Raw genomic sequence first — 72,089 nt, forward strand, 5'->3', positions numbered from 1 at the left:
GAGTACAACAACACTGGATGAATCTCTCAAAATGTCTTTTTACATGAAAGAAACAAGTCAATAAAGTATACATATAATATTATTCCATTTACATAAAGTTCAGAAGTAGATAAAATCAAGTCATATGTCATTTAGGGATGCATCTACGTATGGTAAAATTAACAAGAAACAATGTAGTGGTTAACATAAAAGTCAGGATTCTGGTTATGCGTGGTTATATAGGTGGTCATACATTGCAAAGCTTTTGAAACACAAATAGCCATTTAAATTTAGATTGGCACAAGGGATCAATTGGTACCTTTGGGGTAGTTCACCTTGATGAAGGTACACATTTAATGTGTTAACTTTAGATTTTTCTGGTTCTTGGGGTGTTGGGGCGATACCCAATCTTCTGTACTTTCTAGAAATGATCTTCCCCTTTGATTGGCAACTATTTCCAATGGGTATATTTTACCCTTTTTACTTATCTCATTTCCTGTTGGAAGCTGACTTCCAGAGACCGAGCCACACTGATTTCCTACCCGTAGTTAAATAAATTGGCTCAAGTGTAAATATCTTTTTGTTTGTGTAGAGTTCTCACAATTATCGCAATAAAAATTTTTATTATGTAAGTTTTCAAACACGCAAAAAGTTAGAGAACATATAATGAATCTCCATGCACTCCTCACTCAGCTAACAATTATCAATATTTTTCAAAATGTTTTCTTCTTATAATGAAATTTAGATTTTAATAAACACTGACTTTCTTGAGTGCTAGCTTATGTGTAGAAGTAGAATGAACATACTCTGAAATTTAATGGATTTGAAATATGTTTCAGTTCATTGCTTACATCACTTCTGCGATTTGGAGCATTTTTAGTTATTTTTATGTAGTAGAATAAATTGAATTTTTAATAGTATCTCATATGATTGCCTGAGGTAACACATTCTCACACTGAATTATAATTCAGTGAGAAAATACATTATTTTTTCCTAAAATCAAACACCAGCATTCTGGATGGAATTAAGATTTAAGGCCTGAAACTTAAAATTATTATTTGGCTGATATTCAACAGTTTATACTGGGTGGTAGTTATGATTATAACCATTAACAGAAAAAAATTAATTTTCCCCTATTTGTAGACATTCTCACTTTTGTTATATTAACTTTATACCTTTGGGTTATTAGATATCAGATATTATATTTCCATATAATAATATCAACAGATCTTTTATTCCTCTAACTCTAAATACTTCTAACTAGTTTCAAGTACAAGGAAGGGAAAGAAATGCTACACTCTCCCACTGCAGATAGTTATCCTACAGAAGAATGAAGTGGACCAAATGTGAATTTTAAAAGGAATTTAAAAATTTTAATCACAACAGTGGATTAGCCATAGTAATTACTGAATTGAGCCTATATATTATATGATAATACTCAGACGTTCCCTAAATTGAATTCAGGGGCAGACGACAAAGAAGCCCTCACAGTGTACTTTTAAAAGTGCAAGGAGAATAAAAATAAAGTTGCTTTTTGATTATCATACAATAAATTCTGCTTCACATACACAGTGGTTGCTCATATAAATGACCAAAGGCTGGGGACCAGTTTTTTGATAGCAGAAATCACCAACACGAAGCAGTCCTACTCACAAGCTTTATCTAAGTACCAAAGAGATATGAGAAGAGCATCAACACGGATACCTCTGAGTGATCATGTCCTCCCCATCCACCTTTCATTCTTCATGAGGTTGTAACCTGGTTGGTGGTAATTCAGGTCTATGCTCTGCCACCACCCAGTAGGAATATTCTTAGTCTAAGGGGACCAAAACAGAGGGCTACACTAGAATTTAAGCTTCACTCCTGAAAGGGCCACACTAATACCCATGTGATTATGATTCCATGTAAGACAATAATTCTGTTATTCATCAAAATCATGGCTCTCAAGCTGTCCACATTGCAAGTCCTGAAATCTTGCTGAACATTCTAAATGCAAAAATGTCTTTTCTGTGCATATGCTAGGAGTTATACACATTAGACAAAGAAATGCTACCTGCTGTCATAAATAAACTCCAAACTGTGAAACACCTCAAACACAACAGAAGTTTAGTTTTTACATAACTTCCAAAACTGGTGTTCCTGATTGATAGGTAGCTCTTGTTCATGTGGTGATTCATGGCTCTGGGCTTATTCATTTTGTAGCTTTGTCATCTTCAGCACATGGCTTCCAAGACCATTGTGCCTATTTCATCAAGCTGGCAAATGGGAAAAGGGCTTGGAGGAGTTTTTATGAGCCAGGCCTGAAATTGGCATCCATCACTTCTGTTTCCAGGTTGTATTGGGTAGCATTAAGTCACGTGGCTACCTGCAGCCTTAATGAATAGCATAAAGACAAAATGGGCTCTGTGGACAGCTGGCTATTTTCAACCACAGTTATACACTTCCTTCTCTGTGCCTATTGGGTCCAGGTGTTTTCTATTTACCTCTACTTAGGGGCTTTCCATGAAGAAACTTGGCCATGGCCTGCCAGACAACAAAGTTAAGATATTCATTCAACTTTATGTAATTAGTTCCCCATGGCTTTTGATGTCAAGGACTAATATCTAATTCTTCTTGAAGAAATTGTTACATTTAAGGAAGAAATAGAAAGGGCACTAATTTTGGAGAACTAATGTAGCAGCTTAATATTTGCTCATTTACAGTCCATCATTGCCAACAGATTTTGTTCTTTGAAATAATTTTCATAATTACTTGACTAAATTCCTCCATGAAAATAAATGGTGACAATTAACTCAAATTTTGCTTTAGGATGTAGATAATTAGTGAGTCTGTGTTTTCCAAATGTCTCTGTCATGAGGGCAGAGACAAGAATTCTAAATTCTTTCCTTGCAAAAGGGCAGCACTGAACTATACACAGAGCTTGATGTTTGGAATTATGAAATCTGAATGGCACCTGGACACTCAATTTCCATGTGATTCTAGAACAGTCACTTCACTGTTCTGTATAAGATGATTCCATTTACAAAATATCTCTTACATAGGATCATATTAGGATGATATCAATAAAAATATTTTTGAAAACTTACAGTCGCAATATGAGTTCTAGGTGATATTTCTTCAACTTTTTTTACTTATAATTAAAGATTGGTATAAGGAACAAAAAGGATGCCCCAGTTAAACAGAGACCACTCACTCAGCCTCCTGTAGACTTTATTTTTATGAGGATTGTTTACCTCTGGCTATCTTCTGAATGCCACTTGCCAGTGCCTTGAAATACCCTCTGTGCTGAAAGTGTTAGGGATGGTCTCCTTGTCTCCCCCAGGACTCTCCTCCTGGAAACCTGAGCTTGTTTTACCATCATGGGCAGAGGAATTAGCTCTCCTGAGCGAATAACCTAAGGCTTCCCTGTGAAGGTGCACAGAAACCCAGGCTCCCTTTTGTGCCTTGAGAGTAGCCAACAGGAATGTGAACATTTTAACTTAAACCTGGAGATACAGGCACATTCAGAAACAAGAATCATTTACCTGGAGTTATTAATAAGAAGTAAAACTACTTCATGCCTTATTGAGTAGAGCTCTATCTATCTCTGGGGAGGAGAATTTAATGATTTTCCTTCTGAGAATCACTTTTCTATTGATCCTTTACATAAACAAATATATACTTTTTGCCTTGGGGAAAAATCAGATCAGAGAAATGAAATGTCTTAATGGACTAATATTTGAAAATGAATTTAAAATGTTAGAGTGTAACAACTCCTTTTTATGGTTCATAAAATCCTCAGTATCCTTAAGAGCATCTATAGTTAATACTTTTAAAAATTCCTGTGTTTATATTGTTACATTAGTTAGGTGAAATTTAAATAACTCTACTAACAAGACAAAAAGTTTTTTGCTTTTTGTTTTAAAAACAATTTAATTTTCTCAAGGAATTAATAACTGGCTTGGCTCAGGAATGTTAAAACTGTTCACAGCATTATAAGTAGAAACTGTGAAAGGAACTGTAGAACCAAAAAAAAAAAATAATGCAATAAGAGGAATATTTTGTGTTGATTTTGCCTTTGGCTTTTCATTCCTAATACCGGCATTATTATCAACTCTTAATTGGGATAAAGCACTTGTTCCAGCTACTAGAACTCTTTCAGCAGCTGGTTCTTGAACACCTACTGTGTGCTGGACACTCTGTAGGTCACCAAGTACATAGTACTAAAGCCACCCACAGGGACCATTGTAACCTGAAGTTTGAAATTCTTCTTACAATGCTCTCAGGGCAGCATCAATCCTTGAACGTGTTTAATATTGAGAAAAGTAAAGAATACTTCTAAAAGTGAAAGAAAATATGATGATGCCAAAACTACTGCCCAAATTTTTCCTAAAAAGAAAAAAAAGAAAGAAAAGGAAAAGAGGAAGGGAAGAAGGGAGGGCGGGAGGGAGGAAGGGAAGATGGATTCAGAATTTTTTAAAAACTGTCCTGAAAATTGTGTCCTTTATCCACTGATATTTTTGAAACCAACATTATTAACATCAACATCATTGTCTAAATAGCTTTCATAAAAGTTAATAGCTTAGAAATAATAGCTGACAGTTAAATGTCACAATGTGACTTATAGAACCAGTGCAGACTTCTGAATCTTTTCTTTCTCAAGCTAAATGAACCTTTCCCTTTGAAAGGAAAAGAAAAAGGATACACTTCCAACAGGTACATTTTTTTTTCCTTTAGGCAAAACGTCTCATAAATTGAGATTCATTGAAATGTATACCTAGATTTTGGCATCTTCATGAACTATAAAGGCCTAAGATTATTGCCTTAAAAAGGAAAAGGAAAGTAGTTAATTCTGACCTTTATAGCTGTGACTTCAATTTTCTATGATTTCTAATTTCATTACAGAGGATTATATTGAAAATTATCCCAATATCCATTATGCATTTCAATATCCATAAATTATGCTATTTCTAACTTCAGATCAGTTGCTAATGTGTTTATCTTCTCCTTCTTGATACCTCTAGTCAGTTGCCTTACAGGACTTACCAGCAATACTAACAATGAGTCAAGGTCACATATTATCAGTCTCTGTCCCTGTAATCCAGTTCTGAGTGAGACAAGAAATCTTTAGGAGACCAGAACAAACTGCCTTCCTCTCAGTAACTCCTACTATTCTTCTCATATTGACTGTCCCCTAGAGCTTAGTAGAATGGATTCAGCCTTCTGTATGGGAGAGTGATCGAGTTATAGCACCTATCACTCATTATTCAGGAGGTTATCTATCTGGCACAGCATTTCCCCATTTTTCTCACCATCCCATGTACTTCCCATCAAAACTGGGCCCTTGGCCAGGCAGGAGATTACTTCTATATGCAAGAGGACACTTTTAAAATCAAGGCTATGCAAGCTGAAATCTTCACACCAGGCAGTGCTCTGTGAAACTGCATGAGAGCATCTTCCGATGTTGATCGCTGGGCTCTACCATTACCCCTAAGAACTGCACGTTTTTTAGTATTTGTATTGTCTCATGATGGGCAGGACTGTAATTGATATTTAGATACAGCTTGTAGGTATCATCCACTTTATATTTGCAATGACTAATTTACATAGGGTTGGGTACTATTTCAGTAGGAAAAACATAAATAGTTTCAATACCTGGGGCCCAGAGAGAAAATTTATAGTAAGAAAAGAGTCTGACATAATGAGTGGTATTCTATGACAAGGTCTGAAAATTGGAGAGGGAAGATAATCAAAGCACCCAGGGGTGCCTGGGTGGCTCCCCTGGTTGAACATCGGACTCTTGATTTCAGCTCAGGTCATGGTGTCAGGGTCATGGGATGGAGCCCCCTACATAGGGCTCCTCGCTCAATGGGGAGTCTGCTTCTCTCCCTCTCTTTGCCTCTGCCCCCCTCAAATAAACAAATAAATCTTTTTTAAAAATTACCTGGACCAAGTCTTTCCTCTAGCATTAATAGTCCCCAGGGAGAAAATATGTTATGATTTTAAAGTGAGAGCAACAACTTCAGGTCCAACACTTAAACTGTGTAACACAACAGATTGGGGAGCCATTTCCTTTCCTATCTCGAAGCAGCCTGAAGAATTGCCCTATCACACTCTCAGTTTGGGAAGCAACTGTAGCCAGAATGGGAAGAGTTCACAGTAGCTACGATTAGAGCCAAGAGGCACTCTGTTCTCATTGATGGGTATGTTTAAACACTGCATGGGAAGTTCTAATAATTATTGCCTATGAAGAGTGGATTGTGTCAAGAGGATTCATCCATTAGCTTGTCCCCCCACCCCATTTCTACACATTCCCATTTCCAATGATCTCGTCCTCCACCCAGCCTTAGTTAACCACCCTACTGATCAAGACCTTCTTGACTTCTTGTCCTTCCTTGTCATTAGCAATAACTGCTCTCTAGAATGGACAATGAACTCTCTGGCTTTTCTTTAGGACTAATCCCTTCACAAGTACCATTTTCACCTGCTCTAGAATTCTGCTCTTCCAGTGATTATCCCTCTCTTCTGTATTATCAACTTTCCCCTCCCAATTCAGCATATACAAAATCTCCAATTAAAAAAAATTACAATTCTACCCTTTTAACAGTAGATCCTTTTCAGCTGCTACCACATTTCTCTGCTCCTCTTTATGGTTTACATCTTTTAAAAGCAATGATGTCCATTTCCTTATATAACACTTTCTTACCCCAGTGCAGTCCCCATCACTTCACAAAACTGTTCTTTTCAATTCACCAATGACTTTCACGTTATCAAACACTGAGGTCAATTCTCAGCCCTCACTTAACTTGGCCTCTGTCATTTGCCATTATTGCTCACTGCCTCCTTCTTGGAACACCTCCAAACTATTGTTGCAAGGCATTGTTCTTTTTTCTTCTTACTGCTTCTTATTAGTCTCCTTGTTTGGTTTTTCTCCTCTTCCTGACACCTAAAGCTAGAGAACTGTCTCCTGTCTTCAGGTGTCTCTTGTTTTCTATACTTATTCCCAGGGTTCTCATTCTTTCCCAATGGCTTTAGATATCATTTATATGCTTAACTCCCAAATTCATATCTCCAGCCTACCCTTTTCCTTGAGTTTCATTAGAATGTCTATTCGATCCATATATACAATGTGTGATAGACACCTTAAACTTAGCAGGTGCAAACTGTGTTCTGGATTTCCTCTTCTCTCTTCTCTAAACTTGTTTTTTCCTCAGAGTTCCCCAAGTCATTAAATGTCACTAAACAGTACCACTATTCATGGGTCAAAGTTCTGTTACAAGGACCAGCAGAGACAGGGATGTAAATGGTGGTTGCACCCTCCAGTTTATTTATTCATATTTGAGGCACCAGCTTCTTAATTACCCTCCAGCCATATGTTATGCTTCTAACTAATGGCCACATCTGTGGAAAAAAACAAACACTTTTCCACAATATGATAAAGCTAAATCCTCCTTGTTTTATAAGCAATCAATTGTATGTCATGGAACTAATTCACATTGATCACTATTTTGTTTTTGTGTAGCCTGTGTTCTGCCTAAAACATGTGACCAAGTGATAAGTTACAGCCCAGATAAAGAACAAGTAATTTAAATACTGAGTTATACCAAGGAATTATAAATGGCTCCAGGGGCATGTTCTGAACAGTTCTGATTTTTTGTTTCTCTTTTTTAATGTTTCCTTTTTAGTTCTCTCTCAACCCATTTACTGAGGTTTTGTTTTTCCATTTGAACTTTTCCACTTATATAAATTTCAGAGTCAGAATCCCTGGGAGTCTTAGTTCCTCTTAGCTCTAGAGGTTATTCTCAGGACAAGTCAGTTTGCCATTGTATTTAACAAGGTACGTATGTATTTATCAGCCCTCTTGTTACTTAAAGGATTTGAGAAATGTTAATCTAAAAGTCTGTGAGGACCATACTGGTCACGAGGGCTTTTTGTTGAATATTTTTGTTTTGTTTTGTCTACTGGCTCTGCCACTAGCTTTTAACATGTTAGATAGCATTTTTTTTTATTTTAATGTTTTTTTATTATATTATGTTAGTCACCATACAGTACATCCCTGGTTTCTGATGTAAAGTTCGATGATGCATTAGTTGCGTATAACACCCAGTGCACCATGCAATACGTGCCCTCCTTACTACCCATCACCGGTCTATCCCATTCCCCCAACCCCTCCCCTCTGAAGCCCTCAGTTTGTTTCTCATAGTCCATAGTCTCTCATGCTTCATTCCCCCTTCTGATTACCCCCCCCTTCTTTATCCCTTTCTTCCCCTACTGATCTTCCTAGTTCTTATGTTCCATAGATGAGAGAAATCACATGATAATTGTCTTTCTCTGCTTGACTTATTTCACTTAGCATTATCTCCTCCAGCAGCATAGCAGCATTGTCCACAATAGCTAAATCATGGAAGGAACCGAGATGCCCTTCAACAGATGACTGGATTAAGAAGTTGTGGTCCATATATACAATGGAATATTACTCAGCTATCAGAAAGAACGAGTTCTCAACATTTGCTGCAACATGGACGGCACTGGAGTAGATAGTATTCTGATCTGTTCATCTGCCACATCAAAGTAATGACAGACTCTAAACAGCAATAAACAGAAAATTAAGAGCTTGAAAAGCATCTGGAAAATATATAACACTAGATATATAGAGTTTAATTTTCTGGTGAAACTGGAAGAGAAATAGTACCTTAGAAATTTTCCCTGTTTATTTCATTTTGGTTTTTACTCTGTGAAATTGAAGAACTAATCATACTTCATATTTAAGCCAAAATGAAAACCCCTCACATATTTATGGATATTGAAGCTTAGCTAATTTTCCTTTTACTTTGCTATGTTTATTAAGCAGCGTGTTAAATTTAACTTAACCAACTTTATACAGCAGGTTTCTATGTAGAATGAAGAATTTCAAATGTGAAAAGCAGCAGTTTCTTTCTTCAAAGAGCTTAAACCAGAGAAAAGGATTCACATTAGTAACTATACCATGTTGTATTTCTACAAAAAAACTTAGTTCAGGCCTAAATATTTCTCCAGCTAGACTCTATGTATTATCAAGGATCTTCTAGTTCCCTATATCTTAAATTTTATTTTGTAATTTTTAAATTATTTGGAAATATTAATAGAGTACTACTTCAGAACATTGGGATGACTTTCCTGTAATCAAGAACTGCTGTAGACTTAAAATATGTCTGTATTTGAGTTTTTGATAAAGCTGGTACTCTAAACTAACAGGTTTTTAAAGAAAATTTTTAACGCATATGGTAAGCTTGCCTGGTTGCTGCTAACTTTCTAATGTCAAAGTGATAGCAATAGCCCAAAGTCTGATGAATACTCAGACTGAATTATTCTCCTAGTTTAAATACAAAATTTCTCTTCCAAAGTGATAATTCACAATTGAAAGTTATATCTTAATTTGACTTTAGCGTGTATATATATATATATATATATATATATATATATATATTAAAGATTTTATTTATTTCAGAGAGAATGAGAGAGAGCAGAAGGAGAGGGAGAAGCAGGCTCCCTGTGCAGGAAGCAGGGAGCCTGATGCAGGGTTTGATCCCAGGACCCTGGGATCATGACCCAAGCTGAAGGCAGACACTCAACCAACTGAGCCATCCAGGCACCCCATATTTTAAAATATGACTTTATGATTTGACACACAAAAATGATTAAGGCAGACTAATTTTTTTTAATGTTGTGGGCTAATAAAACAGCCACAACCAATCATACTAATAAATGCTAATGATGGGTTTGTACAAAACGTTGAGAGCAGATGATGTCACGGCATATTATATATATGAATTTTCACAGTTACTATAAAAAATAAGAACCACTAGCATCAAACATTGTTTGAAGCACTTTTCATGAATTAATTTCTCTAATATTGTGGTATAGGCAGAATAATAGCCATTCGAAGATGTCCACATCCTAAATCCCAGAACGTGTGAATATGTTACATATATAGCAAAAGGGATTTGCAGAGGTAATTAAGGTTATGGACCTCAAATAGGGAGATTATCTTGAATTATCAGGATGGCCTCAATTTTATCATAATGAGCCCTTAAAAGCAGAGAACTTTCTCTAGCTGGAGATCAGAGAGATGCAGCGAAGCAAAAGAAAGTCAAAGTATGAGAGAGACTCAACCCACTATTGCTGGAGAGAGCTGCTACCTGGAGAGGTGAGAAGAAATGGGGACAGCCTGTAGGATCAAAGACTGACCCCCAGCTGACAGTCAACAGTAAATGAGGACCTCAGTTCTGTTACTGCAAAGAAGTGAAGTTGCCCAACAACCTAAATGAGCTCAGACACAGATTAATCCCCAGAACCTCCAGAAAGGAACACAGTCTTGCTGATTTTGCTCTCATGAGACTCTAAGCAGAAGATTCATTGAGTCATGCTCCACCCAGAACTCTTACCTAGAGAACCATGAGATACAATGAATGGGTATTTTTTAAGAAGCTAAGTTTGTGATAATATTAGTTATGGCAACAATAGAAAATAAATACAGATTTTTATAATAGCTTCCGAATTGTTACTATTATCCCCATTTTACATGTTAGGAACCAGAGGCACAGAGAAGTTAAATAACATACCCAAGGACTCCCAGGGGTAAAGCTGGGATTTGGTAGGAGAAATGAGCCATTACTTGACAGAGTATATTAAGGGTTTGTCACAGCCAAAAGAATAATCTTTGTAGTAGTCAGAAATATATTTTCATTGAAAGAAGATGTAATGTGTGAATTGTGTCTTTTGCATATAACCCGTAACAATTCATTAATAGCAGTATACCAGTAATTATTAGTAAATTTACTAATAAGTATTAGTACATTTTCCTCAAGAAATATTTTTAACTTCATATTTATTTTAGAGATGCACAATGAAATTGCTTGGCCTATCAAACTAATGAATTAATGACTAAAGAATCAGAGCTCCTTACTGAATTGAAGACATAATAACTGAAGATAATAATTGAAATAATGGTTTATCATGTTCAAAGCCAAAATTAAGTGGACACACAAAGCATAAAACATTCAAATAACACAACAAATTCTTGTCATAAAAATTGTTGTAAGATTTAAATGTGGCTGATCACAGCATGAGGTTCATTGTTAATTGTTATAAAGTGAGTATTTAAATCTGCTTAAATGTTCTGGATTTTTGGAATATAAATTATGTTAAAATTGTCTCTCTACTTTACCAAGTGACTTGTGAGACTTATGTGCAAATATGAGCACTAAAAAGTAGATCTGGTCACAAGAACAAAACCCAGCACATGCTTCTTATAAAGTATCCTTATTAAATTCAAAACTATGTAAACTATATATCAACGGAGGAGACCACAAAAATCATGGTCATTAAAATGCTATAGAGAGGGGCTTCTGGGTAGCTCAGAAGGTTAAGCGACTGCCACTGGCTCAGGTCATGATCTCAGGGTCCAGGGATCAAGCTGAGCAGGGAGCTGGCTTCTCCCTCTCCCTCTGCTTGTGCGCGTGCTCTCTCTCTCTCTGTCAAATAATAAAATCTTTTTAAAAAAATGCTGTAGAGAATTAAATGAATTTAATAATAAATTAAAAAATAATAATATTAAGTTCTAGAACATGTTATAAATATAAATGTTAATATTACATAAATTAATGGATATTAATTTATTAAATAATAAATGCATGAAAATATGAAGAACTTTCTTATAAAAATATTTTCAACTGAAAAAAGTACAGTCATGTCAAATAATATTTGTTGTATTTTATCAATGGAAACATGAAATAAACTTTGAAAAGATTTTCTTTTTATCATTTATTGTCAACTAACACAGTTGCTAATACTATATTTTAAACTATAAACAATTTTTATATTTCTCATAATGTTATTTGTTCAACATGACTAGAATAGAGATGGTGTATGTCCTACATCTGAAAAATACCCAGAACTTGTTAAGAAGAGAAGTATTTAGTTGTATGGTATCATTGCAGTATATATAGAATAGCCTTAGAAGTGAGAAATATATTGGAATATTATGGTTAGATTAAAATTTTATAATAATTATTGTATAATAAACATTTTATAATATATAATTATAAACTGTAAAATTGTAAAAATAATTATAATCATTTGTTACAGCTCATTTCCTCAATTTTTGCATTCTCTATATTTGGCATATCAAAGAACAATGATTACAAGTAGTTTTATTGCATTCTGAAAAGTTTTGGCTCATTCCTGGAATGGTTCTGAAACATTTTTTAAATTACCTGATAAGGTATTTTAAGTAATACTTACAATACACTTCAACTGTGTTATCAAGTGTTCAGCTAATTTTAAATTTTGAGTATTTATAGAATATTTAGCTGATGAAATAGAAGTAATTTTTAATATTTTTTGCAATATATTTCAATTACACTAACAAATATTTATTTTATTTTTATTTTATTTTACTATTTTTTGGTGAGGAGCATTGTAAGGTGGAAAAGTCTGTGTACAATATGGGGGCAGATTTTTAATTTTTTTTATTTTGGGGTTGTTACTATAGTAAAATAAGTTAACTTTTAAGGTTTTATATATTTATTTGTCAGAGAGAGAGAAAGAGCACACAAGCAGGGGGAGCAGCAGGCAGAGGGAGAAGCAGGATCCCCACCAAGCAAGAAGCCCAATGAGGGACTGACTGAGCCACCCAGGCATCCCAAAGTAAGTTAACTTTAAATTGACGGCTTTGATAAAGTATTTAAGACATTTAAATTAAATAGAAAAGAGGAAGCCTCATTTACCTCTAAACATCCATAAGTTCAGATATATTGTTGCTAAATTAAAATGGCATGGAGACCTAAATTAAAATGGCATTAGGTCATGTATAAAAACTAATGTTTTTATGATCTAATGTTAAAATCAGGCAGACAAAAAGCAAAAACAATACAGCTCACCTTGCTAAAATTAGTCTCAAATTCTAGAGGCTAAAAGACATATATGTTGCAAATGTATGCATATGTTTTATATATCCTATATAGAAATCTACATATACCCTCCCTCCCAATAACAACTTAATAGTCACACATTTCCACTAAGTGGTCTCTGGAAGATACAAACCTTGGACGTATAATTTAAATATATTTTTACTTTGGTCTAGATTTACAACTGTTTCTGTATGTGCTAAAAGTAGGAATGAGCTGTCTTCTGACCATGTATTCAAGTGGTATAGTGTAACATAGATGTGTCTAGAAACCTACAAATAGCATGAGTTTGGCAAACTCTACTTGCTGTAAAAAAAACAGCTGACTTATAGCAATAATAGTCCAGTTGTTCCAAATATGGCTGTACAGTTCCAAGTGAATTTTTTTTGAAAGGATCATCCCATTCTTAGGTATTCTAATCTCTTTTAAGACCAACTTCCAAATTCAAGCCAAATAAACTATCTCTTAAAGTTCAGCTGTTTTTCTGTAAAGAACTTGGCTTCTGTTAGGTTTCACCAACCCTCTAACTTCTCTCTCCCAGGCCTTTAACTCCTAGTTCTCTAGTCTTTCAAGAAAAGACAAGGTGATAACATCACACTTTTTTTTTCTTACTCAAAAAACAAAACAAAACAAAACATGGTTTAAGTCACGTATCACAACAAGCATTTGTGTCAAACTTCCTGTAATAGGGGTTGTTAGTTGCTGGAAGTGGTGATAAAGGGAGGTTGTAGACTTCTTCCTTACGTGTCTGAAAATCAAGTGCTCCGAAATGTCTGGAATTAGAAATCCAGACAACAAATACTGGTGTTGCTGCCTATTCAAATATAATTTTCGCTATTTTTTCCCTTCTAACAAATCCTAATATCTTGTATAATTCTCTGCAATAAACCACCAGTGTATGAAAAAACAATTGTGAATGAAATAGAATGGTTTTATGAACAATAAAAGTTCTAGAGGTAGAAGTTAAACTCATGCTTGCAAAGGAAGAAAAGAAAGTCTTACTGAAATTAAATCATTTAAGTATACTGGAACTATATTATTTTTCTGATTATCATTTTTGTGTTCAAGATTTATCTTAGGAATAAGAATATCTGTATACCTGCCAATATATTTTTTCTATAAAATTTAATACTTGAAATGATCTGTTGAGTTAACTCCTTTATGTTTCACTTGAGCCACCCAAACTATGTTAGTGAAAATTACTCTAAAATGCAAATTTATTCAGCATTTAATAAATGCATTCTGCTGTCTTTCATATTAAATGATATACTGAATGATGAATAGGGATTTTTTTTTTCCTGTTGAAAAACTACAGTTTTTCCCTAAGATACAATTTTTAAAGGTTTTGCCTGGTTTTAAGTGTCACAAGCCCTCTTTCCATTTTTAAGATGACAGCTCTTTTAATGTTTTACCATCATCTTTTGCCAAGAAAGACTCTAAAGTATTATACAAACTTCTCAGTAATCTTTTAAATAAGTTTCTCTCATTCATACAAATGTTGTCTGATTTACATGAGATAGTAAGACAATTCTCAAAATTTGGAACAGTACTGAACCAGTTATTCTTTTAAAAATATATTAATATAAAAATCTAGAATTTATGATCCTCTGAAGGAGAAAAAAAGAGTACACTATTTGGAAATAGCAGCAATTCATTCTTTTCTCTTAGCTATTCACAAATATTTGATGATTTTAGCTCATCTTGAGGTGTGTCAGCACTTAGAGAAATTCTAGAATCTCTTAAAACCGATATTTCATAATCACTTTTTGTTTTGTAGTATCCCCAATCTAAATGGTGACCACCACAAAGTTCAGAAATATTGAGTCAACTATGAAACAGATCCATATGAGTCTATGTGTATAAGGAACTAAGAGAACTTCTGGAAGGAAAGTCATTCCAAGAGAAGAAATCAGACATGCAAAGTTTGACAAAGCCTTATTCACTGAAGGGAAGAGCAAGTCTGCATTTATGGTATCCGTGTCCCAACTCATATGGAAACCCCCATTATACAGTGTAACACAGAACAGCGAGAGAGGCTTTCTCTTTTTAACTAAATGCAGAGTTTTGTCAACTGCAGGGCTCTGGTGCTTCCCCTTGGGGCTGAGTACAATCTGGAGAGATTGGCATGAGAGAATTTTCACTCTTCGAGTCCTTAGGGAACCTCAGTGGTGCCTGCAGGAGACTCTTGTGCTTCCACGATGTGGAAAACTCCCATGAAGTAAATGTAGCAATGCTCAACTTTAGGAAGCCAGAGCAAAAGAGGAAAGAAACACGAACCCCACATAGCAGCTGACCCCATGGTGTTGGATTTATGGGAACTCACATGAGGCATTTCCAACAATGCATGAGAAGGAAAAGCCAGTGACTGGGTCTTTCATTAGTACGTTTAGATGGATTTTATTTATGACCATTCTCTGTGCCTTCCTTATAATAAATTTTCAGGAACTGTAGATTGAATGGATGATACAAAGGTAATCAACAGAAGTGGAAGAGAAAACAGGAATATAAAAGATCAACTGCAAACCTTATTTGTATGATTCTCCACTGGCTTACCTAATCTGTTTTTATGATTTGAACGTTTCAAAGACAAAATTAAAAGGATACAATTTTCAATCATCTGATGGTGGAACAAAACTCTCCCATTTTATAGAATTTAAACATTAATTTTGTCATAGTAAAGTAAAAATGTTTTAAAAATTAATGTACATGTTGTGAAAGATCTCTTGTTTTTCCATTTTATACCTAGGATGATCTTCTAAAATTCTGATTTACTTCTAAATCAGAATAATTTCCTGATTATAGAGTTCTGAATATAAAGATACTACTTTGTAGTTCCTTTGCTCTGTGACAAAGTTTAATCAATTCTGATATTTAAAAAATATCCTTAAAAAATGAATATGATGTCAATAATGAAGAAAAACGATGCATTATTGAAAAATATCAACACTACATGCTTTTGCAGCTGCCATACCAGCTTTTTCAGCCCTACAGGAATAATCCCTGATGAAATAAATTAATTGATGTGCGTTTTTGTTTAAAGCCTAATTAGTTTTCGTATGTGTGGGAAAGCTCATGTAGAAGAAATATATATTTGATTATATCACTTTCTTGCTTCAGATCCCTTGGTGACTCCCTACTACCACCTGTTGTAAGTTGATTTCCTCAGTTTAACAGACTTGGAAACTATGTTGCTAAGCAGGAGTTTTATTAAGGAACAATTTTAGGATCTATGCTGATGGAAAGGAAGGGAACAATGCAACGAGGTCTTATCCACTAGTGTCAGTCAATCACAGAGTGTGGGACAATATGGGAAGGAGGCATGACCTTGGACAAGATGGCTTTTTCCACCTGACGCAATCCCCTGAAGGGGCCAACAATGGATTTGCTAAGGGCTTTCTGTTGGCAGCTCTTCTGGCAGCTGGGGAAGTTAAGTCATTTATTCTTTAAGGGGGATCTGGGCTACACACTACAGCATCTACATACCACCTAATAGGATGAGATCATAACTCATTAATATAGCTCACAATCCCAAACCAGATCCAACCTACCTTTATACATTTATTCTCTGCTATTATTCTATCTCTACCCTCAGTGCCAATCAACTCCACCACTCTTGTATGGCTCTATGCTGTTGAAAACAATAACCCAGGCATACTCTCTTCCCACACTTCAAAACCCCATATACTCCCTTAATCAGAGTTAACGCTTTTTCTGTGCTTATACGATTAGCATTTGTATATTACTATTATCTATTTACTTATGAACTCCTCAAAGGAAGATAGCTGCTTTTCATTCACATTGTACGACCAATACAACACAGAGCCAAGTATGCAAAGGTCCTATAAACATTGAGTGACCAAGTGAATAATGAATGAACAATAATTCACAAGACCAGAGGGGAGGCAGATGTCATTTACTCCTTTCATGGAAACTGATTATCTTATTAAGCATGCCCAATTTATTAAGGGCAAAAATAAAATCTAATAGAACAACATTTTCTCCAGTCCTGGTATGTGTCAGAAACTGGATTTGCGGAAAATACAAATAAATGAGAGATATATTCCTTGTCTTTTAGGCCTTCATGATCTATTTGAAGAGACAGAAAACAAAAAATATAGAAATTAATTGGCAAAACATAAAATAGTATTTAATACAAAAACACATGAGAAATCATGGACAGCCCACCTATTTAAAGATTTATTTATTTTTGAGAGAGAGAGCACATGGAGGGGAGGGACAGAGGGAGAGGGAGAGACAATCTCAAGCAGACTCTGTGCTGAGCGCAGAGCCCAACGTGGGGCTTAATCTCAAGACCCCCCGAGATCACAACCTGAGCTGAAACCAAGAATCAGACGCTTAATCAACTATGCCACCCAGAGGCCCCTTGGACAGCTCACCTATTATAATTGGGTATGTTACAGAAAGTTATTTATGAGTTTTTTGTCCAGAATTCTGGACACATCTTCCCAGGAAACAATATTTGACATATTAATTAATTTCCCTAGACAGCCTATATAATTCTATTTATTAAAAATTAAAATAAGCCTTAGTACTAATAGTGAGATATATTAATATATATAATGTAGTGGCACTTATTATAGTGTTTTTATTTGTATGTCAAATTCAATTAATTGATTGATATATTCAAATAGTCAATAAATGTTTTGATGAGCATTCACTACATGCCAGGCAGTGGGGTACAACTGTGAAAAACTCAGATAAGTTCCTTACCATCATGCAACACACAGTCTTCTGGGCAAAGGAGACATTGAGCGGGGCTCATAAACAAGGGAGACAGTGTTATGAAGGGAACTGCAACATGGTATGGTAGCGCTCAACAAGAGGCTGGGATTTATATAAGGCAGCATTAGATTGAGGTCTTAAGGGCAAATTAGATGTAAATTAGAGCTTAAAAGGAAGAAGGAGGAAGGGTGGGTTCTAAATAGAGGGAAGATCATGTACAAAGGTCAAGACATGGGAGGAAATATGCACATAGAGCCCATTTGAGTAGCAGATAAACCTGCAATATGGCTAGAGTACTGGAGATAAAGTAAAAGAAAACTACATGTTGAAAAGATATATTAAGGTTACATCATGGCAAGCTTTGTAATGAGATTGGTCTTTGTCTTAAATGTCATGGAGAGTTAAGGGTAAGCAGTAATACTTATTTGTATTTGTAGATTTGTATTTGTAGATTACCCTAGAAGCAGGGCAGGAGAGGGGTTGTAAGGGTCAAAAGTGACAGCAGAAAGATAGGTGGCTAATACCTATCAATGAAATTGCACAGTAGACTGGCCTAAGGTATTGGCAATGGAGATGGACTGGAAGAGGAAGGTAGCAAGTCTGTAGAATGAATGATTTGAGATTGATGAACTGTGGGAAGTAAGGAAGAAATAGGAGCTAGGAATGCCCAGGACCCTTTAAGTTCCAATAAGGGATGCCTGCAACAAACCTGTTTCCTCACCTGATCCAGGCAGTGTGAAAGCGGCTTGATTCTGTTCCTGTTTAGGCACTGACCACAGTAAAGGAGTCCCTTGGGCAGGTGGCCACAGCAGAGGCAAGGGTAGAAAGTGAGCCACTGTAAGCAAAGAAACCTGAAGGAATAGAGTGAGTCTGGGGATCTGTACCCAGAAAGGAGAATTCCTGGTCATTCCAGAACAGAAAACACAAAAAGAAAGAGAAAGAGGGGGTGGGCGATGTTGGGAAGGAAAGAGAGAGAGAGAGAAAGGAAGGAGAGGAGAGGGGAGAGGTGAGGAAGGGAGAGGAGAGGGGGAAAAAAGAGCCCCTGACATCTGAAACTGATCTGATTTTCACAGGTAGACCTTAATGTTATTACAAGCTGGTCTCACATTTACAAGCCAGGTCATTTTATTCTCCTGTTGGACATAAACAATCTCTAACCTCAGATGAGGTCACCCTGAGGCAATGATAAAATGAAACAGAGCAAGACCATTTCATAATTTTGTCTAAGCACAGACAAAAAACATGGTTATTGTGTTACCCACAAAACACCCAAACACAGCATCCAGTCTAGGGCAAACTTTCCTTCCTTATACCTTCTCTCAAATCACTCAATTCAAGCCCAAATCCTTTAGCAGATTCTTTGTAACTCCCTCCTACTGAGGTGCCCCATGGTTCCCCATGCTGTGTGTCCTTCCCCACTGCAATGAGTAATAAACCCAACTTGAACAAGGTAGTTCCTGGTGGTCTTTGGCTGAAGGCATTGACAGTAGTAAGTTAGGAATTCATAAACTGTCAAATGCTTGCCTAAATGTGATGCACCGGCATTTTACTACTGTAGAATGGGACACCACAGGCGCATAATAAACATCTGCTAGACAAACAAGCAAGCATTTACAGAAATGAAGAAAAGTCCACTGCAATAATCCACCTGCTTACAATCTTTTCTGACCATTCTCTTGGTCTCAAATTTTGATCTACTCCTACACTGAAAAGAAAACAAGGAAAAAATTAAAACAAAAACAAAAGCACAGGCCCCAGAGGATTTATGAGTAATGCTACTTCAGTCACGACAGTCTTTATTTATTTTTTTCCTTTGCTTTGATTTTGCTCAGGGAACTTTTAGCTTTACTCATCTTTAATTACCTTAATTTCATGCTTAACTCTGGCACAGAAGAGATCTGTTTGTAATTTCAGATGAGAGAAAATGAAATTCCCCTCAGCAAAGTCAAATTTTAAAATTCAAGAGGAAGAACAATGTGCCAGCTCACAAAAAGTATCAACTTTACATTTCAAGGTAATTCGGCAGGAATGCAGTATTAAAGAGCTCAAGTTCTGTTTTGAAAACAAAACAAAGCAAAATAAAATCCAACAGTGAGAGAGAGAGAGAGAGATCCATTTGGTTCTGTCTTTATTTATTGTGGTAAGAATGTTTAACATGAAATCTACCCTCTCAACAAATTTTAAAATGTGACATATAGTATTATGAAGTACTACAAGCACAATGTTGTACAGCAAATCTCTAGGACTTAATCACAACTGGAACTTTATGCCTGTTGAACAGCAATTCCTCCCTTCCTCACCAACTCCCCCCCCCCAACTTCTGGCCACCACCATTCTACTCTCTGTTTCTGTGAGTTTGCCTATTTTAGGTACCTCATGTAAGTGGGATCATGCAATATTTTGTCCTTCTGTGACTGGCTTATCTCACTTAGCACAATGTCTGCTACTTTATCCATGTTGTCGCAAACGGCAGGATTTCCTTCTTTTTTAAGGCTACATAATATTTCACTGTGTGTATATACTAGGTGTTCTTTATTCATTTGTTTATAGGCACTTAGGTTGTTTCCACATCCTGGCTGCTGTGCATAATGCTGCAATGAACATGGGAGTACGGATATCTCTTTGAGATCCTGATTTCAACTCTTCTGGAGACCCAGAAGTGGGATTGCTGGATCATACAGTTCTATTTTTAGTTTTTCAAAGCACCTCCATACTGTTTTCCACAGTGGCTGCACCAGTTTACGTTCCCACCAACAGTGTACATGGGTTCCATTTTCTCTCATATCCTTGTCAACAATTTTTTTTAATAACAGCCATCCTAACATGAATGAGGTAATATCTCACTGTGGTTTCAATTTTCATTTCTCCATGATTAGTGATGTTGGGCATCATTTCATATACCTGTTAGCCATTTGTATATCTTCTTTGGAGAAGTCCTTTGCCCATTTTTAAACCAGGTCACTGATTGGATTGATTGCTATTGAGTTAGAGGAGTTCCTTATATATTTTGGATATTGATCCCTGAATAGCTATACGGTTTGCAAATATGTTCTCCCATTCCATAGATTGTCTTTTCATTTTCTTAATTTCCCCTTATGCTATGCAGAAGCTTTTATTGTCTCTAGAAAGTGGGCTATTCAGGAGATATTAATATTTTTCTTTAGTTTCTTATATTTTTCAAATGTCCAAAAAAGAACAAGACTCATTTTGTAATTAAAAAGAAAATAATAATTCATAGCAATTAACACAAGCCAACTCATGAAGCTAAGTAGAATGGAAAATGAAGTAACTGTCTGAGCCTTGATAAAGGTTATTTGAGGGAAAGGGGGAGATTTTGGACTTACCATATATAGTTGTGTATATAAATCATGTTCACCAAGACCTTCCCTTTTTCTACAGTTTATTTGCTGGTAATTAAGCTAACGGCTCAAAGACCAAGAAACCACCTCCTAAAGCTTTTGATAAATTTCAGTTTGCCAACTTAATTTTTTGAGTCTGAGAAAGGAAGTAAAGAGAAAATGGAAATATGCAAAAAGTTACCAGCTCTTGTGCATTATGGATGATAACATTTAGCAGTTTCTATGAGAGGCAACTACAGAAATCATATTTTGCATTTTTAATACACTTCCTATACTTGTTGAAAAAACTAGTATAAACAAATGCATCTCCCTAATGAGGATGCTACAACTGATACTCCTCTTTACTGTGAAGAACTCAAAACTTCATGAAGAATACAGAAAACATAGCTGAGGGCAGAGACATGGTTTTTTTTAGAACCATAGTTAAGTTTCTCTTTCATTACTGATATATGAATCAGATTAGGACTGTGATATTGACGAATAAAATCACAAATAAAACAATGCCTAGACTGTATGGAACAGAGGATACATACCACTGCTGCAGGCTTTGTAATTCAAAACTGAAGAAAATGTTGGGCACAGTGATGTTCATTTTGTAGGATTCTACACCAAAACAATGACATCCTAATTGGGACATGTCTGCATTCTATTCTTGTGCTTTTCTATGTATTTTGTCAGTGACTTTTCCACCATATTTTCTAGCTATACAACAACTCAACCTCAAATTCTCAAAACTCCTTTTTATCTTCTTTAAATATTTATGTAGCATTCAGCACTCTTTGGAAAGCTATGAGTCTATATCAATCAAATACATGGTTGTAAGCTAAAAAGTCTGGAAACCACTGTCCAGGGGGATCAATTCAGAAAGTAGTATGTCTTTATATAAATTGGAAAAGCAACATGACTAACTTGTTATTGCAGGCCAAAGTGATGTTGATGTCAGACCACAGAAAATCTTAAGGATGAAGGGGATTACAGAGGCACAGATGCAGTAAATCATCCATATTCAAATGAAAGCCTCTAACTTATGTGTAACTAATAACTTTTTGAGAAGGTGGAAAGAGGTTTGGGGATTTTTTTGTAGCTTCTGCCCATTCAATGTTCTCTGCAACCATCTGCCAGTAAATAATGATTAATTCTACTTGATGTGGGTACCACAACTCGCTCAGAATTATAAAATGATACACATCAAAGTGGAAAGATAAAATAATTATAAGAATTAATAAATAATCCAATTACAAGCTGAAATAAAGTTGAAGATATTGGAAAAATTTTTAATCTGATACAATCAAAATCTAGATTTATTTTGCTCTATAGAGAAAGGTGTTATCTTTGTTGTGGGGTATTCCCACAGGACCCAAGTAAAGACTGGGTGTGTGAAACCAGTGAACCTCTCTCTCCAGGAGCTGTGTGCATTGATTGAAATACTTGGAAGTGGAGGGAACATCTGGTAGAGGACACTGGTTATGGTGGTGGGGGAGGGGAAGCATGTCTATAAAAGAATCCCCCATAAAAGAACACATCTAGTACAAGAAGCCAGACCCAGAAACAGTATCTGAGGTTCTAACATGAGAGCTGTCCCAGGTTTTGTGAGGTTATTGGTATTTGTGTAGAGCATACCTTGGCATCCTGGTTGTATGTGTGTTCTGGAGGTGAGGATGATTATGTGTATATCAACAAAGTGTAACACCTCAACAGTGCCCAGGAAAACTGCACACTTTATCTGCTTATGCTGAGTACAGGAATACAAATCTATTTCTCAGCTAGGTAATGAGGCAGGGCAGAAATGGAGTGGGAGGAAGTGTCTTTCCAATTCCGAGATCCATCTATCTTGGGAGGAGGCAATCTTTGACAAAAGACTATAGGAAGATGGCATTGAGAATCATTATATCCATACTATGAAGACATTATAAAAAGAGAATTACAGTTTACCAACTGATTTATTTATGCATAACATCGAACAACACATAAATCGTTTCTAATATTACCTCATTTCTTCCAAAAGACTGCATATAACTTTAAGGTACAAATTTCAGAAAAATAATAAAACACCCCATGTAACCACCACCTCCCTTAAGAAATGGAATATACCAAATGTAGTCTTTTCTTGCTTTACTTTTATAGTATAACTATGGTAAAACTGGATACATTCTTCTCTACTTGAGAGTATACTCCTAAGAGAGTTATTGCTACATCAAAGAGTTGTTAAACATGCAGAAGGGAAGGAAAATTGTGTCCGAAGAGGACATGCTGATTTCCACTCCTACCAGTACTCCAAGTACCCTTGTTGCTTGTTGCCCCACATGTTTTTCAACAGCAAGATGTTTTTTGTTTTCCTGGTTTGTTGGAAGTGAAATGATATTTTATGATGACTTCATTTTGCTTTTCCTTGATAACTAATATAATTAAGCATCTTTTAATTTGCTCTTGAACCATTCATGTTTCCTCTTCCATGAACTGCTTTTGTCTTTTCTCTTGGTTTGACGTTTTATGGTTGATTTACAGAAGTCTTTGCTATGCTCTGATTATAGTCTTTGACAGTTATATATTTTGCAAATAACTTTCTCCCAGTAGGAGGCTTGTGTTTTTATTCTCCTTATGGGGTCTTTGATGATAATCAATGACAGATATAAATTTTGACATATTTTTCAATCTTTTCCTTTATGTTCTGTGCTTTTTAAAAAGGTCTTAATGAAATCCTTCTGTGAATCATAGGCATAAAGATATTATCCTGTACTGTCTTGTAAACATTTTAGAGTTTTGCCTTCCATATGTAGGTCCATCTGGAACTGAATTTCATATATGGTGTGAGTCACAGTTCTCATTCATTTTTTTTTAAAGATTTTATTTATTTATTCAACAGAGATAGAGACAGTCAGCGAGAGAGGGAACACAAGCAGGGATAGTGGGAGAGGAAGAAGCAGGCTCATAGCGGAGGAGTCTGATGTGGGGCTCGATCCCAGAATGCCGGGATCACGCCCTGAGCCGAAGGCAGACGCTTAACCGCTGTGCCACCCAGGCACCCCTCTCATTCATTTTTTTATCCATCTATAAAATTAATTTATTAAACAGTCCATCTCTCCACTGATTTGTCAAGACAAATATCAAGCTTCACATGCATGTTGTTCTTTTTCTGGACTCTCTTGTTTCATTGCTTCATTTCATGGGCCAATATGGCATTGTCTAAATCATTAGGTCTTTATAAGTATTGTTGCCTCATAGCACTAGTTCTGTCATTCTTTTTGTTTTTTTAAGATTTTACTTATTTATTTGACTGAGAAAGAGAGAGAGCACAAGCAGGGGGACTTTCAGGCAGAGGGAACAGAGACCCCAGGACCACGACCTGAGCCAAAGGCAGACGCTCAACCAACTGAGCCACCCAAGTACCTCTAGTCCCGTCCATCTTGAGAGGCAGTTTCTTCCCAATGTTTTTAACTCCATATTGAGATGTCATTATATTATTAGTTTAAATAGTCAATGTCACTTAGTTTTCTCCTCAGCTTTACCAGTTTTTGTTCACCATTATCTCTTGAATTTCAGACTTTGCTTCAGGGATCATTTTCCTTCTTCCTGAAGCATAATTTTAGAATTTCTTTTAATGAAGGTTTGTTATTGGTAAATTTAGTTTTTGTTGTTGCTACTAATGTTTGAAAGCATCTTTATTTTGTCCTGATTCCAAATAAAAACAATTATTTTTTCTGGGTATCCAATTCGAGGATGACAATTATTTTCTCTCAAGACTTTAAAGATTTTTTTAATATTTCTCCAGTTTTATCATTATTGATACAATGTCAGTTTAATTGTCATTCTTGTAGGTAATTTGGAACCATTTAAAATTCATATTTACCTCCGGCTTTTTGGTCATATAATTACTATGGATTCCAACTCCAAATTTGTATGGGTACTGTACAATTACATGGTTAGGCATTGTCCATGGAGAGATTTTTATCTATCTATCCATCTACCTATCTACTTCACCTGGAGCCAAAACTGAGGTAAGTATGTTGAGCTTTTCCTCAGCTTTACCATTTTTTTCCTTGCTGATTTCCAACAAGAGTGCCACTTTTTTATAATTCTGGTCTCCAATATAGCCTATGGGTTTGACTTCTGTCTCCTGCATGCATAGACCTTCAAAACCCTAGCTTCTCAACCACAAAGGAATTTTCAGATATCTCCATAATAAACACTTGCTCCAGTGCTTATTTATCTTTCTGAATTGATGATTCCTTACAGCTCTGGTCTCTAGTGATTTTCCCCAACTTTCCCTAAAGCTCAGCCATGCTTTTAAAAAGATGCTGTTTACATTTTATCAAGCATTTCAGGTATTCTACATAGGGAATGTTTCTTCAGATAACCAAATCAAATGTGTTGTAGGAAGCAGAAAACTCCGATATTTTCACACTCTTCTTTAATATCCTTGAATACTCCTTTAAATTCAATATCCTCAACTCTTTTCCATTAAAGAGACAGTAAGCTTCTGTTTCAGTTACAGGCCCACAGGCACCTTGCTTCTGCTAACATCTCAATTCAATACCAATTCAATATCCCACCTACTAGTCTTCCTAATCTTTGCAACTGTTTACATTGTTTGCTGTTTGTTCACTAACCTCTGCATCCTTCTACTTTTTTTCCCTTGGATTTCTTTGTCTTACATCTTCTATCGACTTCAAGTGTAATTGTTGGAATCATCAGATGAAGATCAAACTACTACCCTAATACAGCCTTGGCTCAACAGAGGAAAAATGTATTCAAAAATGTTAAATACAGCATATGTCCTTCTGAGGTCTACCTGGAAGAAGATAAAGTATAAATATTTGGAGTACCATAGGAAATGGGCTTATATTATTTTTGTTCTGTACCCTTTTGAAATGGCACCAGTTTTAGAGAATGTTTTCCCCACCTTTTTGTCAGGCCTCTACTTCTGCCACCACCGAGGACTGGCTGAGTGACAGCAAAAAAGTAATAGCACAGAAGACAGACAGAACATGAAGCTTCCAAGAGGAGTGGAGATGTCCTAGTAAGCGGTAGTTGAGGATATATCTGAATACACATGCATGGGCAGTGCTATATAAAACATGAGCTGTACAACCACAGGATAAGCTCTACAAAGCAGAGATTTTTGGTGGTTTTATTTCTATTCCCAGCACATAATAGGTACTCAATAAATATTTGTTGAAGTAATAAATAAATGATAACAGTATTCAATTTGAACTTAGGAGGTTAATTTGTTTTCATACTTTGCTCTGATAACATAGTAATATATAATAATAATATCACAATATAACATCAAAGTAGAAATCAGATTAGATTCACTTTTATTTATTAAGATTTTACTTATTTATTTTACAGAGGGAGAGAGATTGAGCATGTGAGAGCAGGAAGGGATGGGGAGAGGAAAAGGGAGAGAGAGTCTTAGGTGGACTAACTGAGCTCAGAGGTGGGGCTCCATCTCCGGACTCTGAGATCAGGACCCTGAGATCACAACCTGAGCCAAAACCAAGAGACGCTGAAACAACTGCGCCACCCAGGTGCCCTTAGTTAGGTTCACTTTTAAAGTTTATTTTGTACAAAGAACATTGGGAAGTTAATAATGTATTATATCCTTGTTTTTCTGCATTAGCCATGCCTGAAGTGAGCACAGTCACTGAGGCTATGCTACCCGAAACAGACATTAATATTTATGTGGTAGCATCTACCACAAGAGCAGACATAGTGCCCCAGGGAAATAATTCACTTCCTTCAGATCAGCCTTGCATCCCAGATCCTCATCAGTGAAGAAATGCCCCAGAATATCTCATTTGTTAATCGCCACTCAAAACCCCTCACACTTTTCTTCTCCTTCTTATTCCGAGTTTTGTATTATTTTTTTCCAGGGTTACCATCACCCTAACCTTCAAGTAAAGCAGGTGCTAATGAATGTATTATTTTTTTTAATTAGCTGAAAATGTTATCACAAAGTGTATGTGTAACTTCCTTTGTATAGTAGGTGTTTTAGAAAGTGAACTATAATGATAGGTTATTAAGTATATGTTGGCTGAATAATTATGTATGTTTTAAGTGTGTTAGGGGAGGTTGCTTTGTAAAATAAACCCCAAAGTGAGTTTTGATAAATTTTAAAATAGACCTACAGAGGTATTTAGAACAGAGAATAGGGGCGCCTGGGTGGCGCAGTCGTTAAGCGTCTGCCTTCGGCTCAGGGCGTGATCCCGGTGTTCTGGGATCGAGCCCCACATCAGGCTCTTCTGCTAGGAGCCTGCTTCTTCCTCTCCCACTCCCCCTGCTTGTGTTCCCTCTCTCACTGGCTGTCTCTGTCTCTGTCAAATAAATAAATAAAATCTTTAAAAAATAATAATAGTAAAAGCCATGATTAAAAAAAAGAAGAACAGAGAACAATCACCATCCACTTTTAAAAATCTGGATTTTCATGCTTTGGAATTACCTAGAGCAGGGATATGTCTATAAAATAAACTTTAGGTTTGTTTGTTTTTAAGAATAGCATTTCTGTGTGTGTCATTTAAACAAGTGTTTAATCTTGTTAAACAATATTCTCTAAAGAAACCCAGGAGAATCTTGGATTTCTAACCTGGTTCATCTGGTTCTAGGACAGGATCCTCAATTCAGATGCTTCTAGGAGTCATATGGATAAAATAAATGAGTAAAGTAGGCTACTTGTAATATGATAAGGAGTATTTCAGACTGTGGCAAACCAAAAGGTGTATTGTCTAGCTCAAGATTTCCTGTCAGCTGTCGCCTTATGAAAAAGTTGGCAACTACTGCCAAATCTTGCTTTTCCCGAAAAACAAAAACCAGAATTTAATTAGAATTTTCCTACGTGTAAAGCATTAACAAACAAAATCACAACATGGCAAAGATAAGACCAGGCCATTCACAGAGGAGACGCAAAAGGACAATAAACTTTTGAAAAAGTGAATTTGGAAATAAAAACCAAAAAACATTAAAACAACGAGATGTCATTTGGTCCCATCAGATTTAAGGATTGCCAAGGAGTCCAGCAAAGGGAGCTCTCATTATTTTCTAGTAGCAGTATAAATTGACATAATCACTTTGAAGAGGATTTGGTGATATTCAGTAAGATGAAAAACGCACATACTACATGACCACCAATTCCACCCCTGGATTTATATGCTAGATAAAACCACATTGGTACATTAAAGACAGTATGTGAATATTTGCAGCATCATTATTGAAAATAGCAAAAACTGGAAACAGCCCTAAATATCCAGCATAGATTGTTTAGCAGATATGCTGCAATACATTCTTACAATGGAATATTTTAAAAATATGCTACTAAGCAAACACAAATCAAGAGGTGTAGAAGGCAATGTATAGGTTGTACAGAAAAGCTTAAAAACCTGGAAAATAAATATTTTTATATATAAATATTTATATGTAAATATTATAGATACATATATGAAATATATACATATATAAAATGATGTAGAGAACAAAGGCAAAAGAAAAAGAAAAAAATTTAACTTCCACATAACTTACAGTCCATTGACAAGTCCTTGAGACAGGCAGAGTGACCTTCCAGGAACTCAACTGCCTTAACGTTAACACTTAGCTAGAGGCAAAAGGCAACTTTAGCTTGACATGGGGCAGATCTCCAGGATACTATAAGTCTTCTTTAACATATGAAAATCCTTTCGGAAACTTCCTTTATCTCTACCCTTACCAAGATATATGTTAGCAATCGTCCTTTAAAGATATAGTCCACTGATACACATCTGAAGGGTCTCATGACTAAGGGTTCACTAGACAGTAGTAAATGACCTTATCCTAACAACAGCTAGCCCTTCAAGGTCCTGGAAACCTTGCTTCCAAATTCCTTAGAGACTTCCACTATCCCTAACCCCCTCTTTGAAAGTACGTAATCAGTCACCTATCACAATCCCAGAGCAGCTCCTTCTGTCCACAGCTCCCTGAAACCATCTTTTTGCCCTGAAGACGGCTCAAGAATTCTTTCTTGACCATTTGCTCCTGAACCCCAACATTTCCCATCCTATAGTGTGTATTGAAGGGAAGGAAAAATTCTGCCTCTACCCTCAAGCTCTTCCAGCCGGACTAAGATTTAAATATACATGAAACATATTAACGGAAGAAAAAAATCAAAGTTTTGTAGCACATGGAGGTTCAATAATAAAACTGAGACCTAAAGAACTGACCAAGGCAGGCAGTTTTTATACTGTTTAGACAAAGAGACAAGCAATCTGTGAGAAATTGACAGGACAAAGAAAACTCTGGGAGCTTCAGTTAGTAAGGAATGCTGAACAGAATTTGGACTAGGGTAGTAAAAAGTTACAAGGGTTGTTTATAGAGCTTCTCGGCTCTAAATTTCTCATCTCTCGTGATAAGGATGTCTCTTTACTTCCTGGTACAGAGACGGTAACTTTCACATAAGAGATCTATTTCCTGCTTTAGGGAGACAGAGGAGGGTCTTAGTATTCTTCTTATACAGTCTGTCTCTTAAGTAATTTTTATTTAAAATAATCAGTATACCAAAGTAGCACGTTTTGGGGCAGCATGCTCTTGGCCCCTACAGAATACACACATATGTAGTACCAAAAATAATTTCCATATATTTACATATGAAAATATGCATAATAATAAAAACATTAATTTCAAAGGAGGGGTGGTGACTTCTGAAGGGAGAGAAAAAGGAATGGAAGCAGAAGGATACATGGAGGTGTCCATATTAGCTGTAGTGTTATAGTGCACTAAAAACCATAAAGATTCAAAAAAGCAGAAAGGTTTATATGAATTTTCACTATATATTCTATTTTATTTCTTTTTTATTTGAATTCAGTTTAGTTAACATATGGTATATTATTAGTTTCAGGGGTAGAATTTAGTGATTCATCAGTCGCAGAAAACACCTAGTGCTCATTTCATCCAGTGCCCTCCTTAATGCCCACCACCCAGTTACCCCATCCCCCCACCCACCTCCCCTCCAGCAAGCCTCAGTTTGTTCCCTATAGTTAAGAGTCTCTTATGGTTTACTTCCCTCTCTGGTTTTATCTTATTTTATTTTTGCTTCCCTTCCCCTATGTTCATCTGTTTTGTTTCTTAAATTCCACATATGAGTGAAATCATACGGTGTCTTTCTTTGACTGACTTATTGCGCTTAGCATAATACCCTCTAGTTCCAACCACATCCTTGCAAATGGCAAGATTTCATTCTTTTTGACAGCTGAGTAATATTCCATTGTGTGTGTGTGTGTGTGTGTGTGTGTGTGTGTGTGTGTGTGTGTGTGAGTGTATACACACACATATACTACATCTTCTTCATCCATTCATCTGTCGATGGACATCTGGACTCTTTTCCATATTTTGGCTATTGCAGACACTGCTGCTATAAAAATATTCTATTTCACTTATTTATTTATTTATTTATTTATTTATTTATTTATTTATTTATTTATTTTTAAGATTTTACTTATTTATTCGACAGGATAGAGACAGCCAGCGAGAGAGGGAACACAAGCAGGGGGAGTGGGAGAGGAAGAAGCAGGCTCATAGCGGAGGAGCCTGATGTGGGGCTCGATCCCATAACGCCGGGATCATGCCCTGAGCCGAAGGCAGACGCTTAACCGCTGTGCCACCCTGGCACCGCTATTTCACTTTTTTACAAACATTTTATTATTTGAGAGAGAGAGAGAGAACACAAGCGGGGGTAGGAGCAGAGGGACAAACAGACCCCCCACTGAGTATGAGCCTAACACACGGCTTAATCCCAGGACCCTGAGATCACAACCTGAGCCGAAGTCAGATACTTAATCAACTGAGCCACTCGGGCACCCCATCATATTCTATTTTAACTAAATCTAATGAAATATTTCATTAAAAATACTTATACAGTGAGAAACACTGCTCAAATACAAGAGAGCATATCTCAAATCCTACAACTACACTGGCTATACCTTTTAAATCACTTTTGCTGATTCTTCCTCAACTCCTGGATCTGTCAGCATTTTCATTCTCCAAAGCTTTGCCCTGGGATATTATCATCTCTTTGTCTACACTAGTTTCTTATGTACTTCCATCTCTTCTCCTGGACTTAAAAGCCAGATTTATGCTGATGACTCTTAGATATATATTTCTGGTCAGAACTTCACCCCCTAAACTCCAGACTCAGTTATTCAACTACACTTAACAGCTCCACTTGCATGTATGTTACACATCTCAAATCATCCATTACCCAACTTCTGGCTCTTACCCTCAAGCCTGCTTGCTTTCTTTTTTTTTTTTTTTAAGATTTTATTTATTTATTTGAGAGAGAGAGAATGAGAGAAAGAGAGAGAACGTAAGAGGAGGGAGGGTCAGAGGGAGAAGCAGACTCCCCGCTGAGCAGGGAGCCCAATGAGTTACTTGATCCCAGGACTCCAGGATCATGACCTGAGCTGAAGGCAGTCGGCTTAACCAACTGAGCCACTTAGGCGCCCCTCAAGCCTGCTTTCTGCAGCCCTTCCCATCTCAGTAAAAAGCAATTCCATCCTTCTGGTTTCTCAGGTCCCAAACCATGCAGTCCATTTAGAATTCTCTTTCCCTCATACCTCATATCCAGTCAACAAGTTATATGTATGATTCAACCTTCAAAATATATTCGGAATCTGGTCACTTCCACTCTTAAAGTCTGCTCCAAACCAATATCAACTTTTTCCTAGCTTGCTGCAATAGTAGCTCTGATTACTTCTACTCTTGCACCTCTTCAATCTATTCTCAACATAGCAAACTTTCAAAAAATTTAAAATCTATTAAAATGTAGTTTAAGTGTGTTACACCTTGACTTAAACTCTCTAATGGCTTCTCACTTTAAGTAGGTAAAAGCTGAAGCCTTTCCATGGTCCACAAGGCCCTACAGGGGATAGTCTCTCTATATATCTTTGTATTCATTTCCTACTTCTTCTACCCTCTTTGCTGCAGTCACTGACTCACCACCATTCTTCCCCAAACCCCAGGCTGGTACAAGGATCTAGAGGCTTCTACACTTCTTATTCCCTTTACTCTACTCTATATGTCTCCAAAATTCACATCACTGACTGATGTACTATCTACTTTACTGTCTTCTTTTTATTGTACGTCTCCTCTCCTATAATTTAAGTTCCATGAAGACAGAAAACTTTGTCTTTTGTTTATTGCTATATCCTCAACACTTAAAATTGTGTCTAGCACATAGTAAGCACTGAATAAATACTTACTGCATTTAATAAGTGCTGATAAAATAGTCATAGGAAGAGTAAATAATTGACACAGAATCAAAATTTTAAAAATGATCTAGATAGATTGGAATTATGCAGATCAAATTTTTACAGATATGATAAAGACCTGGATTTTGAAGTAAAAGATCAATTGTATAGGATAGGGAGGTATTTGTTCCCATATAAAGCAAACCAGCATATTTTAATTGATCAAATATTCAATATCTGTTAACTTGGATGACATACACATTTAGAGTAGGACATAAGATAAAGATAATTTATGACACCTATATATAGGCCACATTTTTATTCTTTGGGTAGAATAAAATCATACCTGAATCCTCTAATCTCACCATGGGTCTAATTTACACTGAAATGAAGTATCAATTTAATTGTCTTCGTAAAAATTAACTGTTCTGTCTTACTTTCCTAAGAGCCCCTAGTCATTTTTTGGTAACTATTCCTGATGTCTTTCCTTTTGACATATTAGCAGCATACTCTCATTTTATTGATATTTTTAATTACAAATATAATAAATCTAGAGAAAAGTACATAAATATAGAGAGCTTAATAAGTTATTGAAGACAAACCCTGGTGTATCTACCTAATATCCTTTTCCTTTCCTGTGTTTACTCCTAGTCTTCCAGGCTTTTATTTAAAGTCCTTTTTCCTTTATGTTAGTGTGTTACCTTTCTTCAGGATTTACTCAAAACTGGTCCCTTCTAGGGAAAGAGATACATGCTCTTTTAAGGTGGGATCGAAGTTTCTGTTTCTTTCCCTCAAAGCTTCTCTCCAGGGCCTTGGACATTGGAAGAGCTCAATAAATGTGTTTTGAATACAAGGATGAATGGAGTTGTATTAACAAACAGTAAGGACACAGGGGTACATGAGCCCCTCTACACCCCCAAAAGAATGAACTGGAATCACTGCAAGTGTTAAAATAGATGCGGACAGACTGTATGATGATCAACCTTCCCTTCCCTATTTTTTAACGCTTAGTTTAAGAATGGAACACTTGATATTGAAATGTTAGATTTTATGAAGATGTAATCATTAAAATGAACAAGTTAATGAGGCAGAGAAACAATGAGACAAGAACAAGGCTTTCACAGCATCTTTGCATCAACAGCCAGGCCATGATGGGAAATGTTCCTACACCTCAAGAGACAAGGAATGCAATCAAGCGCCAAACCTTAAATGGCTGCAGTCTAATGTGATAATTAAAAGAACAACATAGGCTACTTCTTTTTTATTCTTCCCTTTCTGAGTTGCCCATTTGGATCATAATATCACTTGTCTCTGTAAAAAGAGGAAACAAGCAGCCAGTCCTTAGCCATGCCAAGAGAACAACATCCTCAACACCTCCACAGAGTACAACAGCTTTCTAAAGCTAACATTGTACTAATGCTTCACATGCTAAGAAGGTGCAAATAATCCAAAAGTGCTCATTGCCTTGCTGCATAAAGTTAATACTGGAACTTGATGGATTTTATCCCAAAGGAGAAATAATGCAAAAAAAAAAAATTTTTTTTGTGGTATATGTCCCGTCCTAAATTCCTCACATCTGAAGACTTCATGCCCAATATCTATGCACATTTTATAAATGAATACTGTTGGCAATCATAAAAAAGTGGTTCTTTGGCTGAAGATCTCAAATTATTAGAAGATGGGAGAAAATATAGCTATATCCTGAATTCTACTAACCAGAAAGACTTAGTCACCAAATAAAAAAGATTTACAGTTACTTTTAATGCCTAGGCTTCTGAATGAAGTTTTAAGAAAAATCAAAGGCTACTGGAACATGTAAAATGTAGGACAGGTAGCAACTATTTGAAATCACATAAATAAAAATTCAAGGATTTTTTGTTATGAAATAATACCCCTAACAATTGTTTTGTGACTCAGAATTTCATCATTAAATTCATAAGATCAAGGCAAATCTTCCATTCTCATTTGATTTTGGATTCTTTGCCCTTCTCTTCACATGGCTCCTTTTACTTTCTAAAGTCCTCTACCAAAAAAATACCAAAGGCATTTACAAAACTTTTTAATCTCTCAAATTTATTATTCATTTCTAAGTGAAAATAAAACAGAAACCAAGAGGACACCAAATTAAGAATACAGAAGAGACCGGTCCAAAAAAGAGGATGTTGATTAATAAGAAAAATAAATTTAGATCTGATTAGAAATTAGAGAGCAATCCAAATGTTCACTGATGTGAATTCCAAGATATCATTTATTTAGTATTTTTGCTATGAGAAGTACTGAGTGTCAGATATTGTGCTAGGAGCTGAAGATACCAGCTCACATTCAAGCAAGGCTTGAAACTTAGTGCCTTAAAACAACTATCATTCCTTCCTTCTCCAAGAGTTAATCAGGATGGCTGGGTGGTTCTGCTAATCGTGGTACTCAATTATGTCAGCTTCAAGTCAGTGGGGTAATTTTGCTGATTTGGGGAAGACCCGTCTGGAAGCTTGGATGGGACAACTGAGTTCACTTGGCTGTGCTTCATGTGGTCTTTCATTTTACAGCAGGCTGGCCTGTTCTTATTCTCATCCTGAAGTCAGGGGGAAAAGCCAAAGTGTCCATGACCTCTTGGGACTATGCTCAGAGCTGGCATTCTACACATTTACTTCTTCTACATTCTATTGGCGAAAACGGGTCAAAAGGGCAATTAAGTCAAGTCAAAGGGTAGAGAAATAAACTCCGCCATTTGAAGGGAGGAACTGTAAAACCATATTGAAAAGAATGTGCACAGAAGAAAGAGTGAAAAATTGGGGCCATGCAATGGTTTTATTTGGGGAAAGGAAGAAATATAAAGGTAACAGAATTTGGCTTCAAACCAACTCAACCAAGACAACACAGTTTGCCAAGTAAGAAAGGTAAAGGATGCATAGCACATAGAAATCTTGCCCACCATTCAGGGAACAATGTCTTTAGTATCATAAGCAGAAGCCTTAACTCAGGTATCAGCAGCCTAGGTAATCAGCAGCCAGTGATGGGGCACTTAGAAGGTAGGTAGTGCTAAATCCTAGAGCTAAGCTCTACCTTTAAAGTTATCTATGACCAGCATGGGGCTGGGCCTATTGATAGAGGAGTGGAGTTGGCAGTTCTCGATAAACTGTGTGGTTGGTTTTTATTTGTTTTTTTGTTTTGTTTTGTTTTTGGGCTTTCTGTTTTTGTTTTTTTGCAGTAAAGTTCTGACTTGCTTGGAGGATCCTGGACTCCTAGAGTTGAACTCTTCTAGAAAACTCAATAATTTCAAAACCATATTTTTATTTGACTCTAATCAGTTCTTACTTCCCTTCTGACAAAAACCCCTTGGTTTCCCCACTACATATACAACGATATGTTGTTGTGTTCTCAGCATAGGTGCACCTGGCTGAGAGAAAATATTCAATAGCAAAAAGAAATGAAAGCCAGACTTAGCCATTCTCCTCTGATTACATTATGACTCAGGAGGACACCCACCAGTAGTTTTATTCATTATTGGATATCAAAATCAAAATGACTTGTTGACTGAGTTGGGTATTTCAAAAGGCCTTTAATATGCAGCAACAGAGTTATCCAAATTGAAGCCCATCTGTGCATCCTTGTAGAAGTTTTTATAGCATAATACACAGGCAATTTTAATAAACCTATTCCTTTTTTTCTTCCCCAAAGGACTGACTAAAACTTCAGCATTATCTTGACCCCTCTTGGAGCATCACTAGATCTCTTCTCAATTTAGATCTTTTAAAACTGGATTGGGCTGACCATGGAGGATACAGTCATCAATTGTAAAGATGCTGTTGCTCTGTTATAGCCAAGAGTGTCTGTCTCTAGGACACAGATCCTTTTTCTCCCTCCTTCTTGCCTCAACAGATTTCTCATATCTCCACCAGTCTTTATATTTTTCCGGATCAAAACCTGAGTAAAATTCTAGTAACTGTGGTCTCAGAAATGGTGCCTTTTAAATCAATCCCTCCTCTTAAAATAAATATCAGTGAAAGGATATTCAGAAATGGGAAACAAAATCTGAGTGGACTTCCAATGTGTGGTACATATCCTTAAAAAAAACTTGAGGGGCGCCTGGGTGGCACAGCGGTTGGGCGTCTGCCTTCGGCTCAGGGCGTGATCCCGGCATTATGGGATCGAGCCCCACATCAGGCTCTTCCGCTATGAGCCTGCTTCTTCCTCTCCCACTCCCCCTGCTTGTGTTCCCTCTCTCGCTGGCTGTCTCTATCTCTGTCGAATAAATAAATAAAATCTTTAAAAAAAAAAAAAAACTTGAGGGGCAACAAAACTCTACTGTCATACCTGCACTTTGATTGCTTTTAATTGTAAGATTTAGAGAGCTGTTAAATTCCTTCCTCTACCCCCTTACTAAATTCCTTTCAGTACCATGACCCACCTCAAACAGCAGAATATTCTGACATTCTTTCATGGTGAAGGAGAAAAACCAATAGGTCATTACAGAAAATGGGTTCCAGAAGAGTCAGGTTTGAGTCTGAGAAGTTATTTAAACCTCTCTAAGCCTTGTTTTCCTTGTATTCAAACGAAGTTTAAAATTATATCAATTACATGATTGTTATGAGAATTAAATGAGATAGGACACGTCCCATTTCCACACTAAGCATTTACTACAGGAGAATTATTATTATTATTATTACTGTTAAAATGGAGAAACAACTCAATCTTCAACTCTGCCTGAAAACAAACAGAATGTGACACTGGCTAGAAGCAGCACTTACTATAGCTCTTACTTTAGGCAAATACTGTTCCAAGTACTTTCTATATATTAGCTCATTTAATACAACAATGCTACAGGGAAATATTATTATTATTCCCATCTTACTCATAAGGATTATACAGTGAAGCTGAGGCCACACGACTAGGCAGTTACAGCATAAGGATTCTAACCCAGGCCATATGATTCTGGAGTTCATATTTTCAACCATGATATTATGTGGCTTCTGGAAAGAAACTGTCAGGGAGGGAGAATGCTATAGTTATTATACATTTCTCCAGTGGTTATATAGTTCTAATTAGGCATATGACTTGTTGACTGAGTTGGGTATTCCAAAATATTTTCCCTTCCTCCTTTAGAATATAAAATCCTCAGGGGCAGAGACGATGTACATTGTTTTCCTTATGTTTGTAGTACAATGTTCTGTATGCTGCAGGTGCTCAGCGGGTCTTATTGTCTGGCTCTCTCTGTCTTTCATTTCCCCACAGGGCTTCTAGGAAATGTATGTGGGTCCTGGGAGCTGAGAGTTAAAAAGACCCTGAGGTTTGGCCTCCCCGCCCCCTTGCAAAATTCTCATGAACACTTCGAAGGTAGCTAAGCACTTGTCTATGTAAAAGAATCCCAGCATTCTGGAGAATAGCACTCATTTCTGGGAACTTCTGAAATGATGGTGTTCACAGCTGCCAGCTTCCTGCTTGGCAGTGAGTCCCAGCGCTGCTGAGAGCTCCACTTGCCATAGTCAGTAGGTTCCCTGGAACGAGGCTCAAAGGCCTCTGAAAGTTGATGGGTAAGAACCAACCCAAAGGGAAGCCAAAGAGAACTCAGAGGGAAAAGAGTACTGAACAGTCTTTTTCTATCACTAGAGTATCACATCACATTAGAAAATTTTTAGAAATGTTTTAAAATTATACTTTGTAGGCAAGCAAAATGCTGTCCTTATAGGAGATTGGGAACACTGCAAGAAGCTGTAAAAGGCGCATTAGTTCAACAGTTAAAGGGTTTAACATGAAAACAAATACCTTGTCATTTACTATCCCAATAGCTCCACATACAAAAAACTCATGATATAAAATTTTAACAGTCATATCTTTCTTAGTTTGGACTTTTCACTGTAACATAACGTGTGTAAAGTGCAATATATCACTTAGGCTAGCACCCTGGTATTTAAAGCCTGTTTGGGCTGTCCTGCTTAGCAGTCAGGAGAATATGGGTTCAAATCCAAGTTCCACTTATTATTAGGTATGTGACACTGCAGAGATTATTTAGCTTTCTCTTAACCTCAGGATTTTTTTTTTATCTCTATAAAAATAAGGACAGTGACATATCTCTAATTTTTGGAGTTATTTCAAGGATTAACCCAAAAATGACATATAATCATTTAATGCCTAGAATTTGCTCCATTAATGAATATAACTATATTGACTGATAATTAGGTTCTGGTCATTCACTAGAATATAAATCCCATGAAGATAGAGACTTTGTTTCATTTCACTGATGTATCAGCATTTAGAACTTACTGGTTCAAAAAAAATGATGGGGAAAAATTATGGGAAAGAGGGAGCCCATTCCCAGTGGCAAGATCTCCAGATGCAAACAAGTCCTGGAACAGGAGGGAAGAGTGGTGGAAAAGAAAACTGAAGGAGAGTTGGACTTGAATAGGACAGGCACAGGGCTGGGGTCTCTCATGGGTTTCTCATCAAGGGAATGATATGTTAAAATCCAGGGTTTGAAATAACTTGAGAAAATCTGAGCTTTACAGCAGGTTTATAGTGAGTACTGGATCCTATTCGATATTAGCTGAAGAGATACAAAGCTTCCATGTAGAGTTATATATTTGTGTCAACTTAGAGCTAGTTTCTAGTTCACATTGTATGTTATTATTATCTTGTATCTCTTTTTCCTTTTCTCCCTCACTCTTTCTGGTTTTCTTTTGCATTTCTTATCGATCCAGTGTGTGTAAATTATCAGCCCTACTCTCCTGTAGGGATGGTGATCCATTTTGTCTCATTGACTCCATTTAGCAAATGGTAATGTCAGAAATGTCTGGGTTTGAGTGAAACTGGCTCACTCTCCTGCTATGTGGAAATTTTAGTTTAATGAATCAGTAGGAAAAGAAAATCTGCTATAATGCAATTCTTCTTTCTTCCTCCTATGATCTTTGGAAGATCTTCAAACAAAAGATAGTTTGAAATAGAATGTGGACATCTCAAAACTGCAAAACTCATTCTACAAAAGGAATTTCACACACTCCCCAATAATTTTAAACGATATTTTTACACATCTGTCACAACTCATTCTTGCAATACAAAAGTGGGCACATCTGATTTTTAATGAGAGACAGAAAGATTACTATTAACACAGAATTTTTATAAACCCAAAAGATCAAGTTCTGTGGGTTTGTGGTCATATATTATTGAAAGTTAGCAATAACTCTACAAGAAAATCACACATCTGTCCTATTTAGAGAGGGTCTGAAGTATCCCTGATGATCTGAGCCTAAATCTAAGCCTGATCTATTAATTATTGGAAGTGAACTGAATCTTCAAGTTAACTGGGCTGTTGTGGCTCCATGAGACTCTCTTAATCCAGTGTTTCAGGATACCATCATATCCTGTTCTTATTTATTCATATGAATATTTGCATTCATTCTTCACTCTAGTCTGGAACCCGAGCAGAAAGAGAGCCAAGAAGATCTGGGTCTTACCCTCTAATTATATCACAAGGCTAACATACATTCAGGAATTAGAGAAGATCTAAGTGAGAATTACCAGTCTCTAAAGGATGGAACAATCATACAGAGAGCTTTGTAGCCTAAGCAATAGGAGGGGTATTTATGGACAAAGTAGGACTTGAGTCAGGACTTAATGGTGGCTAGTAGGAGTGAGAAGACAAAGGGAAAGTGGGAGCACAATCACAGTAGCAAGAATTTCACCAAGAAAGAAGTTCCACAACAGTAGTGGAGAGTGGTGGAAAGCAACACTAAAGGACAGGGACAGTTGTGACTTCAAGAGAACGAGCATGGGATTGTGGGTTTCTTATGGGTTTTTCATCAAGGGAATAATATGTTAAAAGCATTCTTTATTTAACAAACAGGAACCGAGCACCATTCTGGACAACTCATTTTGCCTGGTGCTGTGAGGGAAAGATGAGTTAGTTAGACTCTTTGACCTAAAAAAGCTTAGAATTTATCAGAGCCTATTTAAGTTTTGTTTTAGGAGGAGGTATTTGAATGGATATGTACTTTAAATGACCACTTCAGCAAGGTTTGGGAGAAAGTCTTAAATTATTAAGTTAAATGTAAACCCTCTTAAAGACTTCATTAAAAATTCTTCTCCGCTTTTGGTTCGAATCCACTTAAAAGTCAATTGCAGCACTGATTGGCACAAAAATATCTGTGGTTCTGAAAAATGTCTCCAAAGACTGGCATTTAATTCTGTCCATTCTTAAAGTTTGTGATATGAATTCTATGGGTAGATGTAATTTCTGGATTTAGATCCTCTTAACCTGATAGCTCTCTCTCGCGCGCGCTTTTTTTTTAAAGGGACTTCAAGATGCTCATTCTGATTCTGGTTATGACCTGCCAGGATCTCTTACCCAAAGAGGATACTAACATCTGTTGTTTTCACTTGGGATTCCTCACATTGCACGAGTCATATTACTTGTCAAAATTGGACAAGTGACTCACTGTGTTTATCTTTCTCCCAGCTTCCAAAGTTATGTTGCTGATACTGAAATGTCAGTCCCTTGACCTTCGGATGCACAGAGAAGCCTCAGAGGATATTCCCAGCATTTGAAAGCATGTTGTGAGAATTTGGTACTGGAAAGAAATATTACTTGCAGTTTAACAGTCTTTTCGGTTAGTACAAGACTGCTTTAAAAACAGCACTCTGTGGTCTTGGAGGTTTGGTTGAGAAAATTTACAGTACAATGTAGGTAAATGTAATTATTCCTTAGAATACTAGATTTTCAGGGATAAGAGGTTTGAAAATAAGTTATTTTCTTTGAGATTACATATTTTTGGACTCTTGGTACACGTACTTGAGAGAGTACCCTTAGAAGTGTTCTTTAATGTTACAAAGAAGCCCGTTTTCTCAGGAATGCCTAGGACTCTGGACAGTATTATTCTATTAACATATTGATGAATAGGAAAACATTTTTACATCCCACAAACTTGAACTAATTAAAATGAACATGGGTAAAAGGCAAATGCAATTTTAAATAGTGATTAGCAAAATTTATTTTCCAGGGTGAAAAATGAATATGGTCAAGGAAATGAGGCTTATCAGGTCTTTCCACTTGCCTCACAAATCTTCTATGAATTAATAATCACTGACATTTTTATGAAACAATGTCATTCTCAGTACAAGTCTCTGCTTCCTGCATTATGACCACCTTTATAAAGGCTTACCTCAAAGTGAGAGGAATTAAAAGAGTCTTCACAGTACTCTTCAAACAATTACTAGGGAAGCAGCAAAGGAAAACGAAGGCCCAACTTATTTTTGCCCTAAAGAATTCTAGCAATTGACATAAAAGTAATATAAGTATATTGAGGAAAGAATATAAATGCCATATAATTACAGAGAATCCAAACTAGAGGAATAATCAGGGAAGACTTTGAATTGGAGAAACAGGCTCTGTGACAGTCATTATCTTTTAAAAATTTCTCATAAGGAGGCAGCTGGGTGGCTCAGCTGGTTGGGTTTCCGACTCTTGATTTCAACTCAGGTCATGATCTCAGGGTCATGAGATTGAGTCCCACATCAGGCTTCATGCTCCACGCACAGAGTCTGCTTGTCCCTCTCCCTCCCCCTCTGCCCTTCCCCTGGCTTGTGCTCATGTGCACACTCTCTCTCTAAAATAAATAAAACCAAAAAAAATTGTTTTAAATTCTTGTTAGATAAGGTAACACAATCGGAGATTTTCTACATCCACTAAGGCCCAATAAAAAAATATGAAAATAGAACAATGTCAAACTTATTTGTCCATTAGTATAAAAGCAATTTGAAGCAAAAGTACATCTCTGCTATATTTCTTTTTCTAATAAATAGTGATAAACTTGCATTTGAAGTTTGAAATTCTTTTTCACAATCAAGAGGAACTTTGGTTCAAGATTCTTTATTAATCACAATGAATAATACAATCACCATTACATTCACATTCTTTCTAAATTAGTTTAATCTACTTAGAAAGCCTTTTAGGACTTCAGTGATAAAGCATACTCTTGAGACTAAAAACACAGTTCCATATATATGTAAGAGAAGTTCCATCTAGTACCCTTGTTTCCAACAGAGAAACTTAAATATCAAAGCAATTAAAGCAACTTCCTGCCAATATATTATGGGTGTTAATAATTTTAAGAGTAGTGATAGTTACATGAGTCAATAAGAACTGAAGAGTCTCCCAACAACTCTGATGGTGTTTTGAAAATAATCATAATGTATGATGCTTTTGTGTAAATTTATATGTACTTCTTCCAAAATGCCTTTTATCCCTTGCTTTTTTTAATACCTCAGTCTCTGAGGTATTAAAGTCACATGCCATTGCATATTCAACATATTAATAAACTCAGGCCAAGGGAAATAAATGACTTGCTTAAGATTGTGGATTTAATAGCAATCAGTATTAGAATCCTGGCTTTTCTGGCTTGGAGTCACAATTCTTTCTTTAATAACAGACAGATGTTGTGTCTATCATCTACCATCACAGCTATACCTACGCCTTTATCTCCAAAGAGTGAAGGGCTAGAGACATTGTGGCAGGATGCACCTGCATAAGCATGTGTGCATGTGTAAATAAAAGCCCATGTGCCCACAGCCTTTCTTTGAAGAAGTCTTGTAAGCACTGACTATTTGCTCTTATGTTTCTTTTCCCTGAGAATTTCTGCATGGGTCCACTTTTAATAGAACCATTCTCTCAGATAATTTAAGTCAAGTTACTGATTGATTACAGTTTTTGGTTTTTGTGTCTCATTTGTGAAATGTGGCCCTATCTTCCTCTGGAGCTACTTGGTGCCTTCCTGCTTCCCATCTTCCCTATGTAAATGGCTCAGAGCAATGGATTTTCCTATAACATATACTGATGTTTATAGACTGGCTGGAGAACTTTTACTCTTACAGCAAATATTCTCAACCCAAAGTCATCAGATAAATATACTTTGGGAAGTCTAAATAACTGCTAAAACTATACACACACACACACACACACACACACACACACACATATATATATGTAGAATCTCCAAGTATGTGCATATGGTTATTTTTCTGGGATAAAGATCCACAAATTCATCAGATAATCAAAGGAATCTGTTGCTCAAAAGGTTTAATTAACAACAACTATGTAACCAAGAGTAAATGCAACCTTTATCAAAATACTAGTGACATTTTTTTACAGAAATAGAAAAAACAATCCTAAAATTCATATGGAACCACAAAAGACCCTGAGTAGCCAAAGCAATCTTGAGCAAAAAGAACAAAGCTAAAGACATGGCACTTCCTGGTTTCAAAATATATTACAAAGCTATAGTAATTAAAATTATATGGTACCAGCAGAAAAACAGACATACAGATCAATGGAAAAGAATACAGTGGCCAGAAATAAATTCAAGCATCTATAGTCAACTGATCTTTGACAAGGGTATCAGGAACACACAACAGGGAAAGGATAGTCTCTTTAATAAATGATGTTGGAAAGCTAGATATCTACATGCAGAAGAATAAAATCAGACCTTTATTTCACACCATATATAAAAATCAATTCAACATGTATTAAAGACTCAAACATAAGACCTGTTACCATTAAACCATGAAAAGAAAACAGAGGGAAAAGCTTCTTGTCATTGGTCTTGGCAATGATTTTTAAGATGTGGCACCAAAAGCACAGGCAACAAAACCAAAAATAGACAAGAGGGATGACATCACACTAAAAAGCTTTTGCCAGCAATGGAAACAATCAACATAGTGAAAAGGCAACCCACAGAATGGTAAAAAATACTGGCAAACCATATATCTGATTGGAAGTTAATATCCAAAATACATAAGTAACTCAAACATCTCAATAGCAAAAAAGAAAAACAACAAAACTAAACTAAACTATTAAAAGAAAAACTCAACATGATTAAAAAATGGGCTAAGGACATGAATAGACATTTTGCAAACAAAGACATATGAATGGACAATAGGTATATGAAAAGGTGCTCAACATTACTAATCAGCAAGAAAATTCAAATCAAAACCACAACAGATATCACCTCATACCTGTTAGAATCACTATTATCAAAAAGACAAAAAGTAACAAATGTTGGTAAGGATGTGGAGAAAAGGAAACCTCTGTACACTGTTGGTGGTAAAGCAAATTAGGAAAGCCTTATAGAAAATAGTACAGAGCTTTCTCAAAAAATTAAAAAGAAAACTACCACATGATCCAGCAATCCCACTTCTGTGCATATATCCAAAATAAATGAAGCGATATCTGCACTCCCATATTCACTGCAGCATTACTGACAACAGCCAAGATATAGAAACAACCTAAGACACTGACACATGAATGGATAAAGAAAATATGATACACACACACACACACACACACACACACACACACAGAGGAATATTATTCAGCCTTAAAAAAGGACAGACTGCCATATGCAACAATATGGATGACTACTGAGAACATTATGCTAAGTGAAATAAGATAGACACAGAAAGATAAATACGCCATGATCTCATTCATATGTGGAATCCAAAAAACCCAAACTCATATAAAATTTTCACTATTTGCAGATAACATGATATTATATATAGAAAACCTTAAAGACTCCACTAAAAAACTATTAGAATTGATAAATGAATTCAAGAAGGTCACAGGACACAAAATCAATATACAGAAATCCATTGCAGGGGCGCCTGGGTGGCTCACTCATTAAGCGTCTGCCTTCACGCTCAAGGTGTGATCCCGGAGTCCTGGGATCGAGTCCCACATCAGGCTCCTCTGCTGGCAGCCTGCTTCCTCCTCTCCCACTCCCCCTGCCTGTGTTCCCTCTCTTGCTGGCTGTCTCTCTCTCTGTCAAATAAATAAATAAAATCTTAAAAAAAAAAAAAAAGAAATCCATTGCATTTCTATACACTAATAATGAAGCAGCAGAAAGAGAAATTAAGAAAACAATCCCACTTACAATTGTACCAAAAATAACAAAATACCTGGGAACAAACTTAACCAAGGAGGTGAAAGACCTATGCTTTGAAGGCTATAAAACACTGATGAAAGAAATTAAAGACCATAGAAAGAAATGGAAGGATATTCCATGCTTATGAATTAGAAGGACAAATACTGTTAAAACATCCATACTACCCAAAGCAATCTATAGATTTAATGCAATCCCTTCCAAATACCAACAGCATTTTTCACAGAACTAAGCAAACAATTCTAAAATTTGTATGGAACCACAAAAGACCCTGAAGAGCCAAAGCAATTTTGAAAAAGAACAGAAGTGAAGGTTTCACAATCCCAGATTTCAAGATACAAAGCTTTAGTAATTAAAGCAGTATGGTACTGTCACAAAAAAACAGACACATAGATCACTAGAACAGGGTAGACAGCCCAGAAATAGACCCACGATTGACTGGTCAATTAGTTAGTCTTCAACAAAGGAGGCAAGAATATCCAGTGGGAAAAAGACAGTCTCTTCAACAAATGGTGTTGAGAAAACTGGACAGCTACATGCAAAAGAATGAAACTGGACTACCTTCTTACACCACACACAAATATATACTCAAAATGGAATAAAGACCTAAATGTGAGACCTGAAGCCATAAAAATCCTAGAAGTCAGCACAGGCATAGCAACATAATTTCTCTGACATCAACCACAGCAACATCTTTATAGACATGTCTTCTGAGGCAAGGGAAGCAAAAGCAAAAACAAACTATTGGGACTACATCAAAATAAAAAGCTTTTGCACAGCAAAGGAAGAAATCAACAAAACTAAAAGATAATCTACTGAATAGGAGAAGATATTTGCAAATAATATATCTGATAAAGGGTTAGTATCTAAAATATATAAAGAACTTATATAACTCAACAACAACAAAAACCCCAAATAACCCAATTAAAAAATAAACAGAAGACACGCATAGGCGTTGTTCCAAAGAAGACATATAAATGGCCAACAGATACATGAAAAGATGCTCAATATCACTCATCATCAGGGAAATGCAAATTGAAACTACAAAGAGAGGTGCCTGGGTGGCTCAATCACTAGCGTCTGCCTTCGGCTCAGGGCGTGATCCTGGCATTCTGGGATTGAGCCCCGCATCAGGCTCCTCTGCTGGAAGCCTGCTTCTTCCTCTCCCACTCCCCCTGCTTGTGTTCCCTCTCTCACTGGCTGTCTCTCTCTCTGTCAAATAAATAAATAAAATCTTAAAAAAAAAAAAAAAAGAAACTACAAAGAGATCATCACCTCACATCTGTCAGAATGGCTAAAATAAAAAACATAAGAAATAACAAGTGTTGGTGAGATACGGAGAAAAAGGAGCCTTCGTGCACTGTTGGTGGGAATGCAGAACTGGTATAGCCACTGTGGAAAATGGTATAGAGTTTTCTCAAAAAATTAAAAATAGAATTACCATATGATTCAGTAATTCCACTACTGGGTATTTACCCAAAGAATATGAAAACATTAATTCAAAAAGATATATGCATCCCTATGTTTACTGCAGCATTATTTACAACAGCCAAATTATGGAAGTAGTCCAAGTGTCCATCATTGGATGAATGGATAAAGAAGATATGGTATATACAGTGGAATATTACACATCCATTAAAAAAAATGAAATCTTGCTATTTGCAACAGCATGGATGGATCTAGAGAGTATAATGCTAAACAAAATAAGTCAGTCAAAGAATGACAAACACAGTATGATTTCAGCCATATATGGAATTTAAGAAACAAAACAAATGAAAAAAGGGACAAACTAAAAACAGACCCAACTATAGAGAGCAAACTGATAGTTATCAAAGGGAAGGTGGGTGGGAGGATGGGTGAAATAGGTAAAGGGGATTAAGAGTACACTTACCATGATGAACACAGAGTAATGTACAGAATTGTTGAATCACTATATTGTATACCTAAAACTAACATAACTCTGTATGTTAACTATACTGGCATTAAAATTACAAAAATAAAAAAATAAAATGGATCGAGGTAAAAAAAAAAGAAAAAAAGAAAGCCAAACTCATGAAAGCAGAGGTTAGAATGGTGATTGCCAAGAGCTGGGGGTGGGAGAAATGAGGAAATGTTGGTCAAAAGTTACAAAGGTTGTTATGTGGGATGAATAAGGTCTGAAGATCTAACGTGCAGCATGGTGACTATAGCTAATAATACTATCTTTTAATGGAATATTACATAGCCATTAAAAAGGATGAGCCTGTACCATTTGCAATAAAATGGATGAAGCTAGAATGTATTATGTTAATTGAGATCAGTTAGACTGAGAAAGACAAATATACTATGATTTCACTCATATGTGGAATCTAAAAAAAATGAACAAACAAAAATCAGAATCAGACCTATAAATACAGAGAACAAACTGATGGTTGCTGAAGGGAGAGAGGTGGAGAGATGGGCAACATGAGTGAAGGCGAGTAGGAGATACAGGCTCCCAGTTATGGAATGAGTAAGTCATGGGAATAAAAGGCACAGCACAGAGAATATAGTCAATGATATTGTAGCAGCATTGTATGATGGCAGACAGTAGCTACAATTGTGGTAAACATAGCAAAACATATAGAGAAGCTGAATCATTATGTTGTACACCGGAAACTAATGTAATATTATGTGTCAACTATACTCAAAATTTTTCAATAATTATAATACTGTATGGTATACTTGAAATTAGCTAAGAGAGTTGATCTTAAGTGCTTTCACTACATACACAAAAATCATAAATATGTGAGGTGACAGATATGTTAATTAGCTTGATTGTGATAATTTCATGAAATTACAATGGTGTATGTGTGTATACATATACACATACACACACACACAGACACACACATATCATGTTGTATTCTTTAAATATATACAATTTTTATTTGTCAAGTATACCTCCATAAAGCTGGGGGGAAAAAAGAACAACTGTCTTCTGTTTTACTCCTTTGAGCATTTAGCAGACTATGTGTTAAAAACTTGCTGGAATCCCCAAAGGTTCCATAGCAAATGAGAAAATCTTAGGGATTATGTTAGCAAGTCAGTATTTATAACACGTTAAACCATTATTACTACCTCCTAAGAAGTAATACAAGAATGATGTCCAGAAAGATGAAGCTGATCTAGGACAAGTGAAAGTGGACAAAAATACAAATTAAATATGTTTTATGAAAAGGAATCTATCAAGCCAGAGGGCCTGCTTGGGAAGTTTGTTTCAGCTGAGTTTCTAACATCTTTATATTATAGAGTTAAACATGGATGTAAATTATCAGTGTTTACTTTACAGTGGATTGTAGATTTTTATGACTAGAGGTTCTCTTTTATTTGCTTGCATATATGCTAGGCATGGAGGCAAACAAGGTTTTATTTTGTGGCAGTCACATAAAAACACTACAGACCATGAAATTATGGTTAATTACCTGGTAACTATTTTTTCCAACACACAGAATGCTAAGAACTGTACATTATACATGAATTGGTACCCAATTAAAATGTGTGGGGTGTGAGTATGTTCAGGAATTGTCCAGAAGAGTGATGTATTTACAATAAACAGACTGGAATGGAGACAGTATAGGGAAGAAATTGGAAATCATAGATATGAAGTGGAAAGGAGCACTGAAGCAGGGGAAGGACAGATACTCCCCATAAAACAAAACCATATACCTTACAACTAGTGCTAGGAGGTATACGCTACATTTCCTGTGGAGGAAAATGTCTTAAAATAAGGCATGGCCAAATATTCCTAGTGTCAAGTTCAATGCCTGACATACATTCCATAATTAATTGACCCCAAATCTCTTACACTTAAAACACAAGAAGTTTAATAAATATTTGCTCAATAAATGAGTTGCTTTTTAGGCAGCTACATCACAGCCTATTCCTCCTAACTGAATTTTCAAAATTATACAATTTCCAGTAAGAAGGTGGCCTGACCTGAATGTTTAGCCATGTAGTGATAGAATCTTTTAGACCTTCGGGCATGGTGGGCTGGCCTGCGCAATGTAGGATCTCTTCAATTATCATTCCCTCAACTATTCATTTAAGGTAGTACTTTCTCCAAGGGACCTTCCCTCATCTAATCATTAAATGATCACAGCTGACATTTATCGAAAACTTATTCCATGTCAGCCACTGTTCACTGTTCTATGTATCCTGCACACAGAATGTCAGGTTCTACACTAGATTTTGGAACCAGGATCCACAGGTTTACCATGCTCCCAAGCGATTTGTGTACATATTGAAGTCTGAGAAGCACTGCATTAGTTCATTTACTCCTTGCGACAGCCTTGTGAGGTAGATCACTTATTACCCTCATTTTAAAGAGGAGGAAAAAGAGTTATATACATAAGGACACAGCTAGGAAGGGTCAGAGCGAAGATTCGGACCCAGCAAGGCTGACAATAGACCTAAAATCTCAACCACTATATTTTCTTTTTGATAGCACCACCACAAAAGTGACCCTCTCAATCTCTGTTAGAGCACAATAAATGAAACAATCACACCTATGAATGTAGGAAGGTTAAATGAAACCTAAGGGCTTCCACAAAGTGGAAGTCTGCTACAGAAAAAAGGACACAGGCTGTGGAACTGGATAAATCTAAATTTTGTCCCTTATTACCTGCCTGACCTTGTACTCATCCTTTATTCTATTAAGGAAGGTTTCCTCATCTGTCAAACTGGGGCTACAATTTGTCATATTGCTGTAAGAACTGAAAATAATGTACTCAATTTACCTTAAAGGTATTTAGAATACAGAATGTTCTCAGTATGTGGTAATTCTAATGAAAGGGAGCTACAATTTTATGTTTGTTGTAAGTTGAAACATGTATTTGAACATCTTTTAGAGTAGCTACAACATCCTGAGCAAATATCCAAACAAAACCTATACTTATTTCCCTAATCATTTTAACAAGAAGAAAAACTATCTTTAAAATTTCCGATAGCTATGGTAATTATGAAGGTTTAACACTGTCATTCTGAAGGATAGGTTGAGTACAATAAAAAACTAGTCATTTTGCAGGAGTACGTCAAGCAACAAAGGACTGGAGGTTTCTATTAAATTCCTAGGGAAAACAATGGAACTCTGGATCAGTCACAAGATGGCCCTAATCCTTAGGTTTTACCTTTTCTTCCTAGCAACCCTTGAACAAGGATGACTTAAGGGAAAAATACTGTAGCCAGATCCAGAATCATTCTGGAACATCACCAATATTACTTCCATATCTGAATGACAACTAGGAGGGAATATATATAACTTTACTGGAACTTTAGAGAGGTAGAAAGTGGAGCAAAGCTGTCTTCCCTGTCGATCTCTTATTTCATAAGAAAAGTTATTAAGCATAGCCATTGAACTTCGAATTTTCAAACTCTGGTTACAAACCATTCCTTTATCTTCTCATCATGATTATAATTGAAATAGTAATGCACAGTTCTATGTCAGATCATAGACCAACTTCTTCTCTGTCCCCTGTGGAGATGCACTGTCAACCAAGGTATAGGGAAAGGACAGAAAATAAGCTGTTGAATGCCTAAGGGTAGGAAGCCTTAGCCCTTAATACAGTTATCAAAGCCCTGCCAGCATGTTAAGGTAATTGGCTCAATCTAAAGCATATAATCTATTTTTCTTTATCTCCCAAATGTTTCTCACTACTATTAGGTTCTCATGCTAAGGTTTTCTGAGAAATAAAGCAATTATATTAATGTTGTCAATCACTGCTGTCAGGCTGATCAATAAGAACAATGTTAACCTTACTAATTAATTGCTAGCAATCACCTAACTAACTTGAAGAAACGATTAGTTGCACAAAATGGAATAATGAAATGCTCTGAGTGATGTTTATAATATTCTACTTGAAAAACAAAAGATTTCAAATCCTCTCTAAAATAGAATCTTTCAGCGCTAAGTGAGAAACGGTAGTCTCTTCCATTTGGTTTCGGATAGCTGTATATGTTTTTATTGCAATCATCATTCAAGGCTACTGACAATAAATAAAGCTGGAATGTTCATACAGATGTGCTGTTTGTGTAGAAGTTATCCGAATAATTTTAACCTGACAGAATTGAGCAAAGGCACCCCCTTCTCAGACCTCATCATGAATGCATAATCATCTGGGTCATCCAGATTTACCAGTTTCTAGTTCAACAACAGATGAATGGGCTTCTTTCCTTGGGATTTTGAGAGACAAAAAAAATCATTTAAATATTCCTCAAAAATGCTGGTGAATTGTACTGAGATTATTAGAAATTTAATTCTGTTCTACAAGCAGGTTTACAATGCCATGGGTTTTTACTCAGGTGAGGCACTACTTAGGAAGGTAACCTTGGTTTCTTTGACTGAAATTGTCAGTAGACCTATTTATGTTGGGAGCTCCTTTTTCTGGGACTGTGGGTAATCTGAAATTTACATGCTATCTCTAACACTGTGACTTTTTTTTTCAAGGACTTTATTTGAGAGAGAGAGAGAGTATGAAAGGAAGAAAGAAAAAGAAAGAAAGAAAGAAAGGAAGGAAGGAAGGAAGGAAGGAAGGAAGGAAGGAAGGAGGAAAGAAAAAGAAAGAAAGAAAGAAAGAAAGAAAGAAAGAAAGAAAGAAAGAAAGAAAGAAAGAAAGAAAGAAAGAAAAGAGCGAGCACACCAGCAGAGGGAGAGAGAGAGGGAGAAGCGGGCTCCCTGCTGATCAGGGAGCCCAACTTGGGGCTTGAACCCGGGACTCTTAAGATCATGATCTGAGCTGAAGGCAGACGCTTATCCGACTGAGCCGTTCAGGTGCCCCTAACATTGTGACTTTTTTTCAATTAAAAAAAGTCATATGAGTAGGGAGTTTAAGATGCAAATTCCCAGGCTGACCCACTAGAGAGTCTAGTCCAGTAGGTCAGGTATTAGGAATAAGAATCTGCATTTGACTCTGGCCCATGTTCTGAGAATCACGACTATAATAAACCTGAATCCACAGCCCAGCCCCTTCCAGACATTGAGCTGTCTGGATCTCATCAAATCCTAAACTCCAAGTTCCGAACTCCTCTGAACACTAGGCTCTAGGAGACTGAGGATGACATAGGAGTTGGCAGCTCCTTCAGGAGTTTTGAGGGTCATTAGGGAAACTGGAGTGGTGGTAGTAGCTATGACCATATAAACATGGAGAACTCCTAACTTAGAGCTAAGTTGGTGACAGCCTTAACAGCAGGACTCTGACATTTCTGGATTTAACATTCATAGTTTCAACAATTTGCAAATGATTTCATGGGACAGGAAATGGAATCTATAGTCTAGAAAGCTGGTATAAACACCAATCTCTTAGCTAGGAAGTGAGTAAACCCTCCAATCAACATCTACATCTCAACAGCTTTTTGTTGTTCTCTATTCTCACAAACCAAATGTTCTAAAGTTAAAAAAAAAAAAAAAAGTCTTTCAGTATCTATAACAGTGAGAGAGGGGCTCTTTTTAATATTATTTTATTTTCACTTAATAGTTCTGAAAATAAAGCCAAGTCTTTGTACAATGATCATGTATAATAATCTAAAATTTTATAAAGGTCTCAGGATCTGGTCCTTGTGAATTACAAGTATTCTTAAACTGTATTTACTATTTCTGTTTTTATATCAAAGTAAAAGAGGAGCCCAAAAGTGACAAAGTGCTGCTGAGTTTTAATCCTCCTGAGAGGGAATTGAAATTAAAATGTTAAAATGTTAAATCAGGGAAAAGATGAATTTCTCAAACGCATTTTAAAAATGCTCAGTGTGATGACAGTGATATTATTAACTGTCAGTGGTAGAAGAGCAAAGTTTGAATAATTTTATTTTCTTTTTTTCTCCACAAATTAAAACTAAAGTACCCCACTGGTTCTTTTCTCAAATTAAAAATTATGAGACTTTGAGTAGGCATCAGGGAGTAGACAGAAAAGAGTAATGCTGGCAAGTAAATTGTATTTATATGCCAATGATGAAAGATGCCTCCTGTCTTTTTCATCCTTACACCAAAGAAAATGTTGTAGCCTAGTCTAGTTTTACCTGAAAATTCATTTAATTAATATTTCTGATTGCCTACTATGTGCAAGGCATTGAAATAGCTACCAAATAGAAAGCATGGATATAATTTATTATAATCTAGGGCAGAAGGCAGAGGTGGAATTAAAAATGCAAAAATGAAACAAAACAAAAACCAGTAGGACATGGCCAAGAGCCAATCAAAATAGACATCCTCCCAATCGTATAGATGCCAACAGTCAACAATAGGTCCACCTGTACGAGTGTTTGCCAGCTGGATGTTTGTTTCAACGAAAGGTGATAAAGGCCAGAGGAGAGGAACAGACTGTGAATTCAAAAAAGAAAAATCCCTTCAGGTGAGGAGATCAGGGAGAAATATTTGGGGCTTTAAAGAATGGATGGGATTTGAATAAAATTAAATGTAGGAAAGTGCCTGCAAGAAAAGAAGCATGAATTGAGAACAGTTCAGGAAATATTCCAGGACCAGCAGAGTGTTTCTCAGTTTTCTCAATCTGGGACACTGCAGATGGGCTGTGAGGTAGAGAGCTCAGCCATGCACAGAGAGGGAGATACCCCAGGAAGCCAAAAACCCAGCCGGTCCCCAGGTAAAAGGGGAGGAGTTGTTTGGAGCAAAGGAAGGACGCAGAGCATGCCAGTCTTCCCCTGCTCTTGTCCCTGTAAGCTTTTGGGTGACAGAAGGGACAGAACACCTGGAAGAAAGATTGAACTACAGGGTTTCTGACCCTCTAGGTATGAATAGACCAAAAAACAAACAAAAAAACCCCACTGTATTAAAAAGAGAAAAAAAGATCAGAAATGACTCTATTAAGTTTCCTATATGAGGCAGGCTGGGAGCTCAGATCAGAAAGCGTACAATTATGACAATCAAGAAAATCACATTTTCTGCACACTTGAATTTGTGATGTTGAAATTTACATCTATGATGCATCTAAAGAATTTAGCTCTTATTAAAAAGTAGTGACTATCAGCAGCAGGAAAACCTGTAAAATCTTCAAGATATCTAAATTAAACCTTCTGATTGCCAGTTAAATTCTTTTCTCTTTATCTGTTTCCATTAGAGATAGAAAACAGATCCTGTTCCATCCCCTGTGACTTTGATTATTTTTCTTGTTCAGGGCAATTCTCTTCCTCCTCTAGCTGCTTTTTTGTCAAAACTTAATTCATTTCAACTTTTTACCCTGGATGATCTTCAAACTTAACTCTAGAAGTAAAAGCTAAAAGTATGCCAATGCAATACCAGGGAAAAAATGAGGATGGCATTTCAGAGAATGTTTGCTCTACTCACCCAAGTATAGTGATTCCATTCCCATTTACTAAAATAGAAAAACAAACTGCAGGTGCCATTGCTAATTCTCATTTGGTTTTCAGACCTCAGAGTCAGTCCTGACCCATCTTATATTTATTAGCTTCCATATGATTTTTTAATGGCTTCTATGATGTACAATTTAATGCCTTCTAGTCTGAATTGGTACTTACTTGAAACACCATCCTAAATGTCTGCTTCCAGTTTGAACAGGTCATTGTGCATTCCAGGCCTCTGACCCCTCAGTAAATTAGCAAGTGTTTCTTCTGTGGCAGCAAGTCTTGCAATTTGGGAAACGTGTGAAAATTCAATTCAAATATTCCCATCATAAGGAATGATATAATTTTTCGTTTCTTCTGACAGATATGAAGCAATCATCCTCACATGATCTCTGGCTGGTAATTTCCAACTAAGAGTGAGGAGAAACATTCTTCCTTTTGTTTGGGATTAGGGAGTATCAATTGGATTGGATCTGTTGGTACTTTAACGTGAGGTCACTTCCTGAGGCAAACTTCCCAGGAAGGGGCACAGGGTGCATTCTCAATCTTGGAAGCAGTAGGCACATGGTGTTGATGGAGCAAACTATGGGACTAAGTTCTATCATTTCCCTATACTCCGAGGAACCCAGCAACGTGCACATTTGGCCCTGGAAACGCTGAATGCAAGGGAAAGAACATGCAGGACAGAAATTCATTCCTTTGTGAGTACCTTAATGATCCAACTGCAGTTTTGAGCCTTCCAGAACTATCTGATGAAATCACACTAGATGACCACTGCTATTTGTCATTTAAGCAAGAAAAATCAACACTGTTTGTGTTTGCGGTCCGTCCTACTTTGTGGCTCATTTTACTATTTGGAGGATTAAAGGATTGGTTCCTGCAAATGAAAATATACTCTGATCTCTGCTAATCAGAAATTCTGCAGGTGATTATGTAGATGACTGTAATAGTAACTGTTGTTGGGGACACGTTATTTAAAAAAAAAAAACCAAAAAAACCAAAAAACAACCCTGGGGAAAGATAAAACAGGAAATGACCATCATTTAATAGGTTTAGGTTATGGTCATCGCCTTCATAGCCTTTATTTCTTTCTTTTTTTTTTTTTTTTTAAAGATTTTATTTATTTATTTGACAGAGATAGAGACAGCCAGCAAGAGAGGGAACACAAGCAGGGGGAGTGGGAGAGGAAGAAGCAGGCTCATAGCGGAGGAGCCTGATGTGGGGCTCGATCCCAGAACGCCGGGATCACGCCCTGAGCTGAAGGCAGACGCTTAACCGCTGTGCCACCCAGGCGCCCCGCCTTTATTTATTTCTTTAAATTCTCCTCTTAATTTCCGGCCGGAGTTTCTTCTTCCTTTTGCTATTATTAAAAACACCACAACGCGTGCCTGGTGCTTGTGAAGTGCCCTGGATACTGTGAGCAGTGAATGAGAATGTGAATCCATCCTGATGCCTGGTGTATGAACTAGAATAAACACCCTTTTGAAAAAATGGCTTTTGTTGCCTTTTCATTTTTTTTTTAATTCTTTTTTAAAAATATTTTATTTATTTATTTGACAGAGAGAGCACGTATAAGCAGGGGGGAGTGTGAGAGGGAGACGCAGCCTCCCGGTGAGCAGAGAGCCCATGTGGGCTCAATCCCAGGACCCTGGGATCATGACCTGAGTGAAAGGCAGACACTTAACCAACTGAGCCACCCGGGTGCCCCAATTTTCTTTAATTCTTGAAGGATGTAAAATATACTTCTAATTTGGCCATTTCCATTTAATCAAATCCTTTCTGTCCAGGTAGCATATGTACCTGGAATATTCCTGGAGAATTTCCAAAATACAGATGTATGTCTAAAATTTCCATTCTTAAAGACTGCCTGGAGGAACTCAAACATATATTTTAACAAATAAAAAGAATGATTATGAGTTATTTGAATGACCAGTTTCAATGACATTTAACTTATTTATTCAGTGCAGTTTTATAAATAACATGTATTACTTATTTTGTCTTATAAAAGAGGCAAATAATTGCTTAAGAGAATCTGGAAAAGAAACAAGAAATTATTTTGTATGTAGTTTCACACTCAGAGATAAACACTATAAATATTAAGTATATTTTTCTCAATTTTGGTATATACTTATACCTGTCAATATATTTGAAGTGTTTCTCCCATGTTACTATTTTTTAGAGATGTTTTTTCATGACTTAATACATTCCATCATACAAAAGTTCCTAATCCTTTCTTTGTTCTTGCTCATTTAGTTTTCATTTTTTGTATTATAATATGGTTTTTATGCACGTTTTTGTGCATATTTAATTATTTCTTTAGAAATTAGAATTAGGGGGCGCCTGGGTGGCTCAGCCGTTAAGCGTCTGCCTTCGGCTCAGGTAACGATCCCAGGGTCCTGGGATCAAGCCCCGCATCGGGCTCCCTGCTCAGCGGGAAGCCTGCTTCTCCCTCTCCCACGTCCCCTGCTTGTGTTCCCTGCTTGTGTTCTCGCTGTGTCTCTGTCAAATAAATGAAATTCTTAAAAAAAAAAAAAAAAAGAAATTAGAATTAGAAAATTCTTAAAGGCTAGATTACTGGGGCGCCTGGGTAGCACAGTCGTTAAGCATCTGCCTTCGGCTCAGGGCATGATCCCGGCATTCTGGGATTGAGCCCCACATCAGGCTCCTCCACTGAGAGCCTGCTTCTTCCTCTCCCACTCCCCCTGCTTGTGTTCCCTCTCTCGCTGGCTGTCTCTCTGTCAAATAAATAAATAAAATCTTAAAAAAAAAAAAAAGGCTAGATTACGGAGTTAATATTGACATTTTAAAACAATAGAAATTATCAAATTACCCTTCATAATTTTCCCTGCCGATTTACAGTTTCTTCAACAGAGACTAAAAGTACATTTTGTTTTTAAACCAGAATATGTTTCCAATGAGGAAGGTTATACTTTAAAGGAAAGGTGTTAATATTTCTAGAGGCTATGCTAGGTAACCCTGAGATAATAAAATAGAGAGCCACCCAGAGTTTATTTCCAATTCCTGCTCCTCAATATTTCTCCTGATGTGGGCTAAACAGTTGATATCGTCCCCTGCAACACCAACAGAAAGTCTTGTTTTATTGTATTTCTTGTTGTTGGTTGTCAGTTTGTTTGTTTTTTATATGCCAGGGGCAGAATAATTCCTAATACTCTTGGAAGACTTCTCTTATTATCAGTGTCTCAGAACAAAAAAGTGTCACAGAACCTCTGACAGCTGTGATTTCTGAAGGATAGTGGTATAGCATACAAGTGTTCAAGAACTTCTCTTCCAGAAGGTTCATTTTTATCAGGCTCCACTTAATTGTTTCCAGGTGCTTTCAAAGGCCTCCAAAAGTATGGAAAGATCAAAACAAAGCCCCAGTGACAGATTACAAGAAACTCTGCCATACGCTTTCATCTATTGTTACACCCTGTCAAGCTTTCATTAAATTTCTGCCAGAAGAAGCCCCATACAATTTTCACACATCCTTCTCTTGTCCCTGCCTTGACCATAACATGTTCCTCCCTGGAACGTCCTTTCTCAAACCAGAATGTCTGTTAACTCCAAAACTCTGCTTAAAACTTTCCTTACAAATCTTCCAAAATATGCTATGCTCATCTTACTCTCTTCTTTAAAGTCTTTTGTTATAAAATTTTTTATGTTTAAAAATCACAGGGGCACAAAATCGATTTGATTAAATTCTCAGTGTATTGCAAAGCCCCCATTTTTGTTTTATTTTGTTAATTTTTTCCTCTGCCTTAATTCCCCATACTCAATTCTATTCTTTGCTTCCTTTTGGCACACATTCTTATTTATTTAACAAATGTTAACAGGTATATGTGTACCTTTAAAATATACAGTGTTATTATATGGATGAAGGTTATATAACTGACATTATATAATGACTTTCATACTGTTTATTGCTTTTTAAAATCAACATAAAAAATAAAAAAATAAAATCAACATTAAGTTACTGAGATCTGTTCATGCTACTATATTTAAATCTAATTAATTATTTCTGACTGTCGTATTGTATTCCATCGATGGCATATACCATATTTTAGTTATTCACTCCTTCTGCAAGGGTTTTCTAAACTACTCGCCTTTACTACTTAAACAGTACTGCAATAATTTTTGTTATATTTATTTCCTTGTAGACATGGAGGAGGGGAGTTGATCTGAAATTGATATCAAGAAATACTGCAGCTCAGTCATAAGGCATTGTGGTAAACGGAATTACTGGCTCATTGGTCCCAATTCTTTGCTCCTCCCTGTGTCCACACCCTTTTTCTTGTAACTTAACAGATTCTGTCACTTAAAGTGGAATGTACGTACGATCACCTGACTTGCTTTGGCAAGAGACTGTGGGCAAAAGTGACAGTGTGCCAGTTCCAATTCAAGCCCAGCCATAAAGACTCCTTCGAAGCTTCCACTTGCCCTTTTGTGCCTCCACCATTGCCATGATGAAAACATGCCCCATCTGGTCTGATGATCTAAGAAGGATGAAAGAAATTTGGGGAAGACCTCAGTTCAACCCATAGTGACAGCCCAGACTAAAAACCTTCAACTTCAAACAGATACCAGCCATGCCGGGCCTTGATAAGTTGACTCACAAAGGCAGATTCACAAGAGCCCAGTGGAGATCAGCAGAGCTGCTCCAGCACCCACTCCATCACATAAAGAAAAACTGTTGTAGGTCCCTCAGGTTCTGTAGTGGATTACAATGTAGCAATGGCTGATTGATAGAGATCAGCACATCTGGATTGCCCTTCAGAATGTCTGTGCCAGTTCATTCTTCCAACCCTGAATAAGGGTCCTTGCTTCCTCATATCCTTGTCTAAAGCACTGCCCATGTTTTCAAACTGTCCAGGTTTTTCTTAAGGTGATGGTCATGGAAAAGTAGATCATGACATTTTTAATTTCTGTTAAGAGTTAGGAAATTTCTTCACACACACACACACACACACACACACACACTAGCCACCTGGATCTCCCCTTCTTTCAAGTGCCTATTTATGTCCTTTATCTCTTTATTTCTTTTGGGTTGTCTTTTACTAGAAGATTTGAAGAAATCCCTCACATATTTTAAAATGAAATCCTTGTAAGTTTTAGACATTGAAAATGTCTTCTGTTAGCCTGTCACCTCACCTGTCTGCTAACTTTAACAAGGATGTCCGTGGAACATTTAATTAATATTAATGTAATCCAACTTACCAATTCTCAACCCCCACAAGCTTGTGGTTTTTTTCAAATATTTTTTGAAAGCACTGCCTCTCTAAACGAAGACCTCAAAGACTATTCTATTAGCTGTTACCTCTATTTTCTTCTTTTAGTGTTTACTTTTCATATTTAAATTTTTAGTGTATTTAGTTTACTTTTAAATACATACGTAGCTTTTCCTTGGTGATTATATATACAATTTCACGAAAAGTCATGTTAATAAGACAATATGACTGATTTTTTTACAACAATATATTAGATGTAAACAAAAAACCCAAAACATTCGTCCTCAAAACTGTCACCTTGGGGGTACCTCTCATCTCTACAAATGCTTTAAACACCTTTGGAGCTGCTCTTTTGGAATTTCCTTTACTGCTTATAGGACTTCTTTCAGATTATGCTTAATGGTGGTAAAATGGATATGGATTTTGCAAACATCTGAAAATTAATCAAGATGAAGTGGATGATCAAGCTCAAGAATACCATTTTCAATTAGAAAAAGAAGGCAACTGATTAACTCATACGGTTAAAGGGGTTTTCTTTGTTTCTGTACTTACTCTCAATTTCTTGCTATAGAAGCAGTACATCACAGTACTGAAAAATATGGGCTTGCCAGTCAGAATGACTATTTCAAATACTAGCTCCAGGGGCCTGGATTAATCTTATATATCCCAATTTCTGCATTGGTTAAATAGAGATGATTTAAAAAAAAAAGTGGTGAATACTAATTTACCAATAGAGTTATTTTCAAGATGACATGAGTTAGTAGGGCCTGGTATGGAATAAGCATCTAATAAGCAGCCTCTGGCAGCATCATAATCATCATTAGTTAAATCATCCCATATAACCGAATAGTCTCAAGCCTATGTGAGGCCACCACCCCATTCCCACTTGTTTGGTTATTTTGTTTTTTAAGACTATTACTGGCAGTCAGACCCACCTTTCCTTTCAACACAATGTAGTGAGCCTGGGGAAATGGCATTTCCTACATACTTTTCTTCGGTTCCACCTTGGATTTTAATTCTTTCATCATACACCCGTCAATCAGAAAACAAAATTACTTTGAGACAGTATAATAACTCCACACATATTTATTCCATATACTTTTGATGCAAACAGGTAATTACTTCTCTGTCTCTCAGACTTAAGGGTTTATCCTCAGCTCGCTGCCCCTAGCAATCCCACAAGCAGGTAAACACAATAAATATTTCTGTGACACTTAGCAACCACTGGGTTCAATTAGTATGTGTTTAAAATGTGCAACAGATGCAGATGAATCCTATCTTTAATTTTTTTTCAGCTCCTAAAGGAATAAATTATAGCTTATATCTAATATACAGCTCGCAGACCCTGGCACGCTACTAGGCAGCATTTTTTAACCTCAAAAAAAAAAAAAAAAGAAAAGAAAAGAAAGAAAAGAAATCATTCCCTCGATAATAGAGGGAAATACAAATACAAAATAGACATTTTGTATTACAAAATTACAGGTAATAGTAACTACCCTACTAGTTTCTAGCTATCAGAAATAGAATCCTTTGCACATGTTCTCCAACTAAAATTTTGAAACTTCTCAATTACCTGCTCTTTTACTATTGGCAGAGATGATTTAGAGCTAAAAGAACTGTGGATATTAAATCTGAGGGAACAACTTGATGCTACAGGGAGAGAGGATCTCAAAAAATATTCTTTTTTTCCTATGGAAAAATTATAAGTTTTGTAGATTGAAAATAGAACAGAGGAGAAGACAGGAGAGCAGAGAGAAAACAGTTTGACAAAACTAAGATTTTCTAACATGTTTGGTTAGAATTAGCATTATGATCTGAGGCCACATAATCTAAATCACTCATTCCAATGTTAAGCCATTGGAATATGACTGCTGGCCCTCTGATTCCCTTCAGTTCCATGCTATAGTCGTCACCTTATAGATAAAGGTGGTCAAGACAGGCCTAGACCCTGGTTAGATTTCTGGAGGGGGTAGTGAAAGCAGTCAGAGGTGTGGGAGAGGTTGGAAGGAAGTTAACAACTAAGAAAGTAAAGGCACTCTTTGAGCATTTTGAGGTCCCCAGGTAGGGGAGCAGAGCTGCAGGGCAGCAAAGGTGTATGGATGATAAGAAGGTCAGAGCAGAAGATGAGTGCCTCTGGCTTATTACAATCATCATTCTATGTAGTAAACATTAAAGATAACCATTACCAACAGAGAAGAAAACTAATATTAAAGTTACAGATACTGAGATCATTTTTATTGCATGCTAGAAATAAGGTAGTAGGTTCAGAATGTAATAACTTATCAACAGGATCTGGTCCCAGCAGTTTTGTGGAGTATTGGCAGTGATAAATGATTCAGGAGTAATGCCATCAAAGTAAATAGCTTCCATTTCCATCACTGACTATACATACTCAGGTGTCTCTGTTAAAGAGAATTAAATGCACAGCACCATATGGGAAGAATTATCATGAGTTTTCTTTGTGACAGACAGTAAGATAATGCATTTTAACATGCCATTTGTGTTCAAACCAGTAAAGGTTGGGGTCATGAGACTTTTCTTTTAGATATTTATCCTGATTTTAGAGTATGATGTCATATGATCAAGTAAATTAAAAAGAGCCACTACCCAGCAATACCTCAAACTACCTCCTTCCTAATACACACATTGGCTTTATCTCTTCCTGATGATTACATCTGTCCCAGAAACAAGCACCAACATTTATGATGCTGTTTATTTGCTGCAAATCATTCAGCTCCTTAATAAAACTCATCCATATTCAATTCAGCCTATGAGTCACACTGCACTGTCAGCCAGAATATTAATATTTCAAGACATAATCCAATATAGATCAAAAGGCACTATGAGGACAATTCACCAATTTATACTGTTTCCTATTTATTCAATACAGGTCCATTCTCTAAGCATAAATGATGTTTTGGGATGTTTTCTTCATGGATCAGAAACTGCTTAAATCAATCGATCATAAGCATTCAAGTATCATTAAATCTATATAAAATCATGGTAATTCTGTAATATGAACCAAATTACTAGTTTTTCGAGCATATAGTCAGTATATGTAACATAAAAGGTAGAACTGTCTATCCTGAGACTTTTTCCAGAGTTTTTCAAGCAGGAAGGAAAGGAAGAAAAAGAGGAGGGAGGGGAGAAAGAAGGCAGCAAGGCGAGAGGGAAGGGAAGATGAGAGTTGAGCTATCTCCTCCCTTCTTTTCCCACCAGAGAGGAAAAGTGGACTTAAACATCATGGGTCAAAAGGAGCCTGAGGTATGGGTACGATTGCTATTACACAGTTAAATGTGACAACTTACTCCTCCCTCCTTTCTGCCTGCCTGCGAAACTACCCTCAGCCTACAAAACTTGTAGCACAAGACTCAGAGTGGTGTCTGCAGCATGCTATACCAAGATTGGGCCTCTCCGTTCATATATATAAGCTTCTGATCTTAAGTCCAGCTGCAATATCTGCAATACGATTATTTTTTCATTGTTTTCTTATAGTCCCAGTTATATATGTGCATATGTGCTGAATTCTTCTCTCCCTTTGTCCCTCCCTTCCTTTCTTCCTTCTCTGTTTCCTTAAATAATTAACTGAATTATCTATTGTATTTCAGGCAAAGCCCTGTCCTCTGAGAGCATCCAGTCCATGAAGGACAGAAACATGAGAACAAAGAATTACAGGATAATGTAATAGTAAAGTGAACTATAATGACTAATAGGCTGAATGTAGTTGCTGGTCTCCACATACTTCAGCCTATTTACAACACTGCTATAAGATCACAATTCAAATATCTTAGAGCTACTAGTGACAAGATACTGATGCCACACAGAATTAAAATAATGAAATTGTGTTGCCATCACAACTCTTTCCTCTACTCAACAATCTTCGGTTATTACTCTAACTTTAATTTATGGTAAATATATCAGGGTAAAATTACCTTGAAAAATATGTATCTTTATCACTAATGTACCTTCAAAAAACTAAAGATTAAATTATGTTGGAAGTGAAATTAGGATCTTAGAGGGCTAGAACTCTCTATCCACATTTTAATGTTTATTATAATAATCATGCTATTAATGAATCAGATCTATGACAAATATTTCTGATTTACCAGAAAAAGATCATTGAGAACTGCAACCATGAAGCTTCCAAGGCCTATGTCCAAATCTAAGCAGGAAAAAAATGAGAGAACAGTGTTTCAGAACAGTTTGTAATGGGAAATCTGTACAAAAGTATTTACATAACCAAGAGAAGCCTCTAGAGAAAGGAAGAATTTGCAGGTAAATTAATGCAATGGATTCAGAGAAAAAAGGCAGAATTCTGGAAGGCCCAAAGGTGCACTTTACAATGAATAATTCCATCAGAATTATGTGTGCAAATTAGATCAATTAAAGTGGAAGATGCTCAGTCACATACTGGTCTAAGAGTTAAATGTTGTGGGAATACAACTAAAACCAATTCCAACTGAAATTGTGGAGAACATCCCAGGTGGAAATCAAAACAATTCCTGAAGGAAAGAGCGTAAGTCAAAGGATTATTTATTTTCTTTTTGTTTTTTTTAAGGCTGATATTTTAAAAAAAAAATGCATACTTTGTCCGGTTATTTGTACATTTATACTCTCCTTGAACAACAATAATAACACAAACACACATGGAAAAGGTGCAAACCTTTTCTCATGAACTCAAAAAGGCCCACCAAAAGTTGGTCCAAAGTGATGGTGCTAGTTTTATCAAAATTTAGAGAGTATCATTTAATCCCCTACTTTGTTAGAATTTTTATGCAACTCACTTAAATATTTATTGTTAATGAAGAAATTACAAGAGAGAAATGGGGAGATGGGGAAACAGAACATGTTTTTTCAAGAAAAAGCAAATGTGTGGAAGTCCAGTATATCTTATAGACAAGGTGAATTAATTTGTTATCACTGCATAGCTAACTGTTTATTACTGCTCAAGCAGTAGGCAGCTAGGACATTCTTCTAGTTCCAGAGAGACTCACTCATGAATCTTTGGTCAGTCAGCAGAAGGTTGGGTAAGCACCAATTGTAAAATCAAGCATCAACTGGCTAGAAACTGGAGGATCTCTGCTTTTCTCCACAGGGTCCCTCATTAGGCTAGCCCAGACTTTTTGCAAAATCAAGCATCAATTGGCTAGAAACTGGAGGGTCTCAGCTCTTCTCACGTGGTCCCTCATTAGGCTAGCCCAGGCCTGTTCTTAGTGGTGGTGGAATCCAGGTTTTGAGAAAGAGGATATATGTGATATCTCTTGAAAATATAGGTTTGGAACTGGTCCACTGTTGCTTCCCCTATATGCTATTGTCCAAACAAATCAGAAGGTTATTTCATAATCAAGGGATGGGAAAATAGACTCCACCTCTTAATGGGAGGAGTTTCAAACTCACATCATTAAGGGTATGGATACTGGGAGACCATTATTTGGGCCGTCAATGCAATCAACCTCTCTTGTAAGAGATAAGCAGCCTTCAGGGAAACAAGACTTTATTGTAGACAAATTACTATATGCTAGCAACATCATCATCTTTGCCCCATAAAATGGTAGAAGCTGGAAAAAAAAGAAAAGTTAGCGCTGAATCATAGAACAACCAGCTATTCATTACTGTCTCCTAATAACTAAAGTGATAATCACCAGTGTCTTTGGGTGTTGGCGGCTTTATGTCATATTCCTAGCACAGTAACAAGTAACACTACATAATGATTATCAAACACTTGTTATATACTATCTACATATCTAATCTTATTTAACCTTTAAAATGACCCTATGATTTTCAACTTATTTGGACAGAAGAAAAGAAGAATTTGTCCAAGAAAACATCATTAAGTGACGAGATTTAAATCTAAAGCCCAAATACATGTTTTTGCTTTTTTAAAAATAAGAATGTTTAATTACATAGGTAGAATTTGCAGTGGACTGCCTTATTTGCTTTCCTGGAAGACAACATGAGTTTTCATACCTGCATTAACCATTTATATTTTCTCTTCTACAACCTGCTCCTTTCATTTGCTAATTTGTATTGCACTGCATGCCTTTTTCTTATTTATTTGTAGAAATTCTTTGTATATACCTGATGAAAACCCCTAATCATTACATTGCAAATATTTTCTGCCTGAACGTCCTCATCTTTTTGTTCTATCAGTGATGCATTTCATCAATGAGAATTCCTAACATTTGATACAGCCAAACTTTTTGGTGTCTTGTCACAAGCTCTTCCCTGTTTCAAGGATGTAAACATAATCATTTATACATTCTTCTATTATTTTCATTGTGTTGTCTTTTATATTTAGTTATTTAATTCACCCAGAAGTTAATATTACAATTGCCGTAAGGAAGAATATAATTTTTTTTAAATGATGACACAATTGCCTGGAAAGTATATATTGAATAATCAGTCTTTTCTCCATTGACATGAAATGCTGCATCTGTCACGGCCTAATTTCCCAAGTATGCATGGACCAGTCTCTGAATTATCTATTTAATTTCACTGATGTATTTGTCTTTCTTTAGCCAATTCCACACAGTTTTAATTACTACATTTTATAATATGTTTTAATATCATGTAGGAAATACCCCATCTTTTATTTTTAAATATTGTCTTGGCTACCATTTTGCATTTACTATAGCACATGAATTTTAGAATTAAATCTTCAACTGCTGTGAAAAATTGTATTGGGATTTTATTGGGGATTAATTGAATTGATAATTAGTAGGGTGAGAATCTATGGTCAGAAGTATTGTTTATGCATCTATAAATATGATATATCTTTCCATATACTAAAGCATTTTTTAGGTCCTTCAGTACCATTTTCTATTTTTCCATGGATTTTAAAATATGAATTGGTTATATCCCCAGCTATTTTGTTGTTTTTGTGCCTATGAAAAATGGCATATTTTTCCTTGTTATACTTTATAATGGGTCATGTAAGTCTCTAGATAAGCTATCAATTTTTGTACATAAATGAGAGTGTCCTACAATTTGCTAACATTAGTCAGATGTGATTTTAGTGCTTTATATGAATCATAAAATATATTTAGTAGCTTTCCATCTTTTCATATTCTCTAGAACAGTTTGTATAAGTTGGAAATTCCATGTTCCTTAAAAGTATGGTAGACATTACCTATAAAGGAATTAGGACTTAGCACATTCGAGGGTCAGAGCATACGTTTTTGACTTTTTTTTTTATTTTTAGTAATCTTTATGCCCAATGTGGGGCTCAAACTCATGACCCAGAGATCAAGAATCGCATACTCTACCAACTGAGCCAGCCAGGCACCCCTAATTTTGATTTTAACATGTTCAGTGGATGATGGTCTAATCAGGTATTCTACTTACGTTGTGCCAGTTTTTATAATTTAAATTTTCTTAGTAAATTACGCGTTTCGCCTCATTATTGGTATAATATTACATACACATCTTTTACCTTTTAAACTTCTTTAATATAGTTGTATTCTAGAATATTACTATTCTTCTAGTATTTTTTTCCTAGCAGTTATTCTTAACTTTTAAAAAACACATAATTTAATCTGCACTTTATAATCAACATCAACATTTAACCAGTCCCTATATTGTCTTTCTAAAAAAGAGACTTAATATGCTTTTATTTCCTTTTTCTTTCCCTCATCTCTCCCTCTGACATCACATGCTGACAGTTTTTGGATTTTTTTCCCCAAGCGGTAACTGAAATATATATTTATACTGCATGAATAACATACATCTCAGTTATTTAAAATTACACATGAAATATTGGGAAAAAATGGTTACAAATATTAAAGGTAGTCATCTCAAGAACTGTCAAGAGTACTAGTTAACTTTCCTTTTTATATTTTTATGTCATAAAAAAACAAACATCAATACTCAGTTGTTCTTCATACTACATTGGCTCATATCTTTTGTCTATCCACATGAAAGAACCAAATTACATTGGAACGGGCAGAGAATCCATTTATTAAATACACTGCTAAATATACTGATTAAAAACATACTTATTTAGGGGCGCCTGGGTGGCTCAGTCATTAAGCATCTGCCTTCGGCTCAGGGCGTGATCCTGGCGTTCTGGGATCGAGCCCCACATCAGGCTCCTCTGCTGGGAGCCTACTTCTTCCTCTCCCACTCCCCCTGCTGTGTTCCCTCTCTCACTGGCTGTCTCTCTCTGGCTGTCTCTCTCTGTCAAATAAATAAATAAAATCTTTAAAAATAAAAACTAAAAACATACTTATTTAAAATTAAAAATAAGTTCTACTAGTCTTTATGTACCACTGCTTATTACATCTACTTCTGGACTCATTTTATTTTACTGGAGCATATTTTCTAGTAAGTCTTTCAGAGACTTTCAGTTTTAACCCTGAGTGCCTTTGTATAGATAATAAATTCTGCGACTTTCATCACTCTCTCAATTGAATAATCCTTTAGCTGCATGAAGTTCTAGGTCCCAAGTGATTTTCCATCAGCACTCTGAAAACAACTCACAGTTGCTCAAAAAGTAAAGTACACTAATTCATGTATATACCTGATCTGAGATGACACAATAATTATTACTTTTATTATGCTGACTTGAATTTATAAAGCAGTTACTTGGGAACATTATAATAAATACATTATTTGGATTTTATTCCTTATGATTACATGAGGTAGATTCTATTAGTCACCCTCTTTTACACATGAAAAAACCTAAAACTTAGAGAAGTAAGGTGATATCAAAACTCACAAAGGGATTAAACAGTAGAGTTGGGAAACACAGAAATGTAGTTGGACTAGTTTGACTTCAAAACCTCTTCTTCTTCTTCTTCTTCTTCTTCTTCTTCTTCTTCTTCTTGTTCTTCTTCTTCTTCTTCTTCGGCGGCGAGGGTGAGGGGGGTGGGGGGGTGAGGGGCAGAGGGAGAGAGAGAGAATCTGAAGTAGGCTCCACACCCAGTGCAGAGCCTGACGCAGGGCTCTATCTCATGACCCTGAGATCATGACCTGAGTCAAAGTCAAGAGTCTGATGCTTAACCAACTGAGCCACCCAGGCACCCCCAAAACCTCTACTCCTAATCACTAAAAGAAACACCCCATAGTTCAATGTCATACATTCCAAATAAGACTACATCTTCTGTTAAAATTGAGTAAAATTATGGGTGTACACATGCTGTATCCAGAGTATATGCCTATTGTCTTTTAAAATCTTATCGAATATGAAATGGTGGTTCAAATACCGACACTGGCCCCTCTGGTTGAACATGGAATTATAGGAGGAAATCAGTCAGGTCTTGTTGGTCAATCTCCATCATCCTTTCAGTTGACTTTTTGTATAAAGGTAATAAAGCATTCTCAAAGACAGTTTAAATTCCTGTAAGTAAGGGCAGATTTGCTCTCTGGAGTGGCAGCCCATATGGTTCAAGTTAGCACTACAGAATTTTAATTTCCCACAAGAGAGGGCACAACCTGAAAGAGAGTATTAACTGGCCTGGTAAATAACACATTCCTTTATGCCCTCAACAAAACCAGTTCTAAGACACTGGAAAGAATTCCTCATCAAAGATTTCATAGCAGGCATTTTTTAATATTGTTAACTAATTTCCTGTTAAAGTTGCAAATTCCTTTGTGATTACCTTAGGATTTCTGTCGACATTAAGTGGCCTTAGAATTTCTGTAATCACCAACATCTCAAAACATCATTGTTAATGTCAAACAATTTGGCTATCAACTCCCTGAAAAATCACTGTAATCTTTACCAATTTATGCCATTTTTAGGACCAATGATTTTTTTATGTTGTGGCCACTTAAGAGCACTACTGCAGTAACTTCCATATTTGCTCTCTCTGCCACTGGGCCCGGACCTGACTATTATGGTATAGTCCTTAGGTTTCACATTTGCAAAAAATAAATTTTATATCATGTCAAATTACCATGATGGTTCTTTAGTTTCATCCAGGAATATTTGATATTCTCTTTCATGGTAACTCTTCTTCTTTCAAAGTTTAAACTTTCATCCTTGAATTTATAAGCAGAACATCAATATCACTAGTATTGGTTAAGTATTGCTGTATAACAGATTTCCCCAATACTTAGAGGCGTGAAACAACAAACATTTATATAAGACACCGATGAAAGAAACTGATGACACAAATAAATGGAAAGACATACCAAGCCCATAGATTGGAAGAATTAATATTGTTAAAATATTCATACTACTCAGAACAATCTACAGATTCAATGCAATCCCTATCAAAATACCAACAGTATTTTTCAGAGAACTAGAATAAAGAATCCTAAAATTTGTATGGAACCACAAAAGACCTTGAATAGACAAAGCAATCTTGAGAAGGAAGAACAAAACTGAAGATATCACAATCTCAGATTTGAAACTACACTACAAAGCTATAATAACCAAAACAATCTGGCACTGGCATAAAAATAGAAAGCAGAGAAATAAGCCCACACTTACATGGTTAATTAATCAATGACAAAGGAGGCAAGAATATATAATGGGAAAAAAGATGGTCTGTTCAATTAATAGTGCTGGGAAAACAGCAGGTTTGTAAAAGAATGAAACTGAACAAATTGCTTATAGCACATACAAATATAAACTCAAAATGGATTAAAGACCTACATGTAAGACCTGAAATCATATAACTCCTCAGAAAAAACATAGACAGCAGCTTTAGCAATATTTTTCTGGATCTGTCTCCTTAGGCAAAGAATACAAAAGCAAAAATAAACAACTGGAACTACATCAAACTAAAAAGCTTTTGCATAGTGAAGGAAACCATTAACAAAATAAAAAATCAATCCACTGAATGGGAGAAAATATGTGCAAATGAAATATCCTATAATGGGTTATTATCCAAAATATAAAAAGAACTCACAGAGCTTAGAACCAAAAAAACGCAAATAATCTGATTGAAAATGGGCAGAGGACCTGAATAGACATTCTTCCAAGGATGGCCAAGACACGTGAAAAGATGCTCAACATCACCAATCATCAGGGAAATGAAAATCAAAACCACAACAAGGTATCACCTAACACCAGTCTGAAAATATTTTAAAAAATCAAAAGACAAGAAATAACAATTACTGGTGAGGATGTGGGAAAAAGGGACCCTTCACACACTGTGGGTGGGGAAATGCAAATTAGTACATCCACTCCAGTATGGAGATTCCTCGAAAACTTAAAAATAAAAATACCATATGACCTAGTAATTCCACTTCTGGATATTTACCCAAAGAAAACAAAAACACTAATTCAAAAAGATATATGTACCCCAAGTTTATTGCAGCATTATTTTCAATAGCCAAGATATGGAGACAACCAAAGTATCCATCAACAGATGAACAGATAACAAAGATGGAGTATATATACACAACGCAATATTACTCAGCCATAATAATGAAGTCTTGCAATTTGTGACAACATAGATGGACCCAGAGAATATTATGCTAAGTGAAATAAGTCAGAAAAAAGAAATACCATATGATTTCACTTTAATGTGGAATCTAAAAAACAAAACTAGTAAACAAACAAAAATGGAAACAGACTCATAAATACAGAGAACAAACTGATGGCTGCCAGAGAGGAGGGAGGTAGGGAGATGGGTGGAGAAAATTAAGAGATAAAACCTTCCAGTTATAAAATAAATAAATCACAGGGATGAAAAGTACAGAATAGGGAATATAGTCAATAATATTGTATTAACTTTGGTGACAGACGGTAATTATACTTATTGTGATGAGCTTTTCATAATGTATATAATTGTTTAATTACTATGTTGTATACCTGAAATTAACATAATATTGTATGTCAACTATACTTCAATAAAAAGCATGTAATGAATAAAATTACTATATGTAAAAAAACCAGCACAACAAACATTTATTATCTCAAGAGTTTTCTGTGGGTCAGGGATTCAAACACAGCTTAGCTGGATGCCTCCGGCTTGGGGTCTCTCATAAGGCTGCACTCAAGGAAGGGGTCAAGCTAGACTTTTGTCATATCAAAGCTTGAGCGAAAGATGATCCACTTTCAAGCTCACTCATGTGGCTATTGGCAATCCTGAAGCCCTCACTGCCTTTTGGCCAGAGTTCCTTGCCACATGGGCCTCTCTGTAGGGCAGCTCACGATGCGGGAGCTGTCTTCCATTGGAGTAAGCGACGGAGGAGAGGACACTTGAAACAGAAGCCAAATCTTTTTGTAACCTAATCTCAGAAATGACATCTCATCACTTCTCCTGTATTCTATTCATTAGAAGTGAGTCCAGCTCACACTCAAGGGGAAGGGATAATAAGTGGCTGTGAACAGTAGGAGGCAGGATCATTAAGGACTATTTTAGAGCCTAATTACTACTTCATTTCTCCACAGTGTATGCTAAAGTTGAAGTAAGCAAACTGACTTGTAAATATGTTGGAGCATTTTGTA

This window comes from Ursus americanus, chromosome 3 (genome assembly GCF_024610735.1).
Source record: "Ursus americanus isolate L20-20 chromosome 3, mUrsAme1.1.p, whole genome shotgun sequence".
Classification (NCBI taxonomy): domain Eukaryota; kingdom Metazoa; phylum Chordata; class Mammalia; order Carnivora; family Ursidae; genus Ursus; species Ursus americanus.